The 71,900-nt window shown below is 45.2% G+C and overlaps 1 protein-coding gene across 4 annotated transcripts; it reads right to left on the bottom strand.

The window, feature by feature from the left end:
- Window positions 1-9,242: 9,242 nt before the first annotated feature.
- Window positions 9,243-50,123, bottom strand: PITX2 (paired like homeodomain 2). 4 transcript variants are annotated; one of them, XM_073001808.2, is made up of 5 exons: window positions 49,585-50,123; window positions 44,152-44,207; window positions 43,268-43,366; window positions 15,785-15,990; window positions 9,243-10,795 (listed from the first exon to the last, which is right to left on the bottom strand). In XM_073001808.2, exons 2-5 carry the CDS (start codon window positions 44,195-44,197, stop codon window positions 10,232-10,234), a joined length of 915 nt encoding a protein of 304 aa, XP_072857909.1. In that variant the 5' UTR covers window positions 44,198-44,207; window positions 49,585-50,123; the 3' UTR covers window positions 9,243-10,231. The 4 variants fall into 4 exon arrangements, with proteins under 4 accessions (XP_072857909.1, XP_072857907.1, XP_072857910.1 ...); XM_073001806.2 differs by having other exon boundaries at window positions 43,268-43,405; XM_073001809.2 differs by lacking the exon at window positions 43,268-43,366.
- Between the last annotated feature and the right edge of the window lie 21,777 nt (window positions 50,124-71,900).

The raw sequence follows: 71,900 nt of genomic DNA on the forward strand, positions 1-71,900 counted from the left end.
ATCCTATGGGTGCTCCACACCTCTCCCCCAGCTTGACTATTCACAAAATCTTGGTGCACAGCCTGAGGAAGATGGATTATCATGGAAAGCTAGCTGTTTGTTTGCTGTTTTTAGTAGTCTAATAAAAGTTGTATCACCTGCTCTTGTATTTGTCTTGTGTGGGGACCACGTAGTTTCTGGGTTTTTTTCTGCCTCACAGATTGTCCTGAGGGGAAAAAAACAAGCTGAGATGAATTCCTCAGAAAAAAGACAGGATATGTACATAACCATAAAGAAAAAAAAACAGAAAAAAACCCCCAAAATATCAGAGTTCTGAAAACAGCAACCCATCTTCCCCATTGTTTTCCTTCCACCAAAGAGGCTCTGCTGTTCGCTTTTTTAGATTCTAAAGTTCAGACTGAATTCAGGCAGAAGAAGTTGATGACAAATTTAAGTTGAGCAATTTGTTGGGCACACCAAGCTGACTTGGTGTTTAGTGCACCTTATTTAGAGAAGACCGTATGTGATTTGGGTAGCCACTAGGTTTCTGCTCTTATAATGCAGACTGAATGGACAGGCACGTTTGGAGGACCCTGGTTGTTCAGGAAGCTAAAGTCACCCTCAGCTTAGAGGAAAATTAAACGAAGCAGACCGTTCCTCTGAGCATGCTGCATAAACTTAGTTCACTGTGAAGTAAATCGCACTGAGTACAACTTGCCTTACATCCAGGCGGGTACGTACGTGCGTCAGCTCAGAAGGAAGTCTCACAGAGCGGCAAGAGAGGCTAGCATCCAGGGCCCACTCGCCTGGGCGTCGGAGCCCATTAGCATAATGGGACTTGTGTTTGAGTTGAGATGTACAGATTTGGCCTTTAAGATTCTCTCAACTCTACGTTTCTCTGTCTACCCACCACGAAGATTATCTCCATTCTCTTCAGGCGCCCCTCGTTTTTCCCAGCGCTCCCCGACAGGCCAGCTCAGCAGGCTAGTTATTCAGCAATACTCACCATAGAAAGAAAAAGCCTTCACGTTTGTACACGACAGAGGCCATGATAGCGATCCAAGGAACCTCAGGGAGGCATTATTCCTGCCAGTCCTCAAGGCGAAGGTCTCCTCCTTGGCTAGTCAAGGCGACTGTGTGGAACCATTGTAGACCAAAGAGGTCGAGAAAAGGGGTGTGTGTGACAAAGTAGGGGGACAGAATCGGATAGAGTTTCCTACAGCACAAGGCAACTGTTCTTCCCAACTTGTTAAGTCAGCATTTCTGAAAATTCGGTTATATTTTTTTCCAGTAGTGATGTATGGAAGCGAGAGCCGGACCATAAAGAAAGCTGACCGCTGAAGAATTGATGCCTTTGAATTGTGGTGCTGGAGGAGGCTCTTGAGAGTCCCCTGGACTGCAAGGAGAACAAACCTATCCATTCTAAAGGAAATCAACCCTGAGTGCTCACTGGAAGGACAGATCCTGAAGCTGAGGCTCCAATACTTTGGCCATCTCATGAGAAGAGAAGACTCCCTGGAAAAGACCCAGATGTTGGGAAAGTATGAAGGCAAGAGGAGAAGGGGACGACAGAGGACGAGATGGTTGGACAGTGTCTTCGAAGCTACTAACATGAATTTGACCAAACTCCGGGAGGCAGTGGAAGACAGGAGGGCCTGGCGTGCTCTGGTCCATGGGGTCACGACTAAACAACAACAAAAGTTCTCTTTTAGTTGGGACCTACAATAGAATTTAGCCCATTAAGTAGGTAAAGTTACATAGGCTATCATAGAGATAAATAGGAATTAACAACTGCATGTCCTCAAGTCAGTTTCGGTTTATGGTGACTCTTTTCAGGGTCTTCTGGGCAGAGAATACTCAGAAGTGGTTTACCATTCCTTTCTTCTGAGGGCTTCCTGGGACTATGCAACTTGCCTATAGCTACACAGGCTGGCTCTCTCACAGGAGGCAATGTGAGGAATCGAAATCTCAACCTCTGGATCCTCAGCCAGATACCTAAACCACTGTGTTATCTATACTTGGACAAAAATAGCTAGAAACCAACAACCGTGTTTCTTTGTATGTCCTACTCTATGGTGGTTTTGCAGAAAGTTCAAGGACTTGGTTTGCCATTCTTGGGAAGGGTGGTGGTAGTAGCACTGGTTACTTACCAGTGTCACCCTACTCAGTTTCCATAGCCATTTGGGGATTTGAACCCAAGGCTCTTAGTCCTAGTCCAACTTTCTTGTCTCTTACAACCCCCTGGTTCTCTGAACTCAGAGATGCTTGCCTCTAAGAAGATGTGTTTGTTTATTTAGTTTCCTTCTTTCTAATTGTTATTAAAATAATAAATAATTGATGTCCCGATAGAGGTCGGATTGAGGACACCCAAGGACCTAAAAAGAGGAAGCCCACACGAGTGAAAAATACACGAGTGAATACTGGGGAAGGGTCGCAACTGTTACAGTTCACGGATAGTCATAAATTTCGATTTAACTTACTTTTGTTTGACCGGATTTCCAAATAATATTGCTAGAATTACAGGCAGATTTACTTGAAAGTAAGCCAGTTAAAACCATAGCCTAGTAAACATTCACAGGAGCGGGCTGAATGGCTAGTAGCCTATGTTCACTCACTTGGAGTAAAATTCCAATCCAAGCACCCTTACTAAGGAGAACGTTTATTGGACACGATTGAACTTCCTTACGAGTAAATGTACAAGTTTGTAAGCATGTTTATTTTATTCACGTGATTTTACATTAATATTCAGTGTTTTCTCCGATGAGCTCAAGGTGATGTGTGTGGTGCCCAATATCCCCACTTTAGCCTCACAAAAACAACCTCGTGAGGTAGGTCAGGCTGAGGGAAATTGGCCTTTGGTGACCCAAGTGAGTTTCACGATGTAGCTGCAACTTGAACTGGGATTTGCCACGTTCCATTCCCACACCGGCAAGCTAACCGTTAGGTCACAGTGCCTCTCATCGTGACTTACTTCTAAGTTTTTTTAAAGCAAGAATGGGCTGCAGGAACGCTAATTTGAACATAACAATGTCTCCTTTAGAAGCTTGGTTTACTAACGGATGAGGCTATGTTCAGGTATACGGTTTTCCTTGCTGGGAAATGAGTTCCATTCATTTATTGTAAGTTTTATTGTTCAGTCAATGTACCCAAGTCTGGAATGAAGATTCACCCGCGCAGACCGTTGCGTTTTGACTGGGTGGCAAGAGTGGGTGTAAATTTGTAAACAGAATATTTAAAAAAACAGAAAGAACAATATTGATTGGATTTCGGTATAATAATCATTGCCCCTTTGCAGCTCCGGACTCGGATTTAAAATTTGCAACAGTTAACTTTGAACGGTGGGGAGGATTGTGATCGGCACTGGGAGACCATCTAAGCATGAGGACCTCTATTCAAATAGTTTGAAGTCTGTTGAAGGACTGGAGTCTCCAACTAGGAGCGAAGCCGTTCAGAGCCAAAATAGCAGCGGACGTGTGAAACAGCCTGTAGAGCAAAGAGCAGGGCAATCAGATCGTGTCCTTGTTTACTTAAAAGCAAGCCTCGTCAAATTGAGGGCGCCTTGAATGTGTAGGCTTGCAGTTTGAGTTTCCCATCAGGAAGCAGTTAATCCTGATTTAATAAGCCGATTGGAGTCTTTTTCACTTTAAGGATCGGTTAGTATGTGTCCTGTTTTTCTCCCTTTTCTCTGAAGCGAAACGAAATCAGGAGGAGTTTTAACTCATTCTAGGACAGGAGCTGTGTTTGCATGTACATGTGTGTGTGTTTCCTTTATTAACACTTTTGACAGGTGGGCGGGGAGGCAAGGGAGAGAAATTAAGTTTAGCTATCAGTAGTTCTTGCCCGCCTCGGAATTTAGGAATAATGAACGGTTCTGGTCAAGGGGGCGGAAATATTTGAGAGCTATGTGTCTTTCCAGGGACCAGACCTCTTAGTCTGTAGCAGCGAGGCCAGCTAGCAGCCTCCTGCCACCTTAAAGCCTATGAAGTTTTATGAGGACGTGTCAGCTTCTATGGTGCCCTTAAAATACCTGGGTATGACTGAGCGTGAGCGTTGTAAAACTCGGGTCGCAGGCTGCCAACTGAAAGAGGGTTAAAGACTGGGTGCTTGTTTCCCTTCCATTGTCTGGTCTCGTGAGGTGGTGGCAGTGGCTCCGCTGAGAGCTGTCTTTCTAGGAATATATGTAAGCATTGTAAATTAAAGGTTGTATACCATGCAAACACACTCTTTAAATGAAAGCACACTTCTAGTCGAACTCTCACAATAAAATACATTCTCGTGGCTCTATCATATTTATTGACAGTAAATTTAAATACAGTTCAGGCTTTATATACACTTGCCACTTTCACTTCTTAAAAATAGGCGTTCTTGAATGCAGACTTTGCTGAAACAAAGCACCAGTTGCTGGCATTGCAATGTACTGTATCTTGTTAACGTTACTTCAAAAAGCACACAATTTTTTTCTTTAGTTTCCCACTCTATCTGTATATGGAAGTCCTTCATCTCTGGATGCTATCAAAATAAATTCCTTGATCTACACGGAGTAGTTTTTTTTTCTGATTGATTTTGTTTTTCTCGTCATTGCTAATTATTCTTCAATGAGAATTCCTGAACAACGTCCCTTCCAGTAAGGACGGGGTGTTCAACTAAGCAAGAACGGAAATGGTCCATTTGTCTTGGGGAATACATGTAACTGTCACACTCTGTTTGATGAAAGGAAATACAATATTGGGTCCGGCCCTGATTTCTGATGCCTGGATTAAGGTAATTCCATGCACGTCTACTCAGAAGGAAGACGAACTGTTTTCTATGGAGTGTACTCCTCAGCAAATGTGCAAAGGATTGCAACCTAAGAGTATTTCCTGAAGGGGAAAAAAAGCCACGTTGTGCTCAATGAAATCGACTCTCAAGTAAACCTGTATGGATGTGTAGGCTTAACGTACAGTGATTTTAGCTTAATGTTATAGGATCATGAGGAAGGGGATGAGCATGGAGATCTTTTCCTTCCTTCCTTCCTTCCTTCCTTCCTTCCTTCCTTCCTTCCTTCCTTCCTTCCTTCCTTCGGGAGAAGGGCAATGTCCATGGCGATCAGAAATACACCTACCCGCTGTCTGCCACCGACGGTTTCCTGCCCCCGCCGCTGCTGCAACAGCCCGAAGCCGCCCAGATCTTTGGCTTATTCTTTCTTTTTCTCTCTCTCCACACCCCCCACCCCTCTTTCTTCTTCCAGTCTTTAATTCCCTCCTCGGCCATTTAGCGACGTGCCTTACGTTCAGAGGAACGGCAGCTTCAGAAGTCAATCAATAGCCAGTCTATATTCATAAAACTTTCAAAACATCGGCTCCTGTTACAAGGGACCACTTCGAGGGCTCACCGGCGGCACAAGCGCGCAAGCGCACCGGGGACCCGGCCGCGGCGCCTTGCTCCCCCCTCCCTTCCGATGCCTCCGACTTTAAAGGGAAACAACAGGGCCCGAGAAGAGGGGGACTTGCTCGCCTCTGAAAACACCCGGGCGCACGCACTTGAAGGGATGGGGGGGAGGAGGGGGAGGGAGTAGGACATTTTTCTCTGTGTGTGGATTGCGATGTGGATTCCCAGCCAGACTGCCCTGTTTGTTCACACGCTTTGGAGGTCAGCCTTTAGGATCTCGCTGGCGTTTTTAATAGACTCCTCCAGAAAGTAGCCACGGGTGCGGTGTGTGTGTTTGGGGGGGGGGGAATGGACGGACAACGGGCGGCTAATATATGAGCCTTTCTGCTCAAGACCTGCAACTCTGAAAAGCAAAATAGCCTTCGTTTCAGCCAACTACCTCTACCTCCCCATCCCCCTAAGCTTCAACCCTGTTTACATTTCCCCCCCCAAACCTGCTTGCCTCTAACCTCCACTGCGATTCTAAAGGAGAGACAAAGAAGAGACAACGCAACACCGCCCTTTCCCCGAGTTGTAAGAGACCCCCAACCTTTCTCAGCTGATTTGTTACCCACTCGCAACATCGTAGTATCTTTCTTTTTTAATGCTCATGAAAAGGATGCGCCCCCCCCTTTCCAACTTCCCCTCGGGCTCCATCTTATTAGACCGGGCAGAAAAGAAAGGCATTCCGCTCGTGGGGGGGGGGGGAAGCATTTGATGGCGAGAGAATGTGGGAAAGGCAGGGGGTGCTTTCTCGCCCCCCCCATCACCTTCATTTCGGGTCCTGCCCAGAGAGTAAGGAGAGAGAAAGAGCCTCTCGGGAGGGAAGGTGTCGCTGGGATGTGTGCGTGTGTGTGTGTGTGTACGTGTGTGTGTGTTGTTGTTGTGGGGAGAGAAATCATTGTTCTCCCTTTGTTAAACAAGGGGGTGGTGGAGAAAGAAAAATAAACCAGTTGCAATCTTATGCCGACTTACGTGGGAGTAAACGCAAAAGGACTTATCCTGAGATGGGAAGGAAGGATAACGGTGTAAAGGTGCAGTTCTGGGCAGACTTCTAAAAGTAAGTTATCTGGATATCAGTGGTTCTTACTCCACAGCTGCTGAGATTTTTAGGGAACTTACTTTCGGGTAAGCCTATTCCTCCTAGGTCCGTAACCGACAAGATCCGTTGTTCGTCTATTCGCCACTAAGTAAACAGGGAGGATTTCAGAAGTCCGTAGCCCTGATATAATTTTGACTAAATAGAACAGAATGAGAGAATCTCTCTGGGTTATCTTTGGAAAAGAAAAGAAAAGGCCCAGGCTTTGGGAGAGAACAATTGGCTTAATAATTACCATTCTTTTAAACACAGACACGCACATAAGCACAAGAATAACCGCAGTAAATACCATCGGAGCTCCTTGTTCCTCGGGATGAAGTGTTGACTTGAGAGAGACAATCGATCGCAAAACCCGGGAGATAGGGCAGGGTGGTATGCTGGAAAGCCCCATATATCTGGAGCAAAGAAGCGCCCTTCATTCCCCCCCCCCAAGGCTGGAACCTTGGGAGTTGGGAGAAGGGAGTTTCCCCAACAGCATTTAGGAATGTGACTCTATCGAGTGAGCCTATTGGAAGACACATACCTCGCCTCCCCCCCCCCCGGTCTTCATCCCCCCTCCCAGGAAAGAAGCAGTGGGTGCGAGTTCTTGTCTCCGGGCAGACTTCTAGTTTCTATTGTGTACCCTTGGCGCGCTGTATTATTCTAGACGACGACGACGTCTCAGATGTAGCAGAAATTTCCGTGATCTGTGGCTGCTAATCTCATTCTGGAGTTAAAATTGTACGCCTGATCTGAATCCAGCTCCCATCAAGGAGGCGCGAGGCAGGGAGGTGGGAATTATTTAACATTGCCGATTCAAGAAACGGGCCTAGAGGATCGGCAGGGCTTAAATTCTCCTAGGTTTCAACAGAACTCCGAATATGCTTAGGATCACCTTCTAAAAGCAACTTTATGGGTGGTGGGTAGTACTTTGCGCCCAATTAAGACCCAGGGTAAATACACTCCATTTTAGAGCCTAGAATTATAACGAGATCCTTCCCCCCACCCCCCGCGCGCGCTCCCTGATCCGCGCCAAAAGAAAAACAAACTCGGCTAGACACACATTTCTGTGTCACACTATGGGGCCTCTTAAACTTGAAAAGAGTGAAAGAGAGGCCTCGGCGTATCTTAATCCGGCTCTTGGTGCCCAGACCTCTTCCCGGCCTTGTCTTTCCAGTAAGGTAATCCTGGGATCTGGCCGGCCTCGCCGCCGGAGAAGAAATCGTTGGAGGGATCTAGCCCGCCCGTCTTCCCAAGGAAAGGCCGAAGGGCGGGGGAAGCGGGTTCGACGTGGTGCGACTTTATGTGCAAAGGGGCTGGTCATCATAAACAAGAGCTCTTCTCTAGACTTCTGTGTGTTTTTTTAAAGCGGCAGCGCTGCGGAGAAGAACAAAGACAAGGTTGTGTGCTCTGCCTGCTGGTAAACATGCACGCACGCACATACACAAGCACACCCATGCCAAGGGGTCGGGTGGAGGCGAAGAGGGAAGGAGGAGGAGGAAAGAAAGAGACAGACGGGGGCTTTCCACGTCCAGATCTCTAGCATTTCCCTATTTCCAACGCGCTTTTCTTAACCTCCTCCAACTTCGTTTAAATTTAATGATGATGATGATCATGATGTTAACATCATTGTTTCTGCTCACTCCCTTCAGGTTCTTCGATGCTGGCTGGTGGGAGGGCGAAGAGGTGAAATTCATCTTGATTCGCTGGATCCTCCTGCAGACACGCAAACTATAACCCGGCATCATTTCTCGAACGAGCAGTTCAAGAATGAATGGGGTCAACAGATCGCTGCGAGCCACACACCGAGAGCCTGACCTTTCCACTCGGCTACAGATTGCTGGACAAGCTTCCCAAAGGAAACGCCCGCTAAAATCTGCCCCGTCCCTTGAAGGGGGTAACAGGGGTCTTTGGAAATGGCTTGCTTGCCTTTCTTGATGAAATCTGGAAATAAAGAAACGAAAGAGAGGGAAAAAGGCAAGCCTGTCTCCATATAAGGGAAGACATTCTCGTTTACAACGTGGCTGACCTCCTCGTATAATTTTTTTTTTAAAAAATCCAGATTATTATTGGGCACAATCCAACCAAACTAAAATTCTTAAATTATTCGTAAACTCCGTCATTTCAGAGGAAAGCAGGCATGCCAGCCTATGGCGGTTTACTCCGAAGTACAACCCACTCAATTCAATGAGTTTATAGGGTTCGATTCTCCACTGTGCCTCCTATAAATATAGCCAGCCTGTGTGGCCTTGGGCAAGTTGCACAGTCCCAGGTGCCCATAGAAGAAGGGAATGGTGAACCACTTCTAAGTATTCTGTGTTTGGAGAACCCTGAAAACCGTCGCTATGGGTCAGAAATGTCTTGATAACACATGAAAATGACTTTGTTTTCTTTTGCTTCTTTCGATTTGACATGATGATGACCACGACACAGTCTCAAACATTTGTTTAAATTTCTGCAAGAGAAGTAACGAAGATGGAGCAATGCTGGGCCATGCTCATAATGACCTTGATTACTGTTGGCGGATGCAGCAGAAGCCTTACCTCTGGCTTGGGAGGGTGATATCTCCCACAAGCTCTGCTTAGCCACTGTGTGGCTCCTGTCTCTGTTCTTTTTCTTGGTTTACATAATTCAGAGTTTGGAAACTCAGGACTCAGCTGGGAAGAGGGAGATGATTTCTCCCAAGAAGGGAGATGGAATGGCATCCTTTCCATCAATCAGTATGTAAGGCTGTCTGTCCCCTGTGCGGTTGAATTCATGAAAAAAATCCAGACCAAACTGAATGCTGTATATTTTACTCCCATGAAAGAAAACACATTTTTCCAATGTTGTCTGAAAAGGAAAACACTAATATCATACGAAATGTTATACACAGGGTATGCTTTACATTGCAGTTTCAGAGTCACCATTGCATCCACCAGAGGTACTATTCTAAAACCGATATTCACACAATGGGACTTTCTTTTTAATAATAATAATAATTATAATAATATGTTAGAAACATACAGTGTCGCATTTAGTATATACATTCCCTTGCTCGCAAGCGGAAAAAAAAAGAAAAGAAAAGAAATCCCTAAACTCTTGTGTAACATGCTTTATTTTAAAGCCTAACTTTTAAAAACACTGTGGAGATATTACTAACAACTGCTTTTATAAAATTAATTTGACATTTCAATATATATATACATCCTTTCCCGTCATTTTTTCTCTTAATGTTAACAATGCTAAACATAAAAAATAACAAGCTTATAGTAACATTAAAATGTCATACCATATCCAGTCAAACGTTTGTCCGTATTTTATATATATTTATAATATACGTCCTTGTAGCTGTTGGAAATACTTTTTTTTTAAAGTGAAAAGTAACAGGGGCTGGAGTTTATCCCTTGAACACAAAGGAACACTGTGGTTTCCCTTGTCCCCCCCTCCCACCCTCCCTTTCCTTTCCCTTCCTCCCCCTTTCTATTTTGTCTTAATTTCCTTGTCAAGTTGCTTCTTAAATTTTTATTCCCCCCCCCAGTGCTTTTTTTTTTACTTTGGATTAGAAGGTTCAAGTCCTGTGATAGGGGATTTGGGGGAAGGGTGTCCCTCGTCCATTCAGAAACGTGCGCGTAGGCGTCCCCCTTTTTTTTGTTTATTAATTTTTTAAAACATTTTCTGAACGCAACCAAAAAACAAAGAAAACAAGGAAAACCGAGAAGAAGAAGAAAAAAGCAACCGACCCCCAACCAACAACTGGGCGGAGAGGCTGGGCGTCCCGACACTCACTCACACGGGCCTGTCCACGGCGTACTGGCAAGCGCTCAAGTTGGAGGCCGGGTTTTGCACGCTGGCGTAGCCGAAGCTGGAGTGCTGCTTGGCTTTGAGTCTCAGGCTGGCCAGGCTCGAGTTACACGTGTCCCGGTAAACGTAAGGAGGGGTCGGCGGGGCGTAGGGGCAGGCGGGCGTGGGCACGGCCGAGTTGAGGGAAGGGTTGCTCAGGTTGTTCAAGTTGTTCAGGCTGTTGAGGCCGGAGCCCGGCACGCCGGCCACCGCCGAGGGCACCATGCTGGAAGACATGCTCATGGACGAGATGGAGTTGGGCGGCGAGAACATGCTCTGCGAGGACAGCGGGTTGACGTTCATGGAGTTGAAGAAAGGGAAGCTCTTGGTGGAGAGCGAGGCCGACGTCAGGCCCTTGGCCGCCCAGTTGTTGTACGAGTAGCCCGGGTACATGTCGTCGTAAGGCTGCATCAGGCCGTTGAATTGGGGCCCGAAGCCGTTCTTGCACAGCTCCGCCTGCTGGTTCCGCTCGCGCTTCCGCCACTTGGCCCGGCGGTTCTTGAACCACACCTGGGGACGGAGGGGGGGGGGAGGGGAGGCCATGGGGGTCGCGGGGAGGGAAGGGGGACGGGACGAGGAGAGGAGGGAGAGCGACACAAAACAAGAGAAGCTGGTCACTTGGAGGTGAAGGCAGGAGGAGGGGACGACCCGCCACCTCCTCCAAAAGCATTTCTGGAGGAAAAACTCAAAATAATTTTTTTTTTAAAAAAAGGAAAAATATTTATTTATTTATTTATTTATTTTAAAAATTGTTTTGTTGTTACCTGTAATGCTTGCACACAGCATCCTTTTGCACACAGCGCCCTTTTCTACCTCTGGTTGGAAAAGTTATTCTTGGGGACTCCCAAACCCAGAATCCCCCATTGGGACTCTAGGTCTCAGGAGGACACACAACCCCAGTCAAGCTTCCTAGCTCACCCCCCCCAAGGCCCTTCCAAGATTCTGAGAGCGGGAGTCCAGGAAAAGCCCCCCCCCAATTTCTCCCCACTCTCAGCAAACACACACACACACACACAGAGAGAGACGCAAGGCCTCCGGCAGGCAAGAAAAGCAGCAACGGCGGTACCTGGAGCTGTCGGGGAGGTCAGCTCCCTAAGGACAAACCACCGGGGAGGGGGCTGAGGAGGGCAGGGGGAGGGAAGACAAACGCCTGCGAGACAAGAAGGGTAAGAGGGTCCTCCCTCCCACCCGCCCGCTTCTTCCTCCTTTGCTAAAATTAGGGGGGGGGGAAGGAGGCAATATTTTGCTCCCCACCTCCAAAATCGGACGGAATCGGAAGCTGTCCGTTGAAAAGAAAAAGGTGCGATCCCGCTGACTGGGAAATTAAAATCCAATCTAAATCGGGAAGGCTTATTGTACCGAAACTACGTTTCGGGTGGGAGCGTTAATGTGAAGCACAGCCTTATTTGTCTAACAAAGCCTGACCCTTGTCCTTCGCCAGGCACTCTGCCTGGGTCTCTCTCTCTCTCTCTCTCTCTCTCTCTCTCTCTCTCTCTCTCTCTCTCCCTTCCCCCACTCCCTGGATTTTATTTTCCTGGTGGCACCACTGGAAAATGTGGGGGCCTCCCTTAGGATGAAGTTCAGTAGAACGCAACGGGATTTGCATCTGAGGAAGCCTGCGAGGTTAAGATCAGAACCATCAGCGTCTTTACTGGAGAGTAAATTCAGTGCAATTTACTTCCAAGTAAAGAAGACTCTACAGACCCCTCTCCCCTATTGGCCTCCTACACAAATCTTAGACCTAAACGCTATGGCGCAGAAGGAGTCGTGGCCCCGCGGGAATGTGCACAGGATCCGGTAGAAGGCGTCTTTGCTTAGGTTCGACTTAAATCAGTGAGACTTACTTCCAGGTAAAAAGGTTGGAATATCAGAAAAACGTCACACAGGAGGGCCTCTGGAGCCCACGTTACACATAGTAAAATACAGTTTTAGTCCAAACGAGAGTATACCCATTGAAATGAATGGGGCTTGTCAATCAACAGATACCTAAACCTCAATGGCACGAATGGATCTGCTTTAGTGGAAATTGAGATATGATTTAACTAGTAGTCCGATATAAATATGATTTCACTCGAAATATGATTTAACTCATCTTTACAGCCAAATAAATAAACCACTTTACTTTGGGATTCACATAAGAACACAAAGCGCCATTCACGTTAAATCTAAGGAAAAGCGTTTTTGAATGGAGGGCCAGTCCAGTCATCTCAAAGGGACAACAGAAACCTCTAATTGGTTTGAGGACAAGGTTGATTCGGAGTCTGACTATACACACAACAAAATATCCCCTGTAGTCCGAAAGCTGAGATAATTCATAACACGCTTTGACACGCGGCCAAGAAAATGTCCTATATATCTACCTCTCGGTTTCCACCCCACTTTGGTGCCATTTTTTCATTTTGTTCGCACTCCATTCGTTTTGCTGTTAGCGGAGATCACGAAGAAAATGAAGGGAGCAGTTCTCCGCCAACCACTCACCCCCCCAACTCGTCCCCAAAGCAAAGCAAAGCAAAATCCAAAAGACACTAACACGAGAATAATTCAATTTTCAGACCCCCCCCCTAACTCTCCCTCGGTCCCATTTACTACAAAGCAAAATTTAAATGTCTATCTATCTATCTAACTCCAGGAACAAAATGCAACAAAAATCTCAGCCGAATTTCCTCTTTGAAAGCGAACTAACAATAATAACGACAACAATAGTAATAATGCGTGGAGACACCTAATAAACCTTCACCTCAACAGCTTGTTAAAGGGGCTGCTTTCTTTCATGTGCTAATCGCCAGTAAAGCCCCAAGCCCGGCCACTCCGCGTTGTCCCCTTGCGTTTTTGGCAAAGTCTGACCTTTCACGTGTTAAGGACCAGAGACCTCAGGCGGGCAGACAATGGCGGAGGCGTGAGTCCCTCTCCAATCCACATCCTACCGGCTGCTCCGCCAGCCGCCCGCCCGCTAAGGCATTATTATGTGGATTCGAACCAGCGAAGGACTCGCCTTTTGTTTACCCAGACCGTGTTTTACCTTACAAATCTCTCCTTTTAACCGGACCATCTCCCGACCCCCACCACCGCTGTGCTGTGACCATTTACAAAACCCAACTCTCAACTCGGTCAATTGTGAGTCCCAGCTAGAGGAGATCCACTTGAATCAACGGGACTGTGATGAATCTTAGATTTACCTACATTCTGGTCCACCCAGTGGGCCTGTTCTAGCTAGCATCAACAAGCATAGACCATAGTTTTCATTTGTTTGTCTGAGACATGTGGCTCCGTGTTTCGCATGAACCTATAAGCCAGTGGCTGATCATTATTTAGAGCTGCAGACAGGCCGGCGGATTCTTTTCAGTGATAAAAGCATGAGTAGATTTTTAAGGTAATAGACTCGGCTTTTCCAACTCAAGTTTGCAGCCTCTCATTTTAATTTCATTGTTTTCAGTCTGCACTAATAAAGTGCCTGATTTCGACGACTTATTAAGTCGACGGTGTTTATATTTAAAACATTCAAGGACAACTACCCTAAGTATTCTAAATTCGGGCGTAAGCCATAGTGAACTCAGCGGGACTTACTTCGGAGTAAAAACTCCATAAGCGGACACCTCCCCGCAACTCCAGTCGCCTGTTTCTCTCAGTCTGAAACTCATACATTGTAAATCGTCCTTCTGGCCCATTAGAAAGAAGCCCAAAGCTACAATCTGGCGACGATGATATCACAAAGTCCACAGCAAGCACGTGTGCGTGGAAGAAGGGAGACCGGCGGCTTCCCATCAGCGACTGTGCCGTGGTTTCGGAAATACAACTGCTCTGATTTGAGAATTCCGGCCTGCCTGATGGTTTAATCTATTGCATGTGTAATCGAGAGAAAGCGCTCTTGAAAAGAATGGAGCCGGCTTCTTAGTAAAAGTAAGTAACATTGCTACAGATCGGCCAAAATCCAAGCCCTTCTTTTTCTTTTAAAGCCTCACAGAGTAAGCATCCAGAGACACTTGAGCCAGCGGCCATAGCCAGACTCCTTTGCCTGAGCTTAGTTTTTCTTTTAAAACAACCCAGTTGTAATTTCAGTCCAGAGCCCCGTATTTTAATTAAAATCTCGGTGTTTTATTAACCTACAGACCACTGTAACAAAATGCAGCCCTCAGACTGAAAGCAGTGCATGCTTTTCTCATTAGTTTAATTCAATAAATCTTTCACATCCATTATATATATATATATATATATATCTACGCGCTTTCTTGGTGAAAATAATATGTCCTGCCTAGATCTAAATCCCCGAAGTATTTACTTGGAAGTAAGAAACACTGAAACGTGTGGAACTTACGCCCAAATCGTTTTTTCCCCTCTGCCGCTGCGATTTTTGCCAGGCCACGATTCTGCTCCTCGGTAGCTAAGTCTCAGATAAAACTCCATAGCCATCTCCCTGTGCAACAACTGCTGGTTGTTTTTTTTCCCTGCCTCTTTTTCAGCGACAGGATCTTCTTGGATTAACTTTGAAAAGAACAAACCTGTTTTCTGCCCTAAGATTTATGCGGGTACACAAGAAACTCGTAAGGCTCCGCTAATCTCTTGTACTTTCCTTGCCAACTTCACTGACTGCAGTGAAACTCTTTGCCGAAAAAATGCTTAGAAGGTCGCCCTTGATAGTCTTGACTCCGAAGCAACTCCACTAAATCAATTAGAATCATAGGGCCAAAGCATTACCGTTTAACGCGCTACGCTGAAAATACGGGGTGCCCGATTTTAAGACACGTTGACTCGGAAGTCTGCAGAGTCTAAGGCCTTCCCGGAAAGATTCAACCTCGAGGGTGCTGAGGGCTGCCGCGCACTTAAGATCCTGGCCCGTTCACGTGAAGGGCACTTCTTTCCAGATACAGGCGGTTGGAACGAGAAACCTCGTCCGCCAGCCAGCTCCGCACCCACCCGCGAGACGGAATTGCACGGATCCTGCTGCCTTTTCGCTCTTTGATCGTGCCATAAATCTAAGGCGCGAAGGGGTGGAGGGGGTGGGTGGAGAGAAAGCCACCCTAGATGTGAAACCAGAGGGAGAAGAAGAAGCGGAAGAAGACGATGGTGCCGGGCGGGAGGGAGGGAGGGAGGGAGGAAAAGCAGGAAAGGGCACCTTGTGGGTGCCTAGGACCGAGTCGGAGGCCTCGCGCGGCGCGCATATCTGTGGGGCTGAGCGCAGGTCGGAGCCTGCCCCAAATGGCTTTCTTGGCCCGGCTTCCGCCCGGCCTTCGCATCTCGTTCAGAACAGGCAGCCCAGCCGAGGAGGCCATCCATCATATTCGGAGGAGACGGCAATCCTTCTCCGGGGCCTGACAGGGAAGAAGCGAGGCCAAAGCCCGCCTCAAAGGAGGAGAAACCGAAAGCCGCCACCGCCACCGCCACCACCGCGCCTGCCAAGTGGGGACTTCGCTCGCTCCAGCACCTCTCCCGCCGCCTCGCCGCCTCGGCTCTCGCTCGGCTCCCCCCACCCTCGCTCTCTGCCCAGTCCGCCTCAGGGCTTACCCTGACTCTGGCCTCCGTGAGGTTGGTCCAGACGGCGATCTCCTCCCGCGTCGACATGTCCGGGTAGCGGTTCCTTTGGAAAGTGGCCTCCAGCTCCTGGAGCTGCTGGCTGGTGAAGTGAGTCCGCTGCCGCCGCTGCCGCTTCTTTTTGGACGGATCCTCGGGGCCCGGGTCTTCATTCTTGCTGGGCTGGCTTTTGTCCTTTTCTGCAAGGGAAAGAAGTCCCGGATCAACTGCCTGCGGCTGGCGGCGAGTGCGGGCCGCGGGAGGGGGAGAGAAAGGGCGGAGGGGGGGCAGGGAGGGCGACCCAGAAGGGGATCGGCCCCCCCAAAAGGTTTGGGCCGCCTGGCTTACGAGTCCACGCCCGCAGTGGGCGCCATTCACATGGCGGTAAAGGCGGAAGGATTGCCCTGAATAACAAGGGTGGGGGTGGGTCTGAAGGGGACGCGGAACCCAATCCCAAGCCTATTTTCCTGTAAGTAAGAGCCATTGAACTCAGCTGGATTTTGTTCTGATTATGGTAAAAGCTCATTTATTTGGAAGGCAGGCTGCCCTTTTTGAAAGCAAAGGGGTTATCTCCCAGATTGGTATGTTTCTAAAATCGATAATATATGGAAAGCCTCATCGAAAGACTACGATCCTAAACAGGCTGAGGAAGACGTTCTTTTAAAATCAGTGCGGTTTGCCCTTGTCCTAAAGCATAAACAAAAATTAATGGCACTTACAGTCCAGCGGATAGAATTGAGAACGGTAAGCCCCTTCGATTTTAGCAGTATGCACCAACATCGGATAGATACCACAAATGCTGAAGCAGCGCTCTTAAGCCTGTGGAGCCCCCCTCCACTCGATATTTGGAAAAGTATGGGTTCAAAACCGCAGGTAAAGAACCACATCGTTTATTCTAGTTCTCAAACAATGCTTAAGACCTGGAGCTTTGATTTGGGAAGTTAGTGTGACCCCGAGACTCAGAATTGCCATCACCCCGCCTATATTATCACGGCAACTTTTATCTGTACACAGTTGTTAGAGGTGACAGGCTCAGTTCTTTACTGGAGGCGGTTCTGTAAATGTAATACACGCCATGCAGCGACTTTAGAAGAATGATTTATACTGCATCTGTATCTGTATCGATATATACATATAGGTGATTGTACACGAAAATCTGTAAAATGACACGCAGCTCTGCATCCATTCATCGCTTGTCAAGATTGCAACCGGAAAGGTTATTATTGCATAACATATTCTTGCACATCTAGACATGCCCACCTTTGTGCTGATGTAGCACACCATCCAGATTACACAGTTTAAACTGTTGGTCTACTTTGCACTTTATATTGATACTGTCCCATTGAAATTAATGATAGCCCAGTAAAAAATTTTCAGCTGTGGAATCAAACGCAGTAGCTGTTCAAAAGCAGGCACTTTGAGATGTCAATCCTATTCACGCATTCTTACTCATGTAGAGAAATATATGAGTCTCTCACATAAAAACTGCGGATGCTCTTGATTTATAATCCAGTACAGATTATTTAGATGATATCTATACTTCCGAGTAATCATGGATGGGGTTGGGCTGATTCAGATGGTTATTACGCTCCACACCTCAGTTCTACTCTGGTGCTCGCATCTACTCAGATCCAAACCCCACCGAGTTCAAGGCACTAATTCCCAGCCAGGTAAACGTGTCTAGATCTGCAGCCTGAAAACGAATTACTTGGATTGAAACCGATTATGTAACTGGTCCTCGTTGTGGTTACTTAGAAAAAAGCCTAACGCAAAGCAATGAGATATAATGTGATGTAGCCAGGCTACATAGGATGGCAACCTAATAGCACCATCTACCATGACTTATTGGTTAGGTGAGCCACACAAATGGGTACAGTCCGAGCCTTTGTTATTTACTGAGAAATGCGCCCATTGACTTGTGTAGAATTTACTCCCACAGTCCTAGACACGTTTAATCGGAAACGGATACCATTGTGTTCACTGGGGCTTGTAGGTCAGTTTCTTAGACGCCTATGAAACTCAACTACATCAGTTCCAATAAATCTGAGCTTCTCGGAGCTCTGCTCTTTCACGGATCCTGAAATATGTACAGAGCAAAATACTGGCCTTTATAGAGTGCGAACGTTAGTTTTAAGATAGGTTTCTGAGTAAGTCAATTGTTGCCCTTGTCTGGAGAGGGTCTAATACACCGTTCTTTTCTTGCTTGTTTTTCACGGACTCTTTCTTAATCACCTTCCCTTCCAGGCTAACTTTTTTCCCTACCAAGTCCACGCAGTGTCTCCCGGAGGGCGACAAGAATCTCTTACTCGTTCTCTTCCTATTGAAAACTCTCTGTAAAGTGCCATCAAATGCCTCCTAGAGTCTAAGCCCAAAGAGATGCCATCTTATAGAACAGGGGCGAGGGTGAGAGAGAAATCTCCTGGCATAGCCCTTTTAATGTGCTGCGCTCTCCTCCACCCCGTAGCACAGGATCGGGACCGTAGCCCACCCTCCGGGGGTTCTGAGGAATATTGGTGAAAAGGGACCCCGGGGAATGAAAATCCCGGGCCCGGATCGAGGGCGGAGAGGAGCGACGGAGCGGCAGAGTCCTTACCTGCGGCCTCTGGGCTGGAGGTGTCGGAGATGGTGTGCACCTCCAGCCGGTGTTTGGCAGAATCCAAGGCCGAGCGCGGCTGCCCAGGGGTCAGGGCTGAAGCCATGACCAGGGCCGGCTGGTGGTGATGGTGGTGGTGGTGGTGGTGGCAAGAGGAGGAGGAGGAGGAAGAGGTGGAGGAAGAGGAGGGGGAGGTGGAGCACAGTTTATTCCCGACTCCCAACCGCTCCAGGCTCAGCGCGTCTTTCAGGCAGTTCATCGGGCGACGGGAGCCAGCCTGATCGGCCGGGGGCTGCACACTGGCGGAGAAGCCCGAGGGGAGGGTGTTGGCGTGCTTTCCCAGGGCTGGACGGGGAGGCTGACGAGGAGGAGTAGAGGAGCGCGCCGGTCGCGGGTGGATTGAAGGGGAGGCGGCGGGAGAAGACCCAGGTCAGTGTCACCTGGTCACTTTCACCGCGCTGGTCTGTCTGGGTCGGCGGCCGGGGCGGCGGCGGCGGCGGCGGCGGCGGCGGCGAGGGAGACGGTGGTTAGTCCAGTTCGAACTTCAAGCCAACACTGGGCCCCCGCCCTCCCCCCACAAAGTCCCCCGACGGGCTTCGCTGCATCAGCCTCTGAGGCCAAGCGCAGTGGCAGAAGGACCCCAAAGGGACAGCGAAGGGGCGATCCTCCGCTGCCTGACTCCCAAGGCGAACTGCGCCGACCATGAAGAATCACAAGGCTGCCGAGGGACTCGCCGGCTGGGCCAGAGTGACAGGCGCAAATCGACGTTATTACATCCAAGGCAAGCGGCGGCGGCGCAGCAGCGGCGGCGGCAACAACCACAACAGCAGCAGCAGCAGCAGCAACGCGAGCCGCGAAGCAGAACCCTTGAACAAGTCAGAGGCGCATCCCCGCACCGAGCCCTCGCGCCCGCGCTCCGTCTCCTCCTGCCCAGCTCGGCGCCCGAGCAAGCGAGCGATCAACCCCAGCGGCTCGCTCACCAGCTTCCCTGTTAAACCCAGAGGCGGCCTTCCCGGGGCAATGATATCACCCGGCCCCCTTCTCTCCCCTCCCTCCTGCTCCCCCAAGTTCGAGACTCGCCGCCGAGGCCAAGAGTGACGCGGCTCGAGCCCAATCAGGAGGCGCGACGCCCCTGCCAAGGCTATAATAAGACCAACCTATCAGAAACGTAGGGCAGGGCCAAACCAAACGCCTGTCATTCTCTCTCTCTCTCTCTCTCTCTCTCCCCCCCCCCCCCGGCGCCCCTGGTCCGCTGTCAGGTCTTCTTATCTTAAGAGTGTGGTGCCAGGAGAGCGACCAAAGGAAAATTAGAAAAATGGGGACAGAGATTTGCCATCCAGACAATATTTTCGCATGCTTCCCCTTGGGAGGTTTGAAATTTGTAGAACAATTTTACATTCGATTCTTTAAAAAGCAAAAGCAAAGCAAAGCGTGCTGCTTACAAGAGACATCTCCGTGTGCTCCTATAGGTATTAGATAGGGAACCCCTCCCCTCCATAACCACTAGCAACGGAGAAGGTTCCCTTCGTGTTCCCCTTTACGGACGATTTGCTACTACTGTACATTAAAAAGGTGCAGGTGCCTTCGGCGGAGAAACCCAGCCAAAGAGTATCTGTGTCGTCGCCCCCCGAAGCTTTCTTCACATGACTCAGAAGGCAATTAGTACTTTCAGGAGACAATATTAAAAGAAGCAACAGAAGAGAGTGAAAGGAAAAAGAAAGGAAGCAAGCAAGGAAAATTAGAGGCAAGCCTTAAAAGGAGATTACTCCCTGAAAGAAAGGGAGAAATCCTACTTCTTATGACTGCAAATGTTGAAAGGGCTCTAAATCGCAAATAGTTAACGCCCAGTGTACCAGATTCACTGAACCGAACATGATTGTTTTACATTGCCATTTAAAATAACTCAACTGTTTCTCAATATACATATACAGATGGAGAAATACAAACTCAGCCGTGCGGAAGAAACATATTAAGAAAAAAAATTCGGACATATGCAGTCCTTACGGTTGTAAAGGTTTTGTTTCTGTTGTTCAGAGTCTGACAGCCCAGTCCTAAAGGTAAAGGTTTATAAATAAGGCTGCCGGTAGCCTTAGAATTACAGCCCTCACAACTCCCAGAGACTTTAGCCCCTCCGTAGTTTTCGTTTTCAAATAAAATAAACCCCCGGAGTAAAGTTTCCTCTGCCTAACCTAGTACTCCAATAAATTTCCCATAATATCATGTTTTAGCTACTCTAAACGTTATAAATTAAGGATATTGCGTTCTTTTATCTAACGTACAGCCTTTTAAATTTTATTATCAAATAAAATCAGACAAGAGAAATGGCAAATCTCTAGAAAGAGACATTATTGATTGTTTGCTCTGGATGTTATATTTAATAATAACGTGTTTAATTTGATTCAGCAAAGTGAAGTGTCATTTAAACAGAGAGCCTTAATTTCAAAATAAATTATTTTTAGAATTTATTCTTTGCTGAGCCATTATCACCAATAGTAAAACCTTTGCGTGGCCCCCGCCCCAATAAAAACTGTTTCTAGTCCTTCCCTTGTAGAGATGTTAATACAGAAAAAAGGAGGGATTTAAATACTTATGGATCAGAAGCTGAATGTATACAATAGCCGTGCCTGCCTGCACACACATACACAGAACTATTCGATTAATGCATTTCAATAGAAATAATGCTGTTATTTAATATTTCTGTCACATTCTATATGGTTACTTGTCAGAGTTCTTTGATTTTCGTTTCCAACGTGTGTCATTACACCACAACGAAAACAGAAACATTTAGAGAGTTTTCCTAACAATCGTCCTGCCAAATTGTGAGGAGCATTTGATGGGGGAAATGTGCTCTTCGACTTTCTGCTAAAAAGAGGCTGCTTTATGGATAGAGAATTAACATAACAGCTTGTCTTTATGTTCTATCAATCAAATTGACAGTGGATCTTGCAATACTCTGCATATTGCCACATAGGGGGTTTTGGTCTCATAAGATCCAGTTTAGGCAGTTTAGAGACCAAGCCTTCTTCCGTTCCCACTTGAGTTATTCTGGAGTAACTACCTCTCACTCTTTCCTTGTCGCCATTATCAGACACAATTACTTTCATCCAAAAAACGTCTCTTTGCCCTCAATAGGACTTTTAAGATTTTTTCTGATTTTTCCCCCTCCTCTTAAAAAGAAACATTACTGATCGGTGGTTAACTGGTCGTCACAAGGCACTCTACGTATTTAGACACAATTGATTTAAATAGTTAAGCTCTTGTGATCTAAAGTTCTGGCGATATCACTCAGAACAGTTGAGGGTACTCCTCTAAAATCAAAACCCCTGACCTCCCTTCCCCTTTTTGGCTGTCGAGGGTCCTTCAGATACTCTTAACTGTACCTCTTTTCTCCCGCACTTCTTTCTCGCTTACCGTTCAACCCTACGTATTATTTTAGCAGTCTGTTAGTAAAGAAGGTCAAATTAATTTACATTCTCCTCATTATCCGGTGTTTAAATGAGGTGGTTTATCCCTGAGATTTGGCAAAGATGCTCTCCTGCTTCCTTTCCCTTCCCCGCCCCACTCCACTCCTCATACCCCATAGTGTTTCGATGGAGACAATACTCTTACATTTGTAGTGGATTTTAATCTGATAAAACCCTAATTTGCTTAAGTCTTTTAAATAGGGGGTTTTAAACGATTCTATCCCTTTTCTTATTGAATTTCCTCTAATTCCCCCAAGATCATAAAGTATATGTGTAAAGTAAATAGTTTTTCCCTGCGCACCGGCAGCAGATGACCTATAAGTAAGTCAATAAGAATCCAGCGCCTTTCTGCACAATTTGTTTACTAATCATATCCCGGTTTCTTCTTAACCTCCTGGGGCTACTAGGGGGTTCACACTTCACGTAAATCCCTCCAAGCCCTTCTTAATCAATGGAAGCCGTTACAGGCAGCCACTCCAGGCAGGCAGTGAACTAGGCTGCGAATATCACACTCCCCCCCCCGCCCCCAAGTTATAGGGGTGGAAGTTTTTGCAACCTTCAGCAAAGCAAGCGTGACGGGAAATGAGACAGAACAGGGGGGAAAGAGGAGGGGAAAGGCAAAAGGCTCGGGTTCTTCGCCCCCTTGTAGACAAGACAGGTTTGTTGAACTCCTGTTTCAATAATCCGGAATAGTTGCTTTCTATTCATATCTATTGGCGTGAGAATCCCATCCGACTATGGCCGCTGGCAAGGCTGGCTGGGAGATTCTCAAAGCTTGCAGACCAAAATTCTCCCCAAATTATCAAGAGGCATTTCCTTTCATTTCTGACGCTGAGAACGCCACAAAGCGGCCACAGCGTGTTACAAGTGTGCCTTTTCAGTTAGCCTAAATCTATACCCTGTTTGCGGATTCTAGTTCTAAATTTTCGGGGATTTGGAAGGCAACTGGCTGGCTAATGATCTTAATGACCATAAGAACACTATTACACAGCTAGATAGTCATGCTTGGCAGGGGGGTAGAGGTAGGGGTGGATTGGGGTAACTTTTTAATCTGTTGATGAACCATACCGAGCCAATTTATCCCGGACAGAGATCAGCGGACTTTACTTCCAAGTGGAAAAAAAGAGGACTAATGGAAATGATCCACCGACGGATGACGCCGAACAACGTTTGGAGCTGTTCAGTTTCATTGAGTAAAGAGAGAAAAAAAATAAACAGAGGCATGACAGGCTGGTAAAAGTATGTATGATGCGGAGAACATAGATAACGAGAAACTTTTCTTGCTGTGTCATAATATTTGAACCTAGATGGTGAGAGATTTAAGGACTGTAAAAATAAGCTCTTCTTCCCAAAACACATAGCTGACCTTTGGAATTCACTGCCACAAGATGTAGTGAGGGGTGCCCTCACTGAGATGGCTTTAAAACGGGATTTGATAAATACATAGAGGTTAGGACCATCAAAGGCTGCTGGTAAATAGGACTTTTTATTATTTCCGTTATCAAAGGCGGGGAGCCTCTGTACTTTATTAGCTGGTGAAGGCAACAGAGTGGGTACTCTTAGCCGTCTTATTTTGCGGAGGGATTTCCATACGCAGCTGTATGGCCACTATGCAAACACAATTGTGGATGAGACGGGTCTTCTGAAGCGGTTAATCAACATCTGGATCCTATACCCATTTGCTCGGAAGGAAGCTCCAGTGAGTTCAACTGAACTGAATAAAATTGCAGCCCTTAAGAGTTCATGAACGTCGTGCTAAACCAAAGAGAAGTGTCTAAAGTAGGAAACTATGATTAGCTTCATTAACATACAAACGCGTACACAATACACCCTCTGCCTTCTCTAGGGAGAGTTGTGAGGAAGTATATCCCATTGATTTTGAAATCACTGCCGTCCAGTAACTAGTGGAATTGTAGAAAATCTGTTTAAAAGCTGCAGAACAAGGGTCATTCAGATCGAAGTCACCAGGTGGGATGTCGTGATAATCTGGGCATGGAACAGTCTACTACATGAGAACTGCCGAGATTTCCTCTTTTCGGGAAGTTGAACGGAACACCGCCCCAGATAATCATCTTGGAGGTCTCTCCATTCTGTGATTTCCTTAAAGTTTGGTTGAAGAGGTTGCAGACATATGCTAGTTCTGCCTACAACAGAACCAGTGAAAATATTGTTAATTTTAATTAATAAATCCCGGCCGTGGTAAGGAAGGCCCACGACGATCGAGTCCACAAGGGATAGCATGTACAAAGTGGCACGACACTGAACACAAACATATATCTGTGTAAATTCAAGTGACAATTTGGGTTCTTCATAAGCCCCCTCCAGAACTGATTTGTGAAAGAGTGGGCCTGCCACAACTAACATAAGAAGCCGCCAGATGCTGAGTCGGAAATGGTGGATCTATCTAGACTAGCGTTGCTTGTTCTCGGTAGCAATGGATCTCTGAGTTTTCAGGGGGAACACTGAAATCTGCTACTGAGAGGTGAATCTGTTACTGAGAGGTGCCCTGCTAGGGTTTTCAAAAGGGGTCCTCAGGGCTCAAAGGATGCTTACACCTTTCAGCGGTAGTTCTACTTAGCTCGCCCACAGATCTGGCTCTCGGTTGCTGGCAGAAGTCCTGCAGTTCCACCTAAAATGGCTCAGTAGGAGTCCTGGTCTCATGTTAGAGGGAAGATCCGCAGGCGCCAGCAGGGGTCTCCTTGTCTGCACTTGTCCCTTAAAGCAAGTTTCTATAAAGCTGCCTTAGACCCTGCCAGGCAATTATTTCACCTAGGTTAGGACTGTCTCTACCGATCGGAAGCAACAGCTCGCCAGAGTTTCCCTGGGGCCTATCTGAAGATGCAAAGCATGTGCCACACCATGAGGAAGAATGTGACTTACGGTCCTGGAGTTGAATGATGCGCTGGGAAGCAGATGAAAGCCCAGTCCCCTTTCTTTAGGGTGTGCGGGTTAATCGTTTATCAGCTGGGATCGAAAATCGCCAGCCCAAGGGAAGGCGAAACCGTCTCCTTAATGGAGTGTGTGTCTTGGTCAGTAACTTCGGTGTTAACTTCTTAACTTGTTCATCCATCATCCCGAGACCTATTATCCCCCATACAATTTCTTGTCTGCTAATTTGTTTCTGATCACAGGGGCTGCGGGGAAGAGACAGCGCAATGCAATCTTATGGTCATTGGGATTTAGTCTTTAGTATTCCTAGGATCCTAAACTAAGGAAAGATACTGCCTGAAGTTCTCTTGAACATTCCCAGTGATTTTGAGCAACTGTCTTGCTGCTACTGACGTCTCAGCTTCATAATTTTGCGCTCGATCATGTTTTTGGCTCCAATCCTAGGCACATTTGCTGAGGAATTTGGATTTAATTTTGAATACACACCCTGAGGATGGCGATGTACTGAGGAAGGAAGGAAGGAAGGAAGGAAGGAAGGAAGGAAGGAAGGAAGGAAGGAAGGAAGGAAGGAAGGAAGGAAGGAAGGAAGGAAGGAAGGAAGGAAGGAAGAGGATAATGGCTGGATACATTTGAGAAAATATGATACTTTGATTTCAAGTGGAACATCATATGCTCTCAGATGCATCTAGCCATTATGTTCTCCCCTTCCCTCCCTCCTTCCTTCGCCAGTGTTTGGATCCTGTCCTCAGCAAACTATTCACCTTCGCTATCAATCCTGGGTGTGAAATGCTGATGGGCAATTGACTCGATGAATCCTTGGTTTGATGTTCTTCAGATGATCGAAAATTAAAGAGGCGACTACCTCCGGTTTAAGGCGAAGCCGGGAACATTTAAGGATTGAGAAAACCAGCAGGTGTTCATTGGCGCCGGAAATGTGAATTTTTTAAGATCTTCCCTTGCTTCTTTAAACTCGGGACCATCTCTCACAGAGTGAAGTAGAAACAAGACAGAAAGGTACAAGATTAATTGGTCTCTTCTGCACTCTCTTGAAGCATATTTGTGCGCTTGCATTATTCCTGGAAAAGAATCTCATCATTTCAGCAATATCTGCGCTTCCTCGATACTCTGGGATACTTGGGGATGGGAGACACAGCTCAGCCACAGTGCGATAATTGTTCAGTGGTCACTAATATTGCTAGGCGTTTGTGGTTAATAAACCACAAGAAGGAACGTAACTACTCCAGTTTCTTTTTTATCTTTCTTCTTACCCCCCTTCTTCTCCCTCTGTTTTTTCATTTTTGTTTCTTCCGGAACTGTAATTATCAACTTTAAAAAGATCATTGAGAGACTTCTGAGATATCTTCTGACCCGGTGGAAATACCAAAATATTGAGAGTCAATAGAAGGGTTAGGGTTTAGAATGGCACCTCTCCTATTTCCTGAAGCTACTGAGAACTCCAGTGTCCTCCCTGCTCTGTGAGATCACCTTCCTGATTATTAGAATACACCGCTTCCGCTTTTTAGCATCGTGGTTCTCCAGAAAATTAGCACAGGACATTGATTGTCCCAATAGCTTAGATTAGTTGGAACAAAAATGTAGACTCTGGGGTACTAACATGTTCAGTCTGCCTAAATGGAAATTAAGTTAACAAGTGGCACCTAGACTGAGGTGGTAATTTTGCAATGGTAACCCTGCTTCAGGTAAGGTGAACAGTTCTTCAGCCTAGTTAAATTTATGTGATAGGATTTGATACGGCTTAGTTCGATTTATTTGGGTTAAAGTATAGGAGTTCATTTTAACCAATTTCTGGGTTGAGTTTCGTGACAGGCAAAGAACGGAGAATTTCAAAAGGTCCACCCTGGATAAAGAACTCAGTAAAAAATTAGAACCATGTTATTAGAATTTTGGAATGATAGTAATAATAACGAACTATTGTGCTTGTTATTGTCCTATCTTGTGGAAATAAGAACAGAAATCTGCTGCTAAATGAATTATATGCTTGCGTTATTATTCCTGGTATAGACTGATAGATTTTTTTCCACCTTTCACCAAATGGGTCAACATGTCCAATGACTTTGGTTCCAGCCTACTATTCTGATTCTTAAGGGTATGTTGGCTGAAATCCTGTTGTGCAGTTACACAAATGGCATAACTTTTAGATGAGAATTGCCCTGAGTTGAGAAATCTCCATGGGCATTATCTGTTGCATTTCTTATTCTCATATGCAACAGATGGCATCTATGGATATTTCTTAACTTATGGCAGCTCACTTCCCAAGATGGTGTTTGCAAAAACTGCGCAACAGGATTTCAGCCCTTGTGTAACCATTAGTGGCGCTGTTCTCTCGCTTCCCTTCTGTTGAAGGCCACTGAAGAAGCATTCAAACGCGTGCACAAGGTATACCCTCCCGCCCTTTCCACTTCCCAGACACCAAACCTCCACTTTTTTGCTTTCTGCAAAGTTATATACATAGACTGCAGATGAGTCGGAGGATGAGTCCCTGAGACCGAAGGAGGAGACTGCAGTGACTTCACCCTGGAATGTGTGGGTTGGGCGGGGGCGGGGGAATTTCGGCGCCAGTTCGAGCCACAGTGCGTGGAAGTGAGATTTCCCAGAACACAGTGAATGGCGGAATGAGTATCCTTCGCCCAAAGGAGATTTGAACGGAAATAATAAAGAAGCCCAAGACTGTAAATAAAATAGTAATAAGGACTCTTTCACAATTCTTACGCATTGGGATAAGGGTTTGCGCAAGAGACCTTCCCGACGCATCTTGGGCCATACTTTTCTGAAATCTTAAAGGCTCAGCGGGTGTGATTTCTTGATGTAAGATGCCGGCAGTGGATTTGAACAAAAGCAGGTTAGGACACTGGTATCACTGTTGCAGGGACAGGCATCATCAATACAGCGAACAAAGCCAGCCTGTAATGCTTACAGACAATGAGGAAAGCAATGCGCCACAAACGACAAGCATGCAGATTATATGCGAGACCTTCCAGATCAGGGGTGGCTTTAGGGAGCTTGGAGACGTTTCTCTCCCCGGTCCCAAAAGATAATTCTCAGAGCACCACAAACTGGCCGCGCTGGCTGGGGAATTATGGGACTTTTCTCTCCTTCCCCGAAAGCAACGCGTCCAAGCTCTTTTCTTCCCGTCACCTTTTGCATCCCAAGTGCATCTCCATCACACCAAGTGTGCCCATGGATGATCATTCCGAAACCCTGAGATTCGACTAAAGATAACACACAACATCCAAGGGGATGCCTTTCACCATTGTTATTTCTTAAGACGGGGGAATCGAACTGTGGAAGAATTTGTGATTGGTAATGCTGACACGTGGCCTGTTTCACGTGCTTGCAACTCCTTTATTTGCTTCGTTTATTGATTTCATTTCTAGGACGCCTTTCTCGCTGCGAAGGGAGCCCAGGCGGTTCACAATGCCTAATACATGAACGTCCCACCACTCATCCTGATGAATAAAAAAAAAAGGATCAAACGTTTTGCTTTGCTTTAGTTGGAAATTCGGTAACCTCTGTAGAGGCCAGGGAAGGAAGGGGGCCTTATGTGGGCCTGCCGAATAGTAAACACCCACTCCCTTGATCCCTTGCAATGCCCAAAACATGGAATGCAAAACATCCAAAGTGTATCTTCATGATTCCGCCATAACGAAGCAATCTACATATTCTTATCTCTAAACTTTTCACAAACCGATCTTCGGTTGGATTTAATTCCCTGCCCGCTCCTCCCCTAAAAACCATCTCTTGTCAGTCACAGGTAAAATCCGCTCTGTCAAAACCTATATCTCAGGCTAACAGGATCCAGACGGGAAAAACATTTTAGCTTTCTTTGTCCAAGGGTCCTCAGTGGGTGTTCCGTAAATCACTTTCCGGGGTCACTAATTAATCGGGAATAAACAGGGTCTCTCCTTTCTGTTTTCACAGTCCCCGCTAAGGTATGGAAGAACTAATTTTCTCTTAAATACTCTACGGAAGAATGAAAAACAAACAAACCCGCCTTTTTACCCTGAGCGCGCTGGTTAGGAGGAAAGCAAAGAAGAAGGAGAAGAACAAAGAAGCAAAGAAGAAAACGGGGGAAAAAGTTATATTTTTGGGGGGACCATTTTTTAAAAAAAATGATTTAGTCTATATCTGCTACGTTTTTATCACTCTCCCCAAATTTCCCGGGTTTCCGCTCCTCTGCTTCTTTTCTGCTAAATGATCCCTCCGGCGCTTCTGCAGACTCTCCGGCTTAGACCTGTTGTCTTTTTCTTTTTTTAAACCTTTGGCTTGTTGTCTTTCGCCTCTCTCGGATTACCAGTTATTCGCCTAGATGAAGAGCCATTAATTACCCATTCAGTCAATATTAGGAAGGCGACAAAGCTTTTTACAGAGGATTAAGGAGACATCAGATTGTTCCATTAGGATATTCCTGCTCACGACTGGAGCTTTCGTTACACATTTCTTACCCGCCCCTCACCTCCACCCCAGTCAATCTAGCCAGGGCTGCATAGATTAAGACCCATGATGAGGAGGGGGAGAACAGCGTGTGTATGTATGTGCGTGTCTGTCCGGTCGGTGGGAAGCCTAAGTGACAGGAAACTAGGCTTCGAATCCAACATTTCTATGGCTCATCTCCAGGATCCTCTGCCTTTAGAGCATTTTACCCGAAGGCAACGTTGGGTTCGAAAATGGAACAGCTGTCCCAAGGAGCAAAAGACGGGTGAAGCGCTATCGGCTGGGGACAAAGCTACGGAGCGCAAGCCTGCCTATTCTTTAGCACAACTGTCTTATCTGGAGCCCGAAAATGTCCCATCATTCTTCTCCGCTTCTCCTTTGAGCAGAGCTCCTTCCCATCGCCTCTCGCTGGCTTGTCTCTAAATCCTCGAGCTGCTGAGTTCGGAGATCCCTCTCAAGGCTTAGACACTGCAGAAGAAACCTACGCTCAAAAAACCTTCTCAACTTCCTGCTTGTTTCTTTCTCTTCCTGATTTTTCCCCCCGTGAAAATTTCCCTCCACCCTTCCGCCCGCATGAGATGGAATCAATAGCCCTGTTTACATGGCCGGTATTATCACTAGGCAAGAAGATTTTAAATTGTTATGACTCGTATTATATTTTTACTGACATGGGCCAGGGAGAGGTGCTAATGGACGTTTCTGCCCTTGGTACCAGAATGGGTTCGGTACTGTGGAAGTCGATCTAGAGGGATCCAGCAGCAATTCAAGCCCTCGTAGTTTCACTATCACCGTCTTCCTCCTCTTCCTCCAGAAAGTACCTTTCAACTCGGCTGATTGATTTCTCTCATTTGTTCTTTCACAATTGCCCTGTCTGAAGGAGGTTGTCTTTAGGTATAAGAGCTAAAAAATAAAATAATAACAATAAAAGGAAAACGAACATGGTTGAAATGACATGTTCAGAGGCAATGTACCCCAGCTGGAAACGATGATAAAAATAATAAAAAGTAAATAAAAATGGGGGAACCAGGTGATGGAGAAAAAGCAAAGCAACGGGAGGTGGCTTCTTTCGTTCCCTGCTTGTTGAGCTTTTGAGAGACATCTGTTTGGCCAGTGCTGAATCGGATGGACTTCTGCCTACTCGTATCTTCTCCTCTTGCCAGCCCCACCTGTCCCGACTAATGAATAATGGAGCAGGAATTTGAAGTTGGATTTCCAGTCCAAACACATCATGGATTACTTGTGTGTTAAGCTTTTGTTCTTCTGCATTGTCAAGTCACATCCAACTTATTATCGCAACTCCAATAGGCACTTTTCAATGTATAGGAGATGTTCAAGGAGTAATTTTCCGACCCCCTCCCAGGAAAATTCCATAGCCAAGCAGGAATTAGAACCCAGGTCTCCCAAGCCCTCATGCATCTATCCACAACACCACACTGGGCCTCACAAAATAAGCATTTATTTTACTCATTTTATCAGTGTAGTCTACTAAGTACTTGGATTATTTGCAAAGCCCAGATCTTACTTCTGTCAGTATTTTAGTCTGACCTTCTTGCACTGTCACCTGGCTACCTGTGGGCCTAGTGCTCAGTGGATCCAAGTCATTAGTAGGATCTTTAGCACATTCCTTTGCCAAGAGAAGATAGAAGGGGCAAGTGGGTATTACTTGCCTTACTGCTGTATAAAGTTTGGGCATTGGGGTGGAGGGCTTAAATGGAGCAATGGGCCCCCTGAGCTGGTCTGTCTTTCCCGAGGCCACTCTAGATGACACAGGTCATCAACCCAGGTTTCGAGGTTACATCAACCTAACTATTTAGCATTTGTCCTTTTTGGGGTGCGGGAATCATTCATTGACACAGAACTGAACTTCCACTTCAAACTTAGGAAAACAAAGTGAGTGACTGGAAGGCAGGAAAATGTATAGGTCTCAATGGATCAAAAAACATATGTATTCCATGAGAGCCTTCCCTTTCTTTTACTGAATTTTATTTTTATTTTTGTTGAACTTCTGTTCTTTGTTAGCAAATTCTGTCTTTTTAGAAGGTCTGGGGCCCTTAATTTGATTTTTTTTGGCCTCCTGTTGAACTTGCATCCTCTTTGAGGCTCCTTTTGGCCATTTTCTCTAAAGACAGTCTCCTGGGCTGTATATTTGGCTTCTGAGCTCCTTGGAACAGATACAGCTTTCTCCTATTTGAAATAAATAATTTTCTCACACCCTCCCTTATGTGTCTCAGGCTTTGATTCCCCACTTTGCCTCCAGGGAGAGGGGCCAGCCTGTGTGGCCTTGGGCAAGCTGCAGAGTCCCAGAGCACCCCAGAAGAAGGGAAAGGCAAACCATTTCTGAGTATTCACTACCTAGAGACCCCTGAAAAGGGTCACCAGAAGTCAGAATTGACTTGACAGCATGAAATTATTATTATTATATTATACTACTTGTACAATATTTAATAATAATAATAATAATAATAATAATAATAATAATAATAATAATAATAATAATAATAATAATAATAATAATAATAATAATAATAATAATAATAATAATAATAATAATAATATCTCATAAATAACACCATCAGAGCTACAAAAACCTGCAATATACAGTATAGGAACATAACGCCAATATCTGACATATACTTAGGGTTTTTTTGGCTAAAACTTATATCTGTTATAAAATATCTGTCAATGTTTTTATAATGTTGATTGACTGTGTCTGTAGTAACAACAACAACAACAACAACAACAACAACAACAACAACAACAACAACAACAACAACAATAGTAGCCACACTCCTGCTATTTCATTTAGTGTTCTGCTGCATTTTGTTTCATATGATTTCTCCAGTACAACTCAACAAGAATTAAATTGTAATTTACTTAACATATAATAATAATAATTTCATGTAACAACATTTTGGTTTACAATCACAATCATATGTTCTCTGTAAACAATGCATATTTCACATTTTTTGTCTGCATCTAATGTTCTTTAGCATTTGTTCATCCCCATCAATCATTTACAATATGTATCCATCTCTTTCTCTTTCTGTCTCTCTCTGTATTTCTTATGTGGCATGTTCTTGTTTGTATCACTAGAAGAACATTCACCACCACCACTACCACGGTTCAAATCAATCTCCCAACCTTTTTGCCCATACAAATAGCTCTGTCTCATTTTCGGCTTTACCTCCCCGGCTTCCCACCATTGGCACAAAAGTTAAAAAATGCATTCTCAGTGGCAATAGCACCCAAATGAAGGATATAATTAAGTTCTCTTCCCAAACATTCCATTTCTGGTTGGACCGGTCTTCCAGTAACAAGTGGACCAGTCACCAGCCACCTTATGAGAACTGGGGGTGGGGGTGGAAATGGTACAACAGCTTTTTTTTTTTACTCTCTCCCCACCACTCCACAACATAAAACAAAGTTATACTGTTCTCAGAAGCATCCAAGAGGTGATGGGAAGAGATCCATTTGCGGCTAGAAAAGGAGTGATGGTGTGTGCGTGGAAGAAGTAATCTACTGCTAGCCTTGGTATACATGCCTTCACCTTGGTGTATTAAAAAGGATTTATCTGGTCTAAAACATCAGTAGTATTTGAAAAGATTATTTATGCCTTATTAATGAAGAGTCATATACTGATAGAAATGGCTTCCCTGAACTAACCAGTGAAGAGGAAAACAAAACATTGGGGAAATGCACACATCAGAATCTGCAAAGCTTAAAATATGCATGGTTTGCTGGATAGTGGCTCTCACCCATCCACTTGCTCATCCTATGACAATCTCCTACAAGACACTACCAATTTTATTGGAAGCAAGTCTCACTGAGTTCAACTGGACATTTTCCAAAGAGAGTATCTTTATGATTGTTTTGGGATCTCAGCTCAAGTATCCTGACACAAAAATGGCAAAAGGAAGCCAGAAACCAAAACTACGAGTTACGATTATTGATTTTTTCCCCTCTTCAGCCACACACAAGCTTTCTCTTATTCATATTTTGCATCTTTTAGTCTCAACTGCTTTAGAAGCTAAGAAGGAAGTGGTTCCCTTTCTCCACATTGACTCAAGTATATTCTACTCTGGTGAAATCCACATCTTTTAAATATAAATCCTGCCTGGATTTGGCCCATCTTAGTTTGGTTACTCTGGAGTGAGCAACCCTGAGTTTAGAGTGGTTAGTCAAAGGGATGGGGATTTGGGGTAAAAAAGGGTAAAATCCTTTTTGAGCCATGGAGCCCACTTTGGACCGCTCACTTATTCTCAGGATATCTAGTTCACAGGGATTTTGTGAGGATGAAGTCAGGAAGAGAAACATGAAAGAAAGCTACTTTGAGCTTACTGGGGGAAAGGTAATTTAGAAATGTAACAAATAACTAAAAGCATACTCTCAAGTACAGATACCTAAGAACAAACCCTACAGATCTCAGTGGGGCTGAAGTATTATATAGTATTAAATATTTTTGGGATTATAGCCTACCTATGCTTGGGAAAGCTTACCAGGGTGTGGTTGGGAGGGGAGCAGATAGTTGGAATTCCTTGGTGGCATAAACACTATGCACTGTGTTGTCAAACCTTATGCTCTTGTTAACTTGCTTTCTTGTTGTCGATTTATTTACTTGGTATGAAACTGATCTGATTTTTCTTCAATAACACCATGCATTTTCTTCTTTGCTTTATTATGAAGCCCTTCTGAGCACATTGTTTATCCCTCCCCCCCCCCCAATTTCTAGAGCGATGTGTGGCATTTGACCATTAGGTACCCTATTCTGCATGGAAATCCAGAGATCAAGCAACACACCAAGAGTGCATGCAATCTCTGAGTGTACTTGGCATATGGCTAAAAGCACTTGCTTCTTGACTGTTCATATAATTGTGAAGATGTACCTTGCCCTGAATACAAAGAAGTCACCTGGTTCAAATTGGGTCCTATGAGAAAGAGTCTGAAGGTGATTCTTATGGTTTCACGGATAACAATAAGTATTCAGAGGATGACAGTTCTTATTCCATTAGCAACCATTGTGTCTAGGACTGTAGCTTTATTGGTTCAGGTTTGCAATCCTATACATACTTCTCTGGGAGTTAAGACCCATCGAAGTTTGGGGGGTTATTACTGAATATACATACATAAGATGACTCATTAGCTGCACTATATTACTTTATGTTCATTTGACCTGAGGATGGCTTCAAAACAATTCAAGAGCTTTATAGCTTCCTACAAGGAGCTGGGTTTGATGTCATTCAGAATGTACACCTGCAATCCGAAGTCAATTAACTAGGAAGAAATCCCATGGACAATGAGATTTACTTCTACAGACACATGCATAGGATTGCAAAGTGAGTGCTCTTTCATCCATATCTACTCAGAAGCAAGCACCATTGAGGTTGATGGGATATACTACCAGGTAAGTATATGTAGAGTTTTGTACACTGGTTATGTCCAGCCTCTTTTGCAGTGAACTCAACACCACATCCATGGCTCTTGCCCTCCCTACTTTATCCTCACAACCCTATGAAGTTAAAATACTTTTCACCTTGATTTAAAACCTATTCAGCTCACTGTTCAGTGCATGCTAATTTGGAAGCAATCCCATTGAATTTACTATGTCATACCTCCTACTGGGAAGGATGTGGTGGCGCTGTGGGCTAAACCGCAGAAGCCTGTGCTGCAGGGTCAGAAGACCAAGCAGTCGTAAGATGGAATCCATGCGACGGAGTGAGCGCCCTCCCATCGCTTGTCCCAGCTCCCACCAACCTAGCGGTTCGAAAGCATGCAAATGCAAGTAGATAAATAGGGACCACCTCGGTGGGAAGGTAACAGCATTCCGTGTCTAAGTCGCACTGGCCATGTGACCACAGAAGATTGTCTTCAGGCAAAACGCTGGCTCGATGGCTTGGAAACAGGGATGAGCACCACCCCCTAGAGTCGAACACGACTGGACAAAAATTGTCACATGGAACCTTTACTTTTACCTTACATCCTACTGGACAAGTGTATGTTCTGGTTACAGATTCTAGGGATTTTAATGAGAGATGTGGTTAGATATGATCCACTCTCCCACTGAGTTCAATGGGATGTAAAGGTGCTTTATGTACTTTGCCTTTAAAAAAATTTACATGGGTCTCACGCAATCAGAGAAATAAATCCTGGTCAATCAATGCTCTGTTTTTGCTAAAACAGAAGTTAAAATTGCATATATTTGTATATGGGATCAAAGCCACTTCATGGGACATACAGTATTGTATTTCTCTTTTTTTCTGGTTGTGTTTTAAAAATAGCTTTAAAACTTTTTAAATTCAGTGCCCATTGTAATGATATAATCAACAAAATTAAAAGGGAAAAGAAGGAAGAAAAAATAAGGACAAAATATTGTGGCATTTAAAAACAAGCAAATTCATCTCAATGTGGGCTTTTGTAGACCAAAATTCACCTCTTCAGAAAAACGTAGCTGAAGAAATGGATTTTGATCAGCAAAAGCTTACACACAAGCTGAGACTACAGTACTTTGGCCATCTCATGAGAAGAGAAGACTTCCTCGAAAAGCCCCTGATGTTGGGAAAGTGTGAAGGCAAGAGGAGAAGGGGACAACAGAGGACAAGATGGTTGGACAGTGTCATTGAAACTACCAACATGAATTTGACCAAACTCCGGGAGGCAGTGGAAGGCAGGAGGGCCTAGCGTGCTCTGGTCTATGGGGTCAGGAGACTCAACAACTAAACTACAACAACAAATGTGCCACAATATTTTGCCCTCTTTAATTTTGCCAACTTGCTGTATCATGAAACCATGGCTGATCCTTTGTAAATCTACAGTATTTCAGCTTATGTTAATAGTGTGAGGTATTGAATTTTAACTTCACCTTTGTTAAAAAAAAGTTATGTATTGTAAGTTGCCTTGGGTACCATAAGAAAGAAAAGTGAAAAGCAGGATATATATATGGATCAATGAATAAGTAAGTAAGTAAGTAAGTAAGTAAGTAAGTAAGTAAGTAAGTAAGTAAGTAAGTAAGTAAGTAAGTAAGTAAGTAAGTAAGTAAGTAAGTAAGTAAGTAAGTAAGTAAGTAAGTAAGTAAGTAAGTAGGAAAACCTAGCCATCACAAGATGAGTAAAGGCTACTGATTGTGATGGCTTGATGAGAAGAAGACTATTATATTGGCTACATCCTTGTCATGGTGAATATATTACCATTTATTGAGTACTTTCAGCATCAGAGCCGTGTGCCTCTCTATACAGTAGACAAGGGACCACAAGAGTGGGGAACAGTAGCAGAATGGGCTATCCTTTGGAGAGTGATTGGCCACACTGTGAACAATATTTGGTCCTTGGTAGGCCTTGGTTGTGGCCCAGCATGGATGCTTTTATTTTCTTAACAGTTCCATACTTTTTTTTAAAAAAAGCATATGTTGCAGTTTGGGTGGCAATTAGGTGGGGCAGGCAGGGGCATTCTCTTTGACTAGGTATTTCCTTCTTCCTTCTCCTGGGAAGTTCCTCCCCCAACTAGCTGTTGTAAATCCAAATACAATGAAAAACTGATGCCCATTGATTTTTTTAGCCAATCAAAAATGTTTAAAATCTATTAATCTGACGGATTAATTGCCTAAATGTTTCCAATTTCCTTTTGCTTTCTCTGCTTAGTTGCACATGATCTTAAGCATTTTTTGCATCAAAGTTTAAAAACTGATATTCCCCTCCCCTCCCCTCCCCCACATGGGCTTGTTGGATGTTAAAGGACATGGTAAACCATTTCTGATTACTCCACGCCTGGAAAACCCAAGAAAGGGTAACCATTTTAAGTTGAAATCAGCTGGATGGTGCATTGTTTTCCTCATCCTGATTGGTGCCAGTTTATATTTAGGCAAACGCCAACCAGTCCTATACCTGGCTTGTCCAACTTTACGACATTTAGGTGGCACACAAAGCCTCGGACCAATCCCATAAAATTCTGCAGTGCTCCCTGGCTGTATTGCCAAAGCACATGTAGGAATCCAGCATAATGCACTAGAACATTGTAATACTGTAACTGAAATGGATCTTGCCTGAAGAGCTTGCTTAAGGCTTCAATCCTGCTCTCAGCAACAAGCCCCGATGAAGTCAGTAGGACTTCCGAGAGAGAATGTACTATGGGGATTGTTGTAACCAAAGGGTTGGGGTTCAAGGAACTGAAACATGTTACTGGCCAGTTTTGTTGCTGTCTAACGGAGATACTAAGTATATGCTCAATATATACGAACAGTGGATTCAAACCAGGCCTCTATATGATTTGTTTGTTTAAGGCTGTAGGAAATTTCCCAAAATTCATGTTGTGTTTGTTTTTTGTTAATCATGATGATGATGATACCACTGGCAACACTTCTATAGTATATGTTGTGTGCTGTCAACTCACATCCCACTTATAGTGACCTGAATAGGGTTTTCAAGGCATGTGAGGTAGTTAAGGAGTGGTTTTATCATTCCCACAGCTCCCCCCCCCCCCCCCGCAACCCAGTGAATTTCCATCGCCAAAGGGGGATTTGAACAGAGGTCTCCTGGGTCCTGGTTCATCATTTTTTTCCCACTAGGCTATGGTGATGCCTTTATTTGGACCACATAAATGATGCCCCAAAAATGTGGGCAAGCTTTCAGGACCTCCAAATGACCTTATCAGATAGCAAATGATATTCTGAGGAATTCTGCAGCAGGGCCCTGTTCATCTCTATTCAGAAGTAAACCCCATGAGTCCATTTGGAGGTACGTGCGGGTAAGAATGTATAGAATTGCAACTTGAGTTTTTTAAAAAGAGAACTTTATATTTTGCTCTTATTTGGAGACCAGCTTTATATTTTCCCAACAACTAGAATGATGTTCACTTTGACAGCAAGTTGAGGGACCCATTTTTGTTGCCATTTTAAACAACCAAACAAGGAAGGAAGGAAGGAAGGAAGGAAGGAAGGAAGGAAGGAAGGAAGGAAGGAAGGAAGGAAGGAAGGAAGGAAGGAAGGAAGGAAGGAATCAATCAATCAATCAATCAATCAATCAATCAATCAATCAATCAATCAATCAATCAATCAATCAATCAGACTAAATTTTAGGCTATCCTACCTTAGCAATGATAATTTAGTGATTTAAAAAAGGAGAAAAGGCACACAAGTTTTGCCTTGAACTTTGCAAGCAACATGAGGAGAGATGGAAGGAAAACAGACGCCCCTTTGGAAATTGTAGGCAATGGGTTGAAAACCTGAACAGAAACGATCCCCATTCATTCCAGGGGCACTTGTGTCATCCTGAAGATTCCGTTGAAATGAGCAGCGCTCCTCAAGCACACCAGGCTGATGGCCCACTGAAACGGCAAGTTTCTATTATGGGGTCCACAGCTGCCTAAAGTAAAAAAAATCCTTTGCACATTTACTCAGAAGTAAGGGGAAAGCAAATTCAGTGGGACTTGTTTTTGGAATGTTTCAAGTCAGAAAAGTCCAATCAATTGGATTTTTCTGTCAGAAGGATAATTGGATGTGGACAGGAATTTGGAAACAACGATGTTGCCTGCTGTACCTACTGTACAGCAGTATTTAGCTATTTGAGGGTACTCAGTGTGGTCTAGTGGACAGAGTAAAGGACGGGGACTCAGGAGGCCTGGGTTCATATCATCCCTCTACCACTAGGGGATTGAAAAAAAAACCCCAACCTTTAAATATCTCAACTATCTTGAAAGCTCTGTTAGGATCACTGTACTTCGGTTGCAAGCTGAAGGCACATGACAAGGACAAACATTTGTCAAGCTATCTTCTATCCAAAGTATGAGGAGATGAGCTGGTACAAGGGTAAGATCCATGCAAAACATAGTGCTGTCAATGTCCCATTGATTTAAGTGAAAAGGCTTTGCAGGCTCCAGTCAACTCTCCTTTGGGAATCAGCAGAACTTTTCAACACATTGATTTCAGATGGATCACTCTGGTCTTCCAGGGCATGTCGCCCTACAGATGTTTTGAATTAGAGTTTCCATCATACCTGACCATTGGGCCTGCTTGCTAGGGCAGATGTTAGATAATGTCCAAAACAAAGGGAGGGCTCCAGGTTGGGCAACTCTCTGTTCTGAAGGACTGGACTGCAAGTTCTACCATCTTCTGCTATTAGTCTACCAGCCCGGTGGCCTTTGAAGTCTGTTGCTGTTTAGGAATTCTTCTGCCAAAAGCCAGTATTTCACTGTTATATTAACATACCATGAATGCCAATGTCTTAAACTTCCAGCTTCCCTTACCAACTTTATACAAACATAGAGACAGAATCCCTGAATTGAAGTTGATTTTGTTCTGCTCTCTTTCACTGTTTTTAAGCAACAACACTATACCCACTCCCAGGGGGTATGCCCCATTGAACTCAATGGGACTTATTTCTGAATAAAAAGGTGTAGCATTGCCTCGCTACAGCCTTAATGCTGAGACTTAAGTGATTTTGAAACAAAACAATGGCCCTCCAGTGTTGACATAGCAATTTGCCTGCTGATTGGAGCGGAGTGAGAAGCAGACCTATGGATGTTGTGCAGGGCAGGAAATGTAACATGTAGGTACAAAACCCCAGGCTCTTAATGAATGATTAGGAAAACAGGCATTTGTTTCTCAGTAAGGAGAGACCAGCTGGCTGGATAGACCAGTGGTTTAGGTATTTGCTGCAGAGCCAGAGGTTGGGAGTTTGATTCCCCACTGGGCCTCCTGCGAGCAGAGCAAGCCTGGGTGGCCTTAGGTAAGCTGCACAATCCCAAGGTGCCCCCCCAGAAGAAGGGAATGGGAAATGTGAGTACACTCTATCTAGAAAAGCCTGAAAAGGCTTGCTATAAGTCAGAACTGACTTGATGGCACATTTATTATTATTATTATTATTATTATTATTATTATTATTATTATTATTATTATTATTATTATTATTATTGAGAAATAAAAAGGGAACAGAGCAGGTATGAATGCTTCCCATTTCTGTTAGTTGTGTGCCCTCAAGTATTACCCGACCTATAGCGACCCTAATAGGGCTTTCAAGGTAAGTGAGATATTTAAGGAGTGGTTATGCCAGTTCCACGCCGCCAGTGGGTTTCGGTAGCCAAGGGCAGGTTCGAACCTTCGTCTCCAGAGTCCTAATCCGCCATCCTACCCACCACACTACACTGGGTAGCCATTTTTGCTCCCATTTCTGACCCCCCCTCGCTTAATGCCGAGTCAGGGCCACCGAGGTCAGTGCAATTGACCGTCCAGAGCATCTCGGCATGACGGAGGGCTGATTAATTGTTCCTAAACAGGCTGCCCCTTGGGTTGAGCAGCACAGGAGGGATTTCCCTCACCTCTTCTTAAGGACGGGCGATTCTGGCCTCATTTAGCCATTAGAATGAATGGCGAGAAGCTGGTTATTCCAAATCAAGGCACCGCAACCAAGGATCGGCAGCTCGTGGCGGAGCCAAAACACATCAGCAGAAGATCAAGGGATCCTGAACCGGAACGGCCTGCAGAGAACCGAACCCTCTTTTTGTCGTCGTCCCGGTTCTCACCCGATTAAAACAGGCTGAAAATGAGCGGCGGCCCGAAGCCATTACTTCTCTTCACGGAGGGTGTTCAACGCCTTCCTGTTCAGATTTTGCTGGTTGGGAAAATCGCTGTTCCCTTTACTGACGGACACGCCACCACGGAGCAAAGCCGTTTGGCTTCCAAATAAAAACACGAGCATTTTTCTCTCTTAGTCCAAACCCCACACCTTCCCAAATCGCCTCTCCCTCTCCCCCCTTGATTGACTTTCACAAACCCTATAGGGCGGGACGAGGGCCATCTTGGCACCCACGAAATGCCAAAAATTCTGCACAAGTTTCTGAAAGCACCGGAAGCACTATCCCCACTGGTCATCACCTGCTCCTGCATTTGTATGGTTTCCACGACCGTGCGGCCTTTTCCTGATTTTTTTTTCTTGAACTGCATCCCAATAACAGCCAGGGTTGTTTTGGAAGTGTGCCACTTTAGGTCGACCTAATGGAAAATCATCCCCCTTGAGTCTCACGGCATCTAGCAGTAATCGTGGACGTGGTTTTTTCCCCCCCTTTCCTTTTCTTTCTCCCCCTTCAAAGTTTCTAAAGAATCTTCCTCCTTCCCGTTCAGCTCCCGTAGCAAACGACCTGTCATAGGGTCGCCCAGGCTAAGCAATGCGGACGCTCGAACAGCGCAGGCCTCTTAGAATAAAAGAGACCTGTGATACCTTGGAGGCTGACAGGTTACAGCGTCAGCCTTCGGGAAGACACAACGCATTTCCTCAGAGGCCCAGAACGCACTTTCGGGGCTTCAGGTCCATACCTGGACACATACGGTCGCAGTAAGTGCGCTTGCGCGAGAGGGATCGCGGAAGGCTGAGGGGTGGGTAGAGGAGAGAACCATTTCCCATAGCCTCAGTAAAGTCAGCTGGACAGCCGTATGTCACAAGGGTTTTGAACTAAGCCCTAGTCATCATATTCTCCAAGTACCGTCTGTTTATACATTTAAAAAGTAACCTGAGCGGCACTCTTATATTTTCTTAGCAGGTCGGAGGGCCCATTGAGCCCAAGAGACCGTTACCATTTGGAAAAACCGTTACTTGCAATCCGTACCAGCACTACTATATTTCAGAACGCACCATTTTTTTCCTTCTTCTTCTTCCAGAAAACGAATTCTTGGAGTAAATCGCTGACCTTATTTGGGGGTGTTCAGAAACATTCATGGCATTTCTGCTCATCAGATAACAAACACACTTTCCTTAGGGGTGGGGGGGATGTGGGGAAAGGCAGACCCGACACGTCAATGCTACTGAATCGCATTTTGGATCAGGAACTAGAGAGTCATTTCGGGAGCCATCCATATTGGGAAACAAGTCAAACTCAACAGCATTTGCTGCACCGTACAATATGTGAGCGATGAATCTATTAATGCGTCCCATCAGAAACAGCCAAGAATAAATGCGGCATATTTGAGACGAAAACGTTTTATCTGGCTTAAGTTTTCAAGGACTGTAGCCCCACTTCACCAGATACATAGAACCTTACCGGAGTATTTGACTATTCAGCTAATATTTCACAGATCTGACGAAGCAGCTAGTCTTTAAGATACGCGGAACAGGGCTGAAAAAGAGACGCACACGGGAACCCAAAGACCATGTTTTTGAACGTTGTCCTTTTTTTTTGTCCATTTCCCCTAAGTTTCTGATGTTCCGTGACGTTACTCTTTTACCTCTTAGGTGGTAGCACCTTCTTTTACTGCAGGGAGAATTTCTGTGTTCCCTGTTTAAAAAAATAAAAAGGGCACGTGCTCTCTGCCTGCTGTTGACCTCTAACTTTACTAAGCTACGGGCAAATAAATATACTTGTACACCCAATACAATGATTTCCAGAGAAGTCACCATCTTAGTTTCCTTTCATCCAAAAGCAAAAATGGAAGTATGGTGGCACTTTTAGGACTCACATGCTTATATCAGCAGGAGCTTTCGTGAATCACAATCCAGGTCTTCAGCCGCGTCAATGCTTCGGGGCGCTGTGTCTGAAGAAGTAGATTGGAATGCCAGAAAGCTCACTCTGAAGTAAACATGTGCGTCTTAAAGACGCCACGACACTCAATACGGTAGTTTCTCGAAACCCGAATGAAATTAACTTGGGCAAATAAATATTTCCGTATTCCTCCCCCACCGCGGCCCATAAACCTGAACAGCAGAGGGCGCTGTTGTACTGAATTTAGGTCAGCGCCGCGTATCAAAGGCCAGGACAGAACAACAGGGAGGAAGGATGGAGGGTCGCTCGAAGAAGACAAGTGCGAGAGAAAGCTTTCGAAGGCAGAGCAGAAGCTTCCCCCTTTCCCCCCCCCAGGCTCTCACACACAATAACCCCCCCTCCCCACCGCGTGACGGTAGCCTCACGAACGCAACCGGGTTCCATTATTGTCGAGGGAGGACAGGCCGCTCTCTTGACCTCCGCGGTGTGAGATCACAGCCCTCTCGCCCTTCCTAGGCATCAGGGGAAAGAGGGGGCGCGGGCCGGGGGGGGGGAATTGCCCTCGGAAAATAAGGTGCCGATCCGGGTGGGAAGCTGACCAGAAAAGAGTAAGCGGAGACTCACCATTGGAGGTGGGGTGTTGCCTGCCGAACAATTTGCTGCCCGAAGCCTCTTTCCTGTTCTCTGGAGAATCATTGAATTCCCCCTTTTTAAGCTCAGTATCTTTGGAGAAAAGACATTCGACAGCAGAAGGTTGGACCCCTAAAGAGGGGGTGGGGGGGTCGGGAGAGAAGAAGTAGGTCCGTGGTTCAGGAGGAGGAGGAGGAGAAGGAAAGATCGAGAAGAGAAGGCGAGAAGATAAAAAGGAGTGGGACAGAGAAGGGAGGAGAGGAAGTAAGTTCGGACGGAGAGAGGCTGAAAGCAAGCAAGCTGTTGTCACACTGGGGGGGGGCATGAAACCTTTCTCCAGCCTTGGGGGCCCCAAGCAGTTCCATCCTCCCTCCCCCTCCCTCTCCCCAGGTCTTCGTTAACCAAGCCAATGTTTGCCCTCAGCTTTACGGATCTTTAGGTAAGAGACAAAACACCGGATTCAACAAGACCCTCTAAACATCAGGTGCCCTGGTTTTGTTTTTATTTTTTGGGGGGGGGGGGATTTGGAAGAGAGGAATTTTTCTTCCCGTTCTGAGCTCCTCATAGTGGCTAACACACAAGTGTAGGACACTTAAATGATCACTCTTTAAGTAACGTGACAATCGGCAGAGACCCACCCAGGGTGCGTGGGCCGATCTTCCTACTCGCTCTGGGTGCCGGGAAAGGCGGGCTTGCCCTTTGGTCGGGTTTCCCTCGCTTACAAGCACTGCCTTGGTGGAGGTCTTTGTACCCAGCACCGGCATCCGGGTCCTCACTAACAGGTTTTTCAGACAACAAAACAACACAGAACTCGGCGTCGGCGTAAGGACGTAGATCGTTTCTTTCAAGCGCACAAATCGATTGGAAATCTCTCTTACCTAGCTGAACACATGCCGATACAAGTTTACGACAGCTGGACTCCATAACCCGTTACCTGCAAAACATTAGAGGGAGGGACTTTAGGAGAGCAGGCAAATAAAAGCTGATGCACAAGACAACAACCTCAGCTTCTGCTGGAGAAGATGTAAAAATAAATAAATAAGAGGGCTTTAAGGAAACAAACAAACAAACAAACAGACAAACAGACAGACAGATGCCAGCCACCTCCTGCTCTTTCCAGCCCGCAAGAAGGTGAAATGGTGACAGGTGTTTAGTGAAAGGAATGTGGCTTGGATCTGTGACACTTTCGAGCAAACGAGTGCAGGATCCCTTTTGTCCCTCTCTTTTGTCCCTAAACAGCTAAAAGCAGAAACTGAAGGCGATCCCTACTGATATTTCCATTGCGAATTCTCAACCCAACGAAGCTACCTGTTTAAATTCCATGTAAAGAACTCGCCTTCAACCCTTGAAGTTCGCTTAATAGGAAGGTGATTTGGGTCGTCCCCCCACCCCCAAGTAACACGACTCCTGGATATCCGGATTTTCTCTGTCTTGCATTTTGATCCGATGTTATAAAGGCTAAATATGGATGATTCCATACAGTCCTGAGAAAATATCTGTTGTTATTATTGTTGCTATTAATATGGTTGCTGTCGTTATCATGATCATTATTATTATTCCGATGGAAAGAATATAATTTCATTTGCAGTATCGGAGACTTAGAATCTGTCTAATGTGCATGGCCTCCAGGGATATTTCTCACTTGACAAAACTATCTCAATTCACAAATTATTAAGAGTGAAGGGGAAAGCAACCTGGATTTCCCTTGTTTTGGCTTTTTTAAAAAAAATAGGGGAGGGCAAAAAATAAACAGAAAATAATGTTGTTGTTTTTAATGGCCGTGTCTCCGACCTTGCCCAGGAGACGTAAGGGGAAAAAAACCACTCTTAATTAAATACTGCTTAATTAAAACGCCTTAGAAATGAAGCTTCTCTTTCTCCCCTTGCAAAAACAGCCAACGTTCATTTAGGCTAACTAGTATGGGATCGTAATTAACCAGACCTTTACTAAGCACATGGTCTTCGACACTTCTCCCTAAGCATGGACCGCACAATCCTCCCCTGCTTCTCAAAGCCATTCTCCTAGAGGTCCGACAACATGAATTCCACCTCGACTTCCGGTGTCCTGATCCTAAATGGGTCCTCCTTTACACCTCAGTGGGAAAATCAGTCTTAGAAGTTGCGGGCGTAAAGCTGTGCACTTCCCTGGGAACAAGTCCCATCAGAGCCAATGGGCCTTACTTCCGAGGAAACACAGGGCGAGCGCCAGGGAGTTAATTTCCGGGCCTACGCCGAGTGAGAGGCGCCCCTAGACGTGGGAAGGAACCCAGGGGCTGCCGCTTTGAGTCAAAAGAGCTTAGGAAGTCATTCCTCTTTGTCTGCCTCGAGCTCTGAAAAATTGCCGTAATTTACATAACGGGGGAGGGGGTTTCCTGGGATGTACTGGTCCGCCACTCTCTTCTCCTAACCTATTAAGATGGATCTAGCCGACTGGTGGAGAGTAATCAGGATCCAACAAGGGCACAGGTGTGGTCCCGAAAGGAAACCAAACATACTCTTGAACAATGGGTTTCCGGCAGTGAGAAGCAGCCTTCTCTGAGCACAACTCTGTCACAAGACCCTTAACGTGAGAGACGAGGCCCGCCAGATCACAAGACGGAGGGAGGCTGTGCCAGCCGGAGTCCCCTGGCCTTCTGTAGCCCGAGAGAGAAAGTGCCAAGGCAGGCCCGACCGGAGACGCTCCCTTGGTGTGTCTAAAATATACCGAGCCGATCTCCAGCGGATTACTGTCTGAAGAACCTGGCTGGTGTTTGAACATCCTCAGGAAAAGTTCGCTGGTGTGTGCATTGGACTTGATGGGGGCGCGCTCGCTCGCGCGGAGAACAGGAGGGAGGTTTGCCCACCCACCCCCTTTTCTTTGACCAAATGGGGAGCCCTTTCCCTCTTGGTCCTAAGGAAGGCCGATCGCCGGACACGTTCTGGGGGCCACTTTGTGAAGCTCCGGGTGTTAGTAATTCTAAGGTTGAAAAATAAAGCGAGCGGGGGGGGGGAAGAGGGGAGGGAGGAGAAATCACAGGATTAGTGCCTGATTGAGATGTCTGTTCGGGAGATATTACAAAAATCATTATCCGCGCTCTCTGCTAACTCGATATGAAGTAACACAGATGGGATTTTATTAGTCCAGGCTTCAAATGTTTACTTATGATAATTTGGGTGGAAAATTTGCATGTCATCATCGTTTGGGTAATCTCTCTCTCACTCTCTGTCTCCCTACCCCGAAAGTCCATGTCCCCTGTTTCTGTGTGTTCACGGGTGCTCACTATTAATCGTTCCTTAGATCCTGGTTAGAAGTCGGTGTGGAACTGATAAATAAAGACATGTCTGTGAAACTGACTAAGATTTTAGGAACGACAGGTCCCTTACACAAATACATAAATGAAGAAATATCACCAAGACGGAAACAATCCTCTCCTTCGATCACGATGGTGGTGGTAATAATAATAATAATAATAATAATAATAATAATAATAATAATAATAATAATAATAATAATAATAATAATAATAATAATAATAATAATAATAATAATACCACCCAAATCCTGCATATTCTTCCTTTCAAACGCCCATTTTACATGGAGGATGCAATGCAATTTATTTTCAGCTCAGAATGCAATCCATGGATTTTTTTATTTAGGGGGAAATGTCTAACTGAACTTCACCAGACTTACTTCCCAGTATGTGCTGCAGCCATAATCTTTAGGATCGCTATCTTATTTTGGAATAAACGGCCGGCGGAGCCTAAGCGGGCCCAAGTGAAATAAATGAGACCCGGTTGCCCATTTCCAGGTGAGCGCAGAGACGGGCCGGCAGATCTGAAAGGTCACGGAATGCTTATTTCTCGTCACAAGTCTTACAATTCGAATTATGATCGCCTCATTTATATCCCGAGCCTCAGAGAGAAGCAAAGACGAAGGGCCACCGCGTAGAGGAGAGAGACGCCCTCCCATAACAAGGCCTAGCATATAAATTGTGGCAGAATTGTTTGGCAAAGCAATTAAGAAGCCTCTTAATTTCCATCCGAGCGTCCTTAAACCGGTTCTTGTCAGGGCAAGCCTCGGATGACAAATTCGGCCGCTCTGACAGAAGGCCCGTCTTGATGGCTAATTTATTTTAACAAATTGAGACATCCAACTTATTTTCCCCTCTCTTCTACCTTCTCCAAAATTCTGACAGGGCGGTATTCTGCTTAGACCCAGTGATAAACATCGGTGACGCCAAAGCCTCTTACTCTGAAAAGTCCTTTTGACGTTCATATAGATATTAGTATTTATTCGATTATAAGCTTCACAGGGTTTTTTAAAGGAACGGATAGGTTTGGCAACACAACCCTGGCCGGTTCTTCTAGATGGAAGGGAGTTGTTTCCAAGGATTGCAAGTCAATTAAGGTGGCTGTGCGCGCGCGGGGGGGGGGGGGGAGAACGGGGGGGGGCGGAGCGGGAACCACGATTTTTGACCCGAAAGGAAACGGAGATGATCAATCGATTCTTAAAGATTCCGTTTCCAACTTCGTGTTCGCGCTTATATTTATCATGTATTATAAATGTAAGCGATAGACCACGGATTCAGAAGGGGAAAATGTAGAGGCCTGCACAAGGAAAATGCAGGGAATTTTCATAAAATACTGTAAAGCTTTTCTTCGTATTAATATGAGGCGCTGACGGGAACCTGCTTTGCACGGAAGTAATCCCATTGATCAAATCAAGAGTATTTACTACAAATTATCTGGGTGGTGGGGGAGATCAGGGTTAAAGCTAGATCTGCTTCCTTTGCCTCCTTGCACACCTATATATTGTAGAGCCTTATTTTACGCTGTTTTATTTTATATTATGTTGTCGGCTTTAATTTAGCAGAGTGGCAAAATTCGCAGCAGAGACGCCTAACGTAGTAATATATACTCCGAAAACCAAAGATTAGAAGTTAGGAATCAGGATCTGGAGGAATTCGTCTCTTTATTTTTCATCCCCGGAAGTGACCGACAAACGAAATTGTACTGGTATTTATTTGACCGAGGGCCCAATCCAAAAGATTTTACTCATGCACCGGTAATCTTTACTGCCACTTATTGATTTCGGCGGCCAAACCGTCGGACTTTATTAAAAACTTGTTAAGCAAGGCAAGGGAGGCATGCAGGAATTAAAAAGTCACAGTGGAGGTGCTGAGTGTAGTTATTTCTATTAATGTCCCTGTCTGAAAGAATAAAATATCAGGGGGCAAAGGTGTAATGACCCCCCCCCTCAGGAGGTGCGCTGATAGTTTTCGGTTTGTGTGCAAAAGAACTTCCACAAACTTCACGGCAAATACCAGCTTTCCCTAGACACCATTCTTACCATCCTATCCTCATTAATCTAAGCCTTTAAAAATGTTCTCTCTTAGAAAGAAAAAAAAAAATTAGGAAGCATGAAAAATTATATTCAATGCTGCTTTTGGAGAACGGGCTAACTAACCTGAATGTTGGAGCTGGGGGTAGAGAAAACAAGCAGTAAACGCCTCTGGCGAAAGGTGCCGGCGTGTGCCGTCTGTGATAAATAAAACACAATAAAAAAATAAAATAAAATACCAACACACTCCAGTTAGTCATCTGTATCTAGTGTACTGTCAACGCTCGGTTACAATATAGTGTAGCACAGCATAAAAGGAGTAACTATGATAACAGTAGTAGTGATGGCAATTACTACAATGTTTACTATTATTACTCCGATTATTGGACAAGGGTTATTTATTATACTTCCTTGGCAATCCGCATTGGTGATACCTTCCAAGACTGGATGGAGCTCAGAGCAAGAGAAATTCATTGGGAAAAGACTTAAATCTGAAAATGGCACCATTTCAAAGGGGCCTCTAGCAGGTCCCAGTATCCTCCATTCCCCTACATCTTTCTTTCTTTCTTTCTTTCTTTCTTTCTTTCTTTCTTTCTTTCTTTCTTTCTTTCTTTCTTTCTTTCTTTCTTTCTTTCTTTCTTTCTTTCTTTCTTTCTTTCTTTCTTTCTTTCTTTCTCTGCATGGTGACTGGAATATCAGAACCTCTCGTTTAAAGAGGGGTGGATGGGGTGGGAGTCCCGCTAAGGGCTGACCAGGGGGGAGGGGAAAGCAACAGAAAAGCAGGTTTTCGAAAGCCTCCCCCCCAGGCGACCCCCCCCCCCCTCCGCGCCCAGCTGCAGTCAAGACTGCAGGGCTGCGCTCGCCCAGGCCCGAGCGCTACAAATCACCACTCGGGACGAGTCGCCCCAAACTGGAACCAATTGGGAGACTCGCATTATCTCACACCGCCGGCCGGGCCGAAGGCGCGGACGGGCCTCTCTCGGGTTGCTTACCGGCTCCGGCGGCGGCCCCGACCCCCGGCGCGCGTTCTCCTCCTTCTTCCTCTTGGGCTCCCCGCTCCCTGATCTCCTCCTGCCTTTTGCTGCTCGCCTCGGACACTTTTAGCAAATCCCCGGGCTTGAGGTACGAGGTGGAGCGCGGGGGTCGCTCGCCGCCGCCGCCGCCGCCGCTGCACCCCGAACTGCCCCCGCAAGGCCAGGCTGGGACGGAGCGGTAGGAACCCAGGGAAGGTCCCCAAGGAGGCAGGCAGGCGGGCAGGCTGGCTGGCTGGCTTGCGGCTGAGGCTGCCTCCGTTCGGTTCTGTCCAGGGGGCTAAGGCGGGGGTGGAGGCGGGCGGGAGGGCTCCTGGTGGATTCGCGGCGGCGGGATCGGTGGAACTCCCCCGCAGGGCGGACCCTCTCCCTGGCTCGGACTCTTCCCTCGGTTCCCTCTTCTCCACTCTTCTCGCCTGGCTCCTGCCTGGGCTGGGGAGCCGCGTGACGTCACCAGAGAGATTCCACCAAACTCCGCTCCGCTCCGCTGCCGAGCAAGAGCAGAGCAGAGCAGAGAGAGAGAGAGAGAGAGAGAGCGAGAGAGAGCGGGAGACAGAGAGGGGAGGGCGGCCGGACCGACGGGGCGCGGGGGGCGGACGGGCGGTCCGGCGAGAGACAAGAGCAGGGGGCATCGGAGCGGGTGCAGCTGGAAGAAGGCTTGACATAGAGAAAGGAAGAAAAGAGGGGAAACTAAGGGGATCGCAAGACAGGAGCCCGATGGATGGAAGGATGGACGGACGGACAGAGAGACAGACAGGCGAGGGAAAGATAGACGGGCAGGCTAGACCGAACGGAGGCCGCCAGCTGCACGTGGGAAGAGATGCGAAGTTCAGGCCTTCTGCAGGCTTGAGGCTGCGATCCTAAGCAATACACTTGACATGCCCAGAAGTTAGGCTAAGCGCCGTGTAAGGGCCCCGATCCCAGCTTGCTGGCTGGCTGGCTGGCTCGCTTACCTACCGATACTAAAGTTTCACCCAAAATGGTTCGTTGCCTTTGCAGTTCAAGGCGTTGCTGGTGGTGGTGGGGAAAGCAAGGCGGCCAGGCCTTAAGTGACAGAAAGAGAGGAGTCGGATGGAGTGAAAGAGAAGGACCAACGATCAAAAGGCCCGAGGAGAATTTATTTCGAAAACAGAGCAACAGAAAGGAGCTTCGTAATTGGGGGGGGGGGGGGTAGTACAGAAAGAAACGAGGAAGGAGAATAAAGAACCGTGTGTGCCTGTATGTATAATGTTCTTGTACATTTTGTACGCGCGCACACACATTTAATTAAAGTACTGTAAGAGTGAACACTCTCAGTATGCAGGAAACAACGGGAAAGTCTGCTGTCCACTCTGCTAAAAATAAGTTTTTTTTAAAAAAAATAAATAAGTAAATAAACAAGATAGAGCCAGGGAGTCCCGAGCCATAGACAGAAAAAAGAGAAAGCGTGTGGCAATCCTGAGCGAATGCTGATAGCAAGAGGAAGCAAAGAGCCCGAAGAAAAGGCACTGCTCCAGATCCGAAGGGGAAGCGAAGGAGAAGGCCCGGCCGGCTGTGTTTGGTTGTCCCGGCGAAAGAGGCCAGGTCACTCCGTCCCAGAGACTTCCAGGAGTTCAAAGTCAACTCGAACGAAGAAGCGCGCGCGTGCACGGGGAGGTGGGGGGGCGTGAGAGGTAGGAAAAAGAGGATTTCCCTCCCCCAGTGTCCACCTTCCAGTCTGCAGCTGGGAGCATTGGGGGCTGGGGAAGAGAAGGGTCTCTAGAGCACTTTTAAGGAGCGGATTGCGACCTACGAGGCACAGAACCATATTTAAGGGTAGAGTTTCCTTTGCCTCGGGTTCACGCGGGGTCACTGATCACTCATTTTTTAAAATGATGAGGTTAAGGCGAAGGGGTGGGGGTGAGCGAGAGAGAGAGGGAAGGGCGAGGAGGGATGCCCTTTGCCCGTGCCGTGCACATTTCCACAGTACTTTGACTCGCTTCTGGAGATGGCCCAGCCACCCTCCGAGGTCTTTCTGGGCTCCAATCCTGAACAGACTTTCCGAGAGTAAACCGGTTTGGACTAAGAAGGATTGACTCTGCAGTGAACACTAATGGACGCCGGCAACAGGCTGCCCTTAATGAGAAGAAATACTGTACATGGATTTCCCTATGAGTTCCTATTGTGATTATTATTTTCGATAATCACAGGGTTTATTTTTTGTTACACTGTAACTGATGTGACAAATATCTTTTCCAAATTAGAACGTGTATATGAGAGCTAAAATCCTGCCAAAACTATATTTTTAGAAATTCTTCTTGTATCCATTATTCACACGTATAGAGTTCAACCTTAAAACACAGTCTTCTTAATTCGACTTTATATTGCAGCGAATGGACTGTTGCTTTCATGCACCGCCTTGAATCCGATCCCTTTGAGTGCTCCACGTTTCAGAAATAAACTAGTTCTGGAAATCCATACGAGAACACGCGCACACATTTTACCAACACGGAAAGGTTGTTTTAGGTTAAGCATCGTTGACCTTGTGAGTACAGTCCCATCATCGTTGGGGGAGAAGGGAAACAACAGGACATTGTGCCAAATGAGAAGGACGCCATTTTGCACGCTTCCGGGGCTATGGATGCAATCCTAAAGTCACGTGGCTTGCTTTTGGCTTACAGTACAGTACTTAAGAGCAAGAGCGGAGGCGTGATGGACGAGTCTGAATTATTTCTCTAATTTTTGGGGTGGGGAAGTGAACCCCTTTTTTTATAATGGGGTCACAATCCCAGCTATGTATACTGGAGAGTAAATCTCAGAAAACTAGGTGAGGCGCAGGCTAAGACTGTAAAATCACTTATATTGGGGTGGCGATGGACCAAGCTTGCTTCAATATTTAGTTTCAATATCCCAGAGAGAGATTACACGTCAAATTAAAATGCAAAATTATCATCCACAGGCTTAGGGTGGAAACTGTCAAGCTGAAGTGGTCTACTTGGCAGACGTGTGGTGATCTTTTAACACACCACTGCTTCCCCACAGCAGCCTCTCGGTGCGTTACACGATTGGGCACGGGACGTTATGGGCGCCTTCCTGGACGTGCGGACACCCCTCGCAACCTCTCCCTCCTTCCCTTCCCTTCCCCACTAAATCTCGCCTCGACGTGCGTGAAAGAAAGGTCTCAGACAATCGGCATTTCCGTCCTTCCAAAAGAGCGAAGTGAGTTACATGCGATCAAGTTATTGTATCTCAATAAAGAACGGGGGTGGGGGGTGGGATCCGCCAAAATTAACCCTCAACTCTCTCTCTCTGAAGAGGGGCGGGAGCGAGCGAGCGAGAAGGGGGGGGAAGAAAGAAAGAGAAAATCCTTTTGTTTGGGCTGTCAGCAACTTCCAGACACCCCTTTCGCCTCCTGAAAGACATTCAAGCTTCCGTGTACCTCATTAATGTACGCACAGTACCGGGTAAAATAACAAAGGTAAACAGATCCGCCGCTGTCGTGGCTGCTTTCACTTTGAACTCGTCTGAAGAATGCGAGGCAGCCGCCTTCCCCGCACACCCCCCCCCCGTCCGTCCGTCGGTCCATGCTTTGCCAGAGACAAATGCCATGCCAAGCCCTCCCTCCGCCCCCCCCCCCTGGCCGGTTCGACAGTCTTGAAATTTGGATCTGCCGCAGACTTAACTCCCACCCCCACTTCTCTCTCTCTCTCTCTCTCTCTCTCTCTCTCTCCGTCTGGGGCTGGGTGGCCGGGCCAGCCGACAGTTGCTGCGGCTCCTAGCCTTCCTTCTCTTCCCAGCCCCCCCCGCCCCACCGGCCAGCCTGTAGACGGGCTCTCCCCTCCCCTCCCCTCCCCACTCCTCCGCCCCCCACCCCGCCGGCCGCCTTCAAGGCCGGGGCTCCGGCGCGGCTCCCGGCCCGAGCGGGACCCCTTCCATTTGCTCCCGGAGAACGGGTGGCGGTGCAGCTGAAGTGAGCAGCTGGCGGCGAATGCAAATGGCTCGGCGCGAAACATAAGACACAGAGTGATTTTCATTCCCTCCTCGAGTGGGTGGAAGGAGCTGGACATACGTTCCCGGCTCCTAATCCTTCTTTTACATTTTTAGTCATACTCCTATTAAACAACTAATTAATGCCCAGAACCACGGGGGAATACATTAGTCATGCTGCCGCGGAACAGGGGTTCTAGGGTGTCTGGAAACGAGGGAGCTGCTTTAATGTACGGATTTCAAGCTCTCACGGATTTCTCTTTCTGTCTCCCTTCTCGCTTCCCCCCCCCCCCCAGCACACTTTTCCCGTGCTCCCAATCAACGCAACGCAACAGTCCTAGGCTAGGTAAAGGCCTTCTCCGCTTTAGATTCCTATTACCCCCCCCCCCCAAAAAAAACTCGGCTAGGAACAGCAGCCACTTTAAATGTGAACAATATCTATCTATCTATCTATCTATCTATCTATCTATCTATCTATCTATCTATCTATCTATCTATCTATCTATCTATCTATCTATCTATCTATCTATCTATCTATCTATCTATCCCAGTTTCGGTTAATCGACGGTTATGTTTAGTGGGATTAGTACCAAAATTGCGTTTATTTTTATGTTCCTATTTGGAAGCAATCTTGGTCCGGGAAGGCAATGCACTTTTCGAAGAAGTGCAAAATAGTTTTTTTTTTTTCGAATTTAGCTTCCTCCCCACCCATCTCCCTAGTTCCACTTTCCACGGAGCCTTCTGAAAGGCCGAGAGGATTTCTGGATTCGATGAAGGGAGAAAAGACGCGCTTCCGAGCCTTAAAAGCTTGGGCTGTGATCCTGGCTCCCGGTTGCGCCAAAGCAAGTTCTGCGGATGATTTCGACGACGGCGGAGAAGAACAGGAGCAGGATTCGAGCATGTCGGACCTCTCCCCCTTCAAAGTGAATGACACTTGTAGCCATTTTAGGTTCCGCTCTCATCTCCCATCCACACCTCGTTTTAGGGGAATTTAAAAAAGCCAAACCTCTTTTTTTTTCCCAAAAAATTGTTAATCCTCTGTCTAGTACCGGGGGTCAAAACATCCCAGTTCCCGGTTGTAGTTAGTTGGTTGCAAATCAGAGCGATGATAAACGAAACTGTTTCAGTTGTTGCGGCATTTCTGAAGACCGGCTTTCTTCCCTGGAGAAGTTTTTGAGCGCTAAGGGTACATGAAATACTTGGCCTCCGAAGGCAAGAATCATTATCCGCATTCTCGGCTCACAAGTACATTGCGCTCAGGATAGGATTCGGGGCTTTATTTTGTTAGCGCATAGATTAGAGCTTTGTGGAAGCCAAAAGCAAACCCCTCTTTGATAAAAAAAAAAATGCAGCCTATCCTGAGAGCAATTCCCGAAAGTAATTCCAGCCAGATCGGCTTCCAAGGAGGATCGGAACGGCAAGCTAAAACCCAAATCCTAAGGATTTGGGGGAAAGCGCCCCTGTATGTCGCGGAGGTTAGCTCTCCTTCCTTTATGTTCAGTGACGTTTATGTCCAAATAAGCCTGCCAAGCAGTGCAGCCTAAGCCTCTTACCTACAAATGACTTCTGTTTGCCGTAAAACCCCTTCCAAACCAACTAGGGAGGAGGTCTGCTGGTCATTGGAAGCAACAAAGTTTGGGAACTGGTTGCCCTGTGCCAGAAGGAAGAAAAAATCCTTTCCTCATAAGGAGAACCAGTAAAATTGGGAACGCTCAACAGTGTACTGGCAAGTTTACTCAGAAGTAACCCACTTATAGTCAATGGGGTTAGGGCAGCAGCCTAAACTTTGCAACCTTATTTCTCACGGGACCCACAAAATGAAGTGGGACTTACTTTTGAGTATGCATTTTTCTTAAAACCGAGCTTCAGTTTCATCGTTTGGGCACTCAGTTCTACTCTTACTACCTCTGCTGCTAATAATTCCAGAAACCTAGACTAATGAGAATCGGAGGAGGTAAATGAAACTGTTTCTATCTAATAACAATCACAGGTTGGATCACCACTCCTGGTTTCACCAAGATAGGAATGTTGATATCTGGGAAATGTGGGGACCAAAATTCACCAATAACAGTAACGAGGGCACGTAGGGGAAATAATCCAGCAAACAGCTTTTCTTTGGGTGAACTTGCATACAAGTGAAATCCCCTATGCAGCCTCTCGAGCAGCAAATTTCCCAGAATAGTTTTCCAATCTTTCCCACTCATTCTTCCACTATGTTTTAAGTCAGTGTGATAGTTCCTATCCTTAACCCTCTCCCTGCTCTGCTTATTGATTTGTTGGCTATTCCATTTCCCCCTCTTCAGGTTTTCTTTTGGAAGTGTGTGTGTGAACTCAGATCTTGTGCGTCTTGATGCTAAGGTTGCCACACAAATATGTGAAAACGAGAGGCGGCGGCCGGGGTGTGTGTGTGTGTGAAGGGACAGCCTTTTCCTCCCCCTCCAAACGGACCCAATGATTTGCATATAAATTAAAACCCGCCCTACTACCTCGTGTATTCTGATGGCTGATCATCATTGCGAAACAACCGGCGCTTAACCACTTGAGCTAAAAGAATATATAAATGTCTGCATTGACTCAGTAATGAATTACTTCATTAAAATGTCCGGGCTATTGGATTTCTCTCCCCCCCCTTTTTTTTAACTTTCCCCCTTTTTTTTCCGGGGGGGGGGAGAAGGAGAGAGAGTAGACTGTCTGGAGGGGGAGGGGTGGGGAAAAAAGAGACTCCTTAGAAATATATATTTTAAATCCGGATAGATTCGGGAAGCCGCAGGAATCGGTCCTGAGAACACCAAAAGGGAACTGAGAAGAATCGTTCATTTACGTTGGCGCTGTCCTCTGAACCTTTCAGAAAACCGAAAAGAAAGGAAAAGCCTAGCAAAATCTCCTCTAACCCAGGGACGCAATAATAATAATAATAATAATAATAATAATAATAATAATAATAATAATAATAATAATAATAATAAAAAACAAGGTACGGGAAAAGGGGAGGCCATTCCCATGTTATTCTCTAGGTAGCCCCGAGACACAGAAGAGGCTGCTTCAGCCACGGGCAAAAGGCGAGCCGTCGCTCTTTAACCACTGCCCTCTCGATCGGCCGGCCGTCCCCCTCGCCCTCCGCCCTCTCTCTTCTCTCCTTCTCTCTCCCCCCCCCCCCCGCCTGGGGCCAGCCAGCCAGCCTGGGCTAGAGACCGCGGCGGCCCTCCAGCCGTTCAGGCGAGAGAAACGCTCCTGGAACCCTTACCTCTGCCTCGAGAACCCGGCGTGAGCAGGAGGGGGGTCCCTTCTTCTCCGAAGAGGCTAAGCAGAGCAAAGGAATGCTCGAAGTTCGGGGGAAGAAGCCAGAAGAAGGGGAAGAAAGCGAGGCGGGGGGGGGCGATGGGAGAAAAGAGCAGGCGGTGTGAAAATCTGTAGCCTCGGGGGCCAGGCAGCCTCCCCCTTTCATTTCAAGCACTTATTGATTTGCTGTTGTCATCTTTGGCGACGCAGAAGGACACTTGAAAGAATTTCTGATCTGAGAAACGAGGTGACCTGACCGGGGCTCTCGCCAAATTCTTAATTACCACATCAACGGCTGGTGGGTGGGGGGAATGGGAGAGAGGGGAGAGTAGAGCGGGAGGGAGGGAGGGAGAGGTAGGAAGAAAGAGTCCCTTTGACAGCAACCGCGTTGGCTCATTTGCAACTTTTCCGAATGATCCCGTAACTCTTTTGTCTGGCGGGTTCTCACTTACCGTAGGGAAGCGATCTGGAGTTTGGATCGGGCCCGTCCAAGCGAGCAACCGAATGGAAAGGGTGAGCAATGATCAGAGAGAACCGTGTAGATAGGTGGGGAGGGGGGGAAGACGGGCTTGCCCCCCCCCCCCCGACCTGCAATGCCCAAACTTAGCAAGGACTCCACAGGGTTCAGCTCAGCTTGCTCTGGATGGCGAGTTTACGAAAGGTGAGGTGCCTCTGAGCACATGCAAACTGTATTTCTTGGCTCCACAAACCGATCATTGCCTACTCTCGCCCTCCCCCCCCCCCAAAAAAATCTGGGACTAAGGGGAGAGACTGACATCAGAATGGGCATCATTTTTTTTAAAAAAGGTAATCTTATACACGTTTTTCTAGGAATAAGGCCCATTGAACTTACTGGGGCTTTTGAGTAGACAAGCACAGACTATATTGCTAGCTCTGCCTGTGATTTTGCGCCTTTCTCTTGCTCCCTCTCTTCTTATATCTTGTATCAGGTTAGACACAGTCTTCCTGATCAAGTATAAATGGTAGAGATGGAAAAGATGTCTCAGAGGAACCATGTTTTCAAATGTTTGGGAAAAATAAGAAGGTCTTACTCCTTTCCAACACACTTTCTGTCACGAAAACAAAGCAAGGGCAAAATGGTGTGTTGAACAGACCAAAGTAATGTCAAAGCATCAATGGGAAAGTAGCTCTGAATCCAAGGAAGCAAGGGAGAGGAGACTTGAACTCACAGCCCCCTACAGATACAGCTTTAATGAGAACCATAGATGTGAGAATGGAAATTTTTTTGGACTTAGGAAGTAAACGTGAATGATCTGACTATGGAAACCAATCCAGAGACGTTAAGACTTCGTTTCTGTTAGTGTCACAGTGACCTGAAAAGTTTGATATGTTTAGAAGCCAGAACTGGCATACAGGTAACCCTATTTGGCATTAAAAGTGTATTGGAAAGGAACCTGGAAAAAGAAGACTGCAATGAATATATCCTTCTACCGTTTCATTTTGATGGCTGTAAATCACCCCACCACTCTTAAGTCACACCCGGTTCAATTCATTGCATAGTTTGCATAATAAGTGTCCCGATCTTGCATTTGGATGGGAAAACATGTTGCTCTGACACAGAAGGAGCTTATTTCCTGGAGAACGTATTTGTGTGTTGTTGTTTAAAGATCTAAGCAAAGGAGTCAGAAAGAAGTTTTAACTCAGCAAAAGTCGCCTTGGCTGCATATCCAATATTTCAGTCCAGGATGTGCACAAAATTTAGGTGAAGGATGAGATGTTGTGCTTCTTCCATTCTGCATATAGAAACTGACTGGACTCTTCACTGAAATGAATCTCTAATGGTGAAGTTGCAGAATAGCGTCTTCCACTACACCACCAAACAGCAGGTTAATTTGAAGGTTCAAGACAAGCTCTGTCTAGGACAGCTCACCACAAAATGGAAATATTGGCAGTCTCACCAGGAGCAGCCAGGGTGCTTCCTCAGTTGTCCCTCAGTATCTTCTACTTGAGGTAGTCATTTCACTGTGACATTTGGTACATTTAGGCCAGCTACAAACTATTGGGAGAACCATCAAAGCCGACAGTGGTTCTTCTTGACATCAAGGAGTAGTCTTTGGGGTTTGTGCTTACCAATAGGTGGGGCAGGGGTGGAGAAATTGGGATACTCCAGGTGTTGTTGCACTGCAATATTCATCAGCCATGACATAGTCAATTATGAAGGACCATGAAAGCCAGCATACCCAATGGTGATGGGTAATGGGTGATGGCCAAAGGATGATGGGAGCTAGCATAGCCATTGGTGAGGAAGGAGGGGTTGATGGGTCATCAGAAGTACCACATGTTCTCCATCCTTGGGCTAGGTGGCAATCTCTAATACATTTTCTGAAACTTTTCTCCTGGATTACTGAGTTAGTAATATTGGTATCACGTGTTTAGTCATTTAGTCGTGTCCGACTCTTCGTGACCCCATGGACCAGAGCACGCCAGGCCCTCCTGTCTTCTACTGCCTCCCGGAGTTGTGTCAGGTTCATGTTGGTTGCTTCGCAGACACTGTCCAGCCATCTCATCCTCGGTCGTCCCCTTCTCCTCTTGCCATCACACCTTCCTAACATCAAGGTTTTTTCCAAGGACTCTTTTCTTCTCATGAGATGGCCAAAGTACTGGAGCCTCAGCTTCAGGATCTGTCCTTCCAGTGAGCACTCAGGGTTGATTTCCTTTAGAACTGATAGGTTTGTTCTCCTTGCAGTCCAGGGGATTCTCAAGAGCCTCCTCCAGCACCACAATTCAAAGGCATCAATTCTTCGGCGGTCTGCTTTCTTTATGGTCCAGCTCTCACTTCCATACATCACGACAGGAAAAACCATAGCTTTGACTATTCGGACTTTTGTTGGCAAGGTGATGTCTCTGCTTTTCAAGATGCTGTCCAGATTTGTCATCGCTTTCCTCCCAAGAAGAAGGCGCCTTTTAATTTCAGGGCTGCTGTCTCCATCTGCAGTGATCATGGAGCCCAGGAAGATAAAATTTCACACTGCCTCCATATCTTCCCCTTCTATTTCCCAGGAGGTGATGGGACCAGTGGCCATGATCTTAGTTTTTTTGATGTTGAGTTTCAGACCGTTTTTTGCACTCTCCTCTTTCACTCTCATTACAAGGTTCTTTAATTCCTCCTCACTTTCTGCCATCAGAGTGGTATCATCTGCGTATCGGAGGTTGTTGATATTTCTTCCGGTATCACAGCACAGCAGTAATCATTCTGAGATTTGATCAGATTTTTACATTTGGTTAGTAATGACCACTTGGTTTCCTTAACTTATGTGATTATGGATACGTTTCTAGATCCAGTCCAAAATGTCTGTGCAACCATGTTTATAGTTAGCTAGGGCATCAAGGTAATAATAAATCAGAAAAGATTTGATGGCCCATAACAACAACACCATGTCAGAATTAAGGATCTTACCTGCTACACCTTGACAAAGGAGGAAACCACTGGCCTTTTCTCCACTTTGTGTCAGATGGCTAAAACAGTATGGGGGCTAGGAGCTCAGCAGAGACTGGGTGACACAAGAAGTCACTGGTGCTTCACTTGATCCCAACAAGTCGCTGGCACCAGGTTTGCAGCTTCATTGCACCTTCCTGTGTTCGGACTGATGGTTCTGGATAGACTTATGGCTTGCCTGTAGGCCATCAACCAAGAGTGATGAATATGAATTCTGTTTTCTAGCAATCAGATCAGAAAAAGGAGATAGCTTTGACACAAACACATATGCAACCAGCTTATAACATGCCAAACGCTCTAGGACAGCAATGTCTGTTTTGACTGACAGCAGATCTCTAAGGACTCAGGAGGAATCCCCCTCTAGCCTGGTTACTACATATCCTTTCAGCTGAAGATGCCAGGAGTCTAACTGGGAGCCACTGGGAGCTTTATCACTGAGCTGTGGTTTCTCTCTGAATATATCTCTATGTGATGCTTCCTGTCCCTGGCAGAGCACACTGAAAACACCCAAAGGATTTGGGGTTGCTTCCCCCCACCACCACAAGTTTAAGGAAGGGTGCATGTCCAAAATGGTACCAGACTTCACTCCCAAACTTTGTTCTGTTTGGTTGTTGTGGGTTTTTCAGGCTCTTTGGCCATGTTCTGAAGGTTGTTCTAATGTTTTGCCAGTCTCTGTGGCTGGCATCTTCACTCTGTGCTGTCCTCTGAAGATGCCTGGCGAAACATTAGGAAGAACAACCTTCAGAACATGGCCAAAGAGCCCGAAAAACCCACAACAACCATTAGATCCTGGCCATGAAAGCCTTCGCAAATACATTTGTTCTGTTTCATGAAGGCCTGTCCAGTTTTCAATGCTGGATGCAATCCAAAGCCATGGAAATTTATTCATGGCAGTTGAATTTAGTTTTCCTCTACCTTGCCATCAGTGTCCAGGAAACTCACTTCAGTTTCATTGATGCCTGGGGTCTCCCTTTGTTCCTCCTGGTACATTATATGGAACTTTAAGACTTCTTGCTTGTGACTAGATCGGCTTTTCACCCTTACATTAACAGTCAAGGAACAGCTAAGAGGTAATGTGTCTAGGATTTTTTAAAGCAGTAAGGTAAATGTTCCCATTGACATTTAGTCCAGTCATGTCCAACTCTAGGGCACGGTGCTCATCCCCATTTCCAAGCCATAGAGCCAGCATATTCTCGAAGGCTTGGAAAGCATCATTAGAGCATGGGGCTTTCATTAAAATAGAGCCAGAGTTTGTTGAACACAGTTTCTGTGGTGATGTGGCCATTGCGACTAAATATGGAACGCCATTACCTTCCCACCATGATGGTACCTATTTGTACTTGCATTTGCATGCTTTTTAACTGCTAGGTTGGCAGGAGCTGGGACAAGCATCACGTGGATTCGATCTTACGACTGCTGGTCTTCTGACCTTGCAGCACAGAGGCTTCTGTGGTTTAACCCGCAGCGCCACCACGTCCCTTAAAGCTGTACACTTATTCAAAACCACAATCACTGTTCTGTATAACATTGGCTAACTAAAAAGCAATAGATTTTCTTCATTTTCCCATTATATACAGAGTTTAGAAAAAATACTTTTGAAGTAGTTTCGATAATCTCCTAGCAAGTTTCGATAATCTCCTAGCAAGCATGGTGACTGGACTTGTTGCCTGGCACATCCTAGGACTTTAACACATCAAAAAACAACCTTTCCAAGCCGTGGCTGCACAAGTTAAAAAAGCAATGATTGGCAATGGTGAGTTTGGAAGCAGATAGTGATAACGATTCTAGATCAATATACACAATTTTAAATATTTCAGCATTTGGGATTGTGTCCATGCTGTGGAGCAACCATTTGGACTTGTTAGAGCAATGGGGCTTTCATTAAACATTGTATCCCAGAAGCTCCAGCCAGCAAGGCCAGTGAGACAAGTTATCAAGGATTGTGGGTCTTATAGTCCATATGCCTAGAAGACCAAAATTTCCCCAACCTGGGCATATATTATGCCGTCTTACACTCAAGCCATTGGCTGACTTTAAGAGTGCTTTTCACAATAGACACTTCATGTTTGAAGGGAGGATTTTTTTTTATTTGGAATGGCCTCCAGCTATGTATAGCAATGCTATCTGAGTGGAGACTATGATACAGAGGATGGATGGAACTTGCAACTTCCTATGTGCAAACCACGTACCAATCAGCTATTACCAGAACCTGGACAAGTTCCTTTTTTTGAATTACAGTGGTGACTCTTGGAACTTCTAATGAGTTTTTGACTATGCAAAGAACAGTTTAACTAAGCTAAGGCATAATGTAACATCACAGAAGATTTTTTCCTATGGTACAAAAGTGGGATGAACCCACTGAATGCTTTGTTTGCAAAGTGAAACCCTTTTATCCGCAAGGGAATTCAAACCAAAAGGACACTTCCTGAAATTTTTAAATGTGATTTTGATTTTGAAACATGAATAATAAAAAAAAGAAAGAAAGGAAAAGAGTGGGATGACTTTGACAAGCAAGAAAAACTAGTGTTAATATTCTTATCTGTTGTTGTTGAACAGATTGAACAAATAGTAGCCATAACGTGCTATTTGAAATAGAGTCTTTTTTTTCACAGACAAAATGATTCAACTGTCATTGTAATATTAAGGTTACAATTTTAAACTGCAGTCTTAAAAAGGACTGAGCCCAGCTTAAAATATGGCCATTTATTTCTCAGGAAGCTTGCATATAAGAGTTCTTTGCAAAACTATGCTAAGTAGGCAGAGAGGTATTGTTTAACATTTAATAGAAATCAAGTATTTTTGGCAAATAGCAAAGTAGGGATATGATCCAAAAAAATCAGAGCAATGATAATAAAATCTCCATACTATGATGGAGAATGAACACAAAGAAAGAAAGGGTACTTCTGGTCAGGGACAAAATCCTATATGTGGTCTATATATCCCAGAGAAGTTCCCCCAATTTCACTGGGACTTTTAATTAATTCATTAATTAAATATTTTTACCCCACCTTTCTCCAAAAAAAAGGACTGAAGGTGGCTTACATCAATAAAAACACAATGTTACATTACGTGAAGGTAAGTATGCATAGGATTGCAGCTTGTCAGCCGATGAGTTTAATGGAACTACTTACTTGACAAAAGTGAGTAAGACTTGGATCCAACTATATGTGTTTTTAAAAAGCTGACACTATTCCATGGAGGCAATGGTGGAAGGGAACTGTAATTCTCTCTTTCACTGTACATTGAAAGGGATAAAACATGAAGCGTCAATTGGGAAAAGCACTCTTTTAAGGGCAAATTCAGTGGCATGCAGTAGATTGCTTTTTGTCTGGGAGCGTTGCCAAGTTCTTCTACTCCCTATAATATACCATGTCAAAAATCTGGCTCTTTATTATACACACGCACTCTCTCTTTTTGAAAATATGTTTCATCTGGAAGCAAAATAGTACATTTGCTTCTCTCGTGGTATACTCCTTCACAAATCGCACTCCGTTTCAGTTGGCAGCAAACTAGTAAATTTACTTTGCTGCCTGAATATGGCTCTCAAATCTTTTTTACTTTTATATGAATCAGTTCTGGCACCATCTGTCAAAACAATATACTTAAATGCTTTTGGAAAACAGTTTTTTTTTCTGATTAAATTTATTATGTGATGTCTTTGTATTTATGGTAGACTTAATGTGATAATATAGATAAAATAGCTCCCAATGACATGGTAGTTACTTGATAAGTCTGTGTGCTTTTGTGTTTGCTTGGACTTTATCAAGGTGCATATTTGAAAATGGATCACGGTTAAATAATCCATAGCATCAAATTGAAAGATCTCCAGACTGGAGGGAAGTTTCTATCACCCCCCACTCCAAACCTGTGATGTAGAAATTTTATAAACTGGATTTCATTTTCACAAAAAGCCAGAAAAGATAAACATCATGCACTCATCCTGTAAACACTTAGTTATAACAATAATAATCTTAGAATTGCAGAGCTGGAAGGGACCCTATGGATTAACAAGTCCAGCCCCTGTGAGGAATTGAACTCCCAAAAAGATCTCTAAATGACTGAGCTATCCTGCACTTCTATTTTTGTGTCTCTAGTTGTCACCATGATGGAGACCTTTTAGGAGAAACAAGCAGATTTATTAGATTTATTGTTTACATTTATATCCAGCCTTTCCTCTAACAAATTCAATGTGGCTATTCACCTCCTCACTTTATCCTCACAGTAACCCTGTGAGGTAAGTCATCCAGAAAAAAAAGAAAGAGAGTCTGGCCCAAGGTCACCCTGTGAGCTTCCTGTTCCAGAACCCAGGTTTTCCAAACCGGATTCCTTCAATCTGGCCACTACATCACACTAGCTCTCATTTCATAACAGGTGTGCCAACCAGAGTTTGGAAATGTTCCTTCTTTGGACTACAGCTCCCAGAATCCTCAGTCAGCATCTCCTTCAGCTGGGGGAGTAATCATATCTGGAAACAAGTAACCAATGTTCCCAGCTCTGGAGATAACATACCAACATTCTCCTTCTCTAGTCCCACTAACCAGAATTTGATGGCATTTCAGAAGATAAACTTAGAGACTGGGTAAATCTTTGTACAGGAGGGAGGCATCTCTTAGGCACCCAAGCTCCCAAATAGGCCAAAGTTTTAAAAATTAATACAAGAAGTTTAAACTGGGCCTGGAAATGGGCTGGAACTCAGTGCAGATGCCAAAGTGCTGAAGAGAGAAGACTTATTCCCTGACCTTTAGAGGTCACCTCCATATCAAACCCTCTTTCCAAATGTCTCGATGACCCAAAACTGCCACAACAGCTGTTGCTTCTTTGGCTGCTCCTCTTTCTACTGTCCCCCTCCTCTGTTCCTCTGCCTTATTTGCTCCTCCAACTTTTCTACCACCACTGTGGAAATTTCAGCATCTCTCTCAAATATCCTGCTGATATATTCTCCTAAAAATGGTCTTTTTAACAGGTGCTGCACGTTCCCTCTCCCCACTCACAAGCTTCTGCTCACCCCCTGGGACATCCTCCTTCACTGGCTGCCCAGCCTGGGAAGGACCCCAGGTTTCCCTTCCCTGCTTTCTCTGGCAGCTGACCACTCAGACGAGGAGGCAGGATGGGGATTCTTCCCTGCACAGCCCTTGAGTGGTTGGCTGCTGGAGGAGGTGGTGAAGTCCAAGATCCTTCTCAGACTGGGCAGCTGGTGAAGGAAGATGGCCTGGGTGGTGCGTGGAGGCTTGTGAGTGGGGCAGCCAGCCTCAGTGAGGGGTTGGAAGAGGGAATGCATGGCTCCTGTGGTGCTGAGCCAACCAATTTTGTCACCCCAGGATGACTTAATTTCTCCCCATCTCTAATTGGGATGATGACAGTCATTTCCTTTTCCAGGAAATTTAGTGGAGATGCTCTCCCAAGTGATTTTGTTATTCTCCTCTGTTTGAGAACAGGCCCCCTCAGGGACACCTCATAACAAGAAAGAGAGCGTGTCCAATCGCAGCACTAGGGAAATGGCACCAAACAGGTCAGCTGGTTTCCAGCTGGAGACCTCTGGTGACTCCAACCTCATCTTTTGCATTTTTTTTGCAACGGATTGATATCTCAAACCTCTCATCCTCTTTTTGTTTCTTCCTAATGCTTCTATCATCAAGGCTAAACCATTGTCGCTTTGTGCGGTAATGTGAGGAAATACTGCCTCTGTTCAATGTAAATCTCAATTTTACTCTACCATTGAGTTTTAAGGTAACATAAGACTCAGATAGCATTCAGATTTGAAGGCAGATCTCCCTTTAAGCTTAGAGTTTTAAATCATTGATCTGTTGTATTTATTAGAGGTATTATATAGTTGAATCAATTTTAAGTATTTGACAAATGTGTTTTTTTAGACTAAAGCATGCCTGCATATCCTTGCTGGAATAAAAGAAAAGGATTGTGCTAATTCGTCACATACTGTTCAAAAAAACCCTTTTGGAGGAGGTGTGGGTTAGAATATCAATTATTTGCCTGCAGGATGCCACCGCTTGTATAGAAATTTGTTTAAATTACTAGCATAAAGATGTGGGTGTTTTAAAGCTGTCCTGTTTGTTCCCTACTTGATACAGCCACATGCTCTCTGAAAGAGTTTGAGGGTCCCCTTTCTCCCTAAAGGAAAATCTAAAACAATAACAATATTTACATTTAATTAATAATGACATAAAAATGCAACAGGTACTAAATGACAGAGGGAATCCTAGACCAACAAAACAATTGACAGCTGTGGTTTGTGTGGAAAAAAATGACTCCCCCCCACAAAAATTCCTAGAATACCTAGTCATTGACTGGGGGTTTCTGGGAGTTTTAGGAAAAATTGTTGTCTTTTCAAGCTGGGACAAGATGGGACAACATTACATACCAGCCAGGCCAAAACAACAGAGGTGGTTTGTACACTATTTAAATGCCATTGAAGGAGAATCCCATTCAACCTCTTCATGAGATGGGGAATTTCCATATACTATGCAGTGCCCTAGAGAATGTTCTCCCATGCACATTTCTAGCTACCCACAGCTCTGACAGTGGCAGGATACACAGGGAAGGGTCTCCCCCATGATCTGAGCAGATAGTCAGGTTCATACAGGAGGAAAGAGCTTTCCCAAGTATCCTGGACTCAAACTATTTAAATGTTAAAGATGACTCAACAGTACATGGAATGTCACCTAGTCACAAATTGTCACAAGACAAGCCTTCAACAAAGAACTTTTCTCTTTCACTATTTCTCTCATTGCTCATGTTTTTTCATTACTCCTCTTATTCAACATCTTAAACAATGCTAGGACACAATTTCTAGAAATGTTCAGTTGAATATTTACAGACTGAAATGACTTCACAATGATTCTTTTGCTGAAATGGTGGCAAACTGTGAGACCTCATTCTACTCCCACCTTGGTGATTTTATGAAATCTAGATGAAGCTTAGAGGCCTACAGTGCAACCTTCTGCCTATGAACTTAGAAGTAACTTCCACTGTTTCCCAAGAGGTTTAATCCCCAAACAGTGCCTACAACTGCAATGTACATGAGGATGGAGTCACAGCCTTACTTAGAGCAGCCAGATCAGTTTTCTCTCTCTGCTCCTATCACACCTGCAGACATGCAAGCAGTGGCATTCTCTGCTGGTAACATGCGCAGTAGTTTCTTGGTCATCAACCAAATATGTTCCTGCAGTCTTCCCTCCCCCCACCCTTGTGATGTGATATCTCTCAGTGATTGATTGATTGATTGATTGATTTAACTTATATGCCACCCACACTACCCAAAGGTCTCTGGGCAGCTTACAACATTTAAAATACAATAAAAAGTCAAAACAATTAAAATGCAATTAAACGATATGCTCTAAAAATTGCCATCGGACCCACAGCTGATATTATTTCAATTAAAAGCCTTCTGGAACAGGAAGGGGGTGACCTGGAACTGAAATGTTATCAGCGTTGGTGCCAGACCAATCTCAGTCGGGAGGGCATTCCATAGTCTGGGGGCAGCTGCCGAAAAGGACCTTTGTCTACAAGCCATCCCTCTTACCTCCTTGAGGGATGGCTCTTTCAAAAGGGCCCCCTGGCTAGATCTTAACTGCTGGGTAGGTTCCTATGGAAGGAGGCAGTCCTTCAGGTATCCAGGGCCCAAGCTGTTTAGGGCTTTATATGACATTATTTGCTGAATGCATGAATACGGTATGTTGACTTCAATGTTAAACAGCATGTGGATTTCTGCAGGCCTGAGAAACCCATGGCTTTTGATGGTTCACAAATATAGGTTCATCATTTAGTAAGTGGACCTTTAAGTCCATTGGCGAAAGAGGCTTCACAGCTAGGACCTTCACATCACTCTAGCAGCACTTTTGTATGGTGTCAGTTTCCACACTCAGTGGCAAGTCATTAAGTGATGAGATGTCACATTATGAACATTGTGTGTATCAAGTACTCTTTTGCTTCTTGGCAAACACAGAACCTTAATTCTTTGTGTTAGTAACTTTCTCTTCTCATGGAAAGTAGGCCAATTTTAGTTTGAGAATAACTTTTTTCCTCTCCTGTGACATTTGGGATGAATGGCTCAGCAGAACAAATTATTCAGCATGTTTTAGTTTCAGGCTTCTAAAGTGGAATTCAAGTTTGTAACATAAGGATCCAATTAAATGATAGTTGGATCTGACGGCAAATAATTAATGGTCTACAAGAGAAACTGTACTGCATCTGCTGATGGCATTTTGTATGTGTTCTTATTTAGAGTCTCCCTGTTTTAAATATAAATCTGGACATTGCCCAGCCAAACATAAAACCATGTATTCCATTCAACAGCTGAACACATGGTCACACCCAAGTCCGACTGCTTTATTTAACAATTGGTTGTTTGCTCGGAGCCACGTTTAGGTGCTTGCCAGCAACTGAGAACTTGGCTTTCGCTTCTACGTACGGTAATGCTGTGAAAGGTTCTCCAGCTACCAATCTGTTTTCCTATGGAGGGAATGTGATCTGTGCCTTTCAGAAGAACAATTGCTCTGCTAATACATCATGGACAATAGCTCTTAATGACAGCCAAACTCTGTTTGCATACCTTTCAGTCAATGTTGATTGCTCAACCCCTTTTTTGGACTACAGCTACCAGAGCCTCGCAGCCAACAAAGCCATTGGTTATGGTAGCTGGGAATTCTGGGAGACCTAGACTCTTAAAACAAGGACAGTGTTTCCAACTTTCAGATCTCCCATCAACTCAAGTAGCAGGATGGCAACTCAAGTAGCGGGACTCACTGTCAAGTTGAACTTAACTTACACCAGTGACTTGATTCGGACTAGACTTGATTTTTCCCCCCAAATGACTCAGACTTGACTTGTCACTTGAAACCCACCCACCCTCCTTTTTATTGGTGGAGGGGAGAAACTTGTTTTTAATAGGGACTTGAAATTGGTAAGGTAAAGGTGAAGGTAAAGGTAAAGGTAAAGGTTCAGGTTCCCCTTGACATTTTAGTCAGTCGTGTTCGACTCTAGGGGGCGGTGCTCATCCAAGCCGTAGAGCCAGTGTTTGTCCGAAGACAGTTTCCGTTGTCACGTGGCCAGCGCGGCTATACAAGGAATGCTGTTTACCTTCCCACCGAGATGGTACCTGTTTATCTACTCGCATGAACTTGTTACTTGGTACCAAAGACTCGGACTTGGGACTCAGACACAAAGCCTTGCCAACATCCCTGCCCATCTCACAAGTGCAAGTAGACAAGCCCCAGTCCCTTCCCCCCAGCTCTGTAATATGTGCTTGGGATATTTATTAACTTAATTTTAAAATAAATTTATCCCAGCTCCGATGGAAAGGTGCCATGTCAGATAAATATGTAAATAAACAATGAATAAATGTCACATTTTTGGATGGGCTTTTATTTGAGGGATGTAATTATAAGTTTATTAAAATTCAAAGGAAACCATATTAATCTCAATTTCTTCCTTCTTTGTACCCTTCCTGGCTTCTGTTTTTCTTTAATCTAGCTCTTCCTTCAAAGCTGCTAAACACAATGACACAGGCATTTCATTTCCACTACATAGTTCCTTCTATTGTACAAAAAAAGTCTACCTGTGGATAAGAATAAAAACTGGCATAGACAGAATGCAACCCCATTATGTTAATTTATTGTAGTTGCAAACATGGAAAAAGGTTAACAGACTTTTCTTCAAGAGAGGTAGAGCCGGGTACACAATATGGCATAGCAGACAGAGTAACAGTATTGCATAGTGGACAGAGTAACTAACATACTATTTATTTAATTTAATTTTAAGCATTGTTGCCTTTATTCTGAAAAGGACCCAAGGCAGCTTACATCACTAAAAAAGAATATTTAAAGCTAAAACCAGTAAGTATACAAGCACTGAAAAGAATCAAAGAAATACCACACTAAAAAAAAAACATCCGAAGCAGTAAGGCACAAGAATACCTTTAAAAAACCCACTCAGGCAGCCAGTCATTGAGGGAAAGCTAGCCTGAAGAGAAAGAGCTTTGTTTGCTTGCAGACGGACAGCAAAGATGGGCCCAGCCTGGCTGGCCTTCTGTGGGAGGGAGTTTCAAAGAGCCTGGGTTCGAATCTCCACTCAGCCATGGAAACTCACTTGGGGTGTGGAACTGGTCAAACTTCTTCTTAAATATCTCACTTATCTTGAAAGCTCTATTAAGGTTACCATAACTTGATTTTGACTTGATGGAACATCAAAACAAAGGGCCAGATTGCTCTGCCACTCTGCCTGGAAAATCTTTCATGAGGACTCCAAGGGCCTCTTTAGAAATCACATTTTAGGTATATTTCAAAAAGTGTAAAATACAAACATATCAAATGGGTGTCTGAACATTGATGGATCGTGTATATACAGTATTCATGTATTAAATTCTCTCTATGTGTACATGGTTGACTGGCTTAATTAGACTTGGTTGGCTATCCTGGAGAACTGAACATTGAAAAGTGATGTGATGGTCATTTGCAAATATCTAAAGGACTGTAATATGGAAGAGGAAACAAGGAAGCTTTTTGCTACTCTGGAATATAGAATGTGAGCCAATGGATTCACATGGCAAGGAATAAGATTCTGATTAAATTTTAGGTAAAACTGACTGGCAGTAAGAGCACCTTGGCACTGGAATGCATGATCTTGTAAGGTGATGAACTGTCCTTTATTGGAGGTTTCTATGTAGAGGTTAGATGGTCATCTATCAGGGATACTTTAGCTATAGATGTACTGCATTGGCAAGAGGCTGGAGCAGGTGATGCTTGAGATCCCTTTCAACTCCACAATTCTATGATTCTGTTGCCCTATGGCTCACATGTTGTGTACAAACATATTGTCAGGACAAGGAGTTAGGATTGTCTCTGTTTCCCTGCTTTACGTATACCGAGTGAAATCTTGGTTCTGTTACCGGGTAGTGCATGAAACATATACTGCACATATGATGTTCAAGGCTCCACCATTTTCTGTAATTTGTAAGGGGTGCAAAAATTCCCATAAAAAGTTCTAAGTCTTAGTTCTGCCATCCTAGGTAACAGAATACTATAGTATGTAGGAAATGCCTTTTGTATTTGTTGCAGAATCTGGCTCCAATGCCCATACAAGGCCACCAGCTGCAGCCTTTCATCAATACTGGTTTTCCATTTGGCAAATCCTACAGGCTTATGCGCTTGCACAGTGGCCTGTGCCATCAAAATCCCTTAGGCGCTGCAATCGAAAGAGAATGGTTGCCAGGTTTCGGTTCTGCATAAGCAGCTGTTCATAGGATAAGTACATAAAATCTAAGTGGGATGCTGGATGATGAATACTGGTGTAGTGCTTTATGTGCTGTATCCCAGGAGCTTTTACAATAACTTTCGAAGCCATACCAATATTCATCCTTATGCTTCTATTATGGCAGGAGGACAGATGCTAAGAGAAGAAGACTTGCTATAGGCCACAAAAGTCTGCTTTATCCTTAACTTTGCTCTGTTGAGTGTAATCAATTTCCTTTAGTAAAAAAAAATCAACAACCACAGGCTGAGAATTTTCTCTCTTATGTGAGACCTACATGAACAATACACTAGTTCATCCGTTGGGAGCTGCCCTTATAACTTTTACTGTATAT

Source organism: Pogona vitticeps, chromosome 5, assembly GCF_051106095.1.
Source record: "Pogona vitticeps strain Pit_001003342236 chromosome 5, PviZW2.1, whole genome shotgun sequence".
NCBI lineage: Eukaryota > Metazoa > Chordata > Lepidosauria > Squamata > Agamidae > Pogona > Pogona vitticeps.

Coding starts and splice junctions, on each gene's coding strand:
- PITX2 (XM_073001805.2), bottom strand. CDS start 18,642: ATGAACTGCCTGAAAGACGCGCTGAGCCTGGAGCGGTTGGGAGTCGGG. Junction 15,991..18,383: donor CTCCAGCCCAGAGGCCGCAG/GTAAGGACTCTG, acceptor TTTCCCTTGCAG/AAAAGGACAAAAGCCAGCCC. Junction 10,796..15,784: donor TCACGGAGGCCAGAGTCAGG/GTAAGCCCTGAG, acceptor CTCCGTCCCCAG/GTGTGGTTCAAGAACCGCCG.